This window comes from Malus sylvestris, chromosome 11, assembly GCF_916048215.2.
Source record: "Malus sylvestris chromosome 11, drMalSylv7.2, whole genome shotgun sequence".
NCBI lineage: Eukaryota > Viridiplantae > Streptophyta > Magnoliopsida > Rosales > Rosaceae > Malus > Malus sylvestris.
The window spans coordinates 32971384-33024154 of NC_062270.1; the positions used below are offsets into that span (position 1 = coordinate 32971384).

At 37.3% G+C, this 52771-nt stretch overlaps 3 protein-coding genes and 1 pseudogene across 4 annotated transcripts; 1 reads left to right on the forward strand and 3 right to left on the reverse strand.

The window, feature by feature from the left end:
• Positions 1-9631: 9631 nt before the first annotated feature.
• Positions 9632-10675, reverse strand: LOC126588391 (uncharacterized). The gene has a single exon (XM_050253476.1). It carries the CDS (start codon positions 10585-10587, stop codon positions 10381-10383), a length of 207 nt encoding a protein of 68 aa, XP_050109433.1. The 5' UTR covers positions 10588-10675; the 3' UTR covers positions 9632-10380.
• A 9841-nt stretch (positions 10676-20516) lies between these two features.
• LOC126591531 (uncharacterized) lies at positions 20517-22713 on the reverse strand. The gene is made up of 6 exons (XM_050257238.1): positions 22360-22713; positions 22216-22266; positions 21594-21645; positions 21461-21519; positions 21289-21334; positions 20517-20836 (listed from the first exon to the last, which is right to left on the reverse strand). Exons 1-6 carry the CDS (start codon positions 22483-22485, stop codon positions 20694-20696), a joined length of 477 nt encoding a protein of 158 aa, XP_050113195.1. The 5' UTR covers positions 22486-22713; the 3' UTR covers positions 20517-20693.
• A 1525-nt stretch (positions 22714-24238) lies between these two features.
• LOC126591547 (PAP-specific phosphatase HAL2-like) lies at positions 24239-28500 on the forward strand. 2 transcript variants are annotated; one of them, XR_007612412.1, is made up of 4 exons: positions 24239-24741; positions 25921-26608; positions 27331-27693; positions 28300-28500. XR_007612412.1 is itself a non-coding variant. In XM_050257264.1 (3 exons), exons 1-3 carry the CDS (start codon positions 24588-24590, stop codon positions 27632-27634), a joined length of 1146 nt encoding a protein of 381 aa, XP_050113221.1. In that variant the 5' UTR covers positions 24239-24587; the 3' UTR covers positions 27635-28003. The 2 variants fall into 2 exon arrangements, 1 of the variants encoding a protein (XP_050113221.1); XM_050257264.1 differs by lacking the exon at positions 28300-28500 and having other exon boundaries at positions 27331-28003.
• A 24017-nt stretch (positions 28501-52517) lies between these two features.
• LOC126590922 (uncharacterized) overlaps positions 52518-52771 on the reverse strand; it is a 1442-nt pseudogene continuing 1188 nt past the window's right edge.

The following is a 52771-nucleotide window of genomic DNA, read 5'->3' on the forward strand; positions in this document are numbered from 1 at the left end:
CCGTGTCTACCAGGATTCGCCGTACTTCAAAGTTGGCTATATGAGATTCCACGATCAGTGGGTCGTTGTGAGGGTAGATGATACCTCTTTCTTCCTCAGGGTAGAAACATATTGGATCCCAGTTAGGCTTTTGATACTTACCTCCCCTGATGTTTTCCACATGAAACACTTGGTGGCCAGACCTTAAAGATCGTTCACTATTTTTCATGGCCCTGTTGGAAGATTTAGATATGGGTGTGCCACCACTTATGGAATATATCACATTTACCTGGTGTTGATTACGGTTACCCCTTGGAGGGTGAAGGAGGAATTGATCAATTTTTCCTTCACGTGCCAAAGCTTCAATATGATCACGAAGGGTGATACACTTCTCGCCGTCATGGCCGTTATGCTCGTGGTAGCAGCAAAACGTGCCCGTGTTCTTCGTGGGCTTGTAATCCGGGTGCCTCGGCTTTGGCTTCGGTATCAAGTGTGCTATGCTGGGGTAAATGGCCACGCATGTGGCGTTCAAAGGTGTGTATGCCTCATACCTCAGGGTAGGGGCTGTCCTGACATGTGCTTGACCCACTGTGTTGCGCTATGATTGGCTTCTGATGTCGACACGTGTCGCGCTGTGATTGGCCTCCTGGTTTGAGGGAAACTCTTCTGGGTCCTAGACGGTATAACGTTGACCGGTGCTCAATAGTTTCGGGATTGGTCAAGTATGGTACAAACAGATGTAAATCTCAGATTCAAAATATCTAATATATGAATACGATTAAGATTTAAAGGAAGGAAATGAAAGGAAAGGAAACAAGGGCAGTTTTGGATCCATTTTTTAAAGGGAATTTTAACGAAAAGCTCCCGATACTATTCATTTTAACGAAAAATCACATTTTTTCACTAAAAAGCCAATCCTAGTACTATTCACTTTACCCTTTATTTTGTCTTTATCGTTAAAACTCAAAGTTTTCAAATTTTTTTTATTAGTTTTTTATATTTTTTAAATATTGTGGACGACATCGTCTAAGTGTTATGTCTGTGATAAATGACACCTGCAGTAAGTAGTGTAGATAGTGCAGAATTTAGACATGATGTTAACAGAGGAGGATTCTCTTCCATCCTAATCTCTCTCTCCTTTCCTCCTTTCCTATTTGAACGGTTATGATTTAGCCACATCAACATCTTATATTGATTTTTTTTAAGAGACAATAAGGCAAAAAACAATATATGAAAGAAGGGGAGGGAAGTTGATGAAAATAGGAGGGGAGAGAATCTTACTCCGATGTTAACAAGGCGTCGATTTAGGGTTTTAAATTATAATCCGCCGCATTCAAGCACATGGCCATGATCAGTGGTGTCCCCATCTCTTTTATCTTTAATAGCAACTTTTTTTTAATGGACTTTTGACGTTCCCATTTTTTATCTGGTAATTGGTATATAGTTATTATTATTATTTAACTTCTTACTCTTAGGATAGATGAAGGGATTAGCAATATAGCACGTATTATCTGTTGGCCCTCACTCAAGAAAATAACATATAATCATGGCATAAACTTTTTAAATCTTTTCCTTACCTACGGAAAAAATTTAAAAAGGAAGAAAAAACTTTCTCAAATGTTTTATTAAGTACAAGTTTAAAAGTTCTAAGGATGAGAAATTTGTTATTGTGTTCAGAATATACTCGTATATCATATGTCATAATAAAAGTGGAAGGATATTAAAAAGTAAAGTATATTTTCTCTACACTTATATTATGATACCTAATATATGGACTTGTGTTATGAGAATATGAAAAAAATCTCTCCAATTAAACGACACCCCTCTAGTGAGTAGTGCAGTTTCATTGGACGTCATAGAGAAGACGGGACTACAATCTTACAATATGGGGTGGGTGCTGGGCCACACTGGAATGGATGGTACAAAGTCGTAAAGCCTCCAGCTTTTCATACTTTCAAGGAAATCGTGAAGTAAATGAAGAAAAGGTAGGCAACTCCTACTAAGAATCTAACAGAACAAGCAATGCCCATGCTTTTTCTTGGTTGGACCAGCCTAACTGGCAACTTCTGTCTTTCTGAATGGAAGAGCAAGAACAAGTCTCTCTTTTCTTTTTCTTTTTACTTATTACAGGTGACCTGTTTTCTCTTTTTACTTTTTTTTAGTAGGTTTTTACCTTTTATAGGAACTTTTAAAATTCTTCCTACTGAATGAGAGCTACTAGATTTTTACTTGAATCTCCCTTACCAAGACCCCAAATGTGCTAAAATACCACGATGCTCAGTAGTCACTTGTTGAGCACGATTCCACCTTCTAGTCGTTTATGCAGCTAGAATTCTTTATATCCACCCAAGAAATGATGATTTCTCTATTCAAAACCATTTTCTTCAGGTGGGAGGACCCCCTTTTGTTTATTGCAGCGAAGGATCTAGAATTGCTACTTTGTGTAGCTCTTGAGAGTGTGAAGTTCGACCAAAAAGTGCTTTACGAGATTTTTGAAAGCCTTTGTAAGGACCAACACGAAACGTCTTCCTACTCCAGCATCATGGAATCAAAAGGCAATGCTTTTTCTCAGTTATTGGAACAACAACGAAACGACCAGTTGGCTAAGTGTTGGTGTAAGGAGCATGTTGAGGTCCATCGATTACAAGAGCAGATTTATGAACTTCAAAAAGGCTAGTCTCTTTTGTGACAAATCGAGCAATATTACCCTAAAGATTTAAAAAAAAATTGTTATTGTATTTATTTAACATCAAAATGACAGCATTGTTATTTCATACCCTCTAGTAATTAAAAAGGATAAGCTTGGCTACCAAATATATTGACTTTGAAATGTGGTTTAATCCAAAGATGTCAAGTGCGTATTTTCTGTTTTAAAAGTTTGAAAAAATTAAAGAATATCCCTATTATTCTTTTGAACAATAAAACATGTGATAAATATCATCAGACCAATTCACAATGCCAGTATACTAGGTACTGACCCAATTATTATCTAATTAAAAAAATGAGGATCTCTTAATAGATTGTAGAAGATAATAACCATTTCATCAAGAGAAGAGTTTGAACTCAGAGCACAATGAATTGAAAAAGATCATAATCACCTACAATCCACCACTTAACATATATACTTAACTTTAAAACACCACATATAGCACCATTGACCACGACCCACGTCTTTTTAGGGTTGCAATTTTCTTTTTCTTGTCTTTTAAATTTATGGTTTAGGGCTTAGGATGATAAAACTCCAATTATTAATGTAAATCCAGGGAAAGCTCGATCGTACAAATATTTTCATATTATATTGATATAAAGTGTTTGACCAATCAATGATGAACAGAATTAGTGTTTGTGATCACTATGCTCAATCACAAAAGTAGTTTGAAGTGTAATTTTCGTGAATCTGGTGGGAAGGAGCTTAAGACGACTTAATGATTAATAAACAGTAGGTAGTCTTAAACGTGTTTTCAATTGAAAAGACACTTAGACACCGGCAGTCACGTTAGAAGCAATGAAGAAAATATCGGTAATATCGGAAATATCGGTAGTCCGAAAACACGGAAATATCGATGGAAATATCGGGATAATATCGATATCGATAAAAATTACATGGAAACCACGGAAATTGTAAGAAAAACTTGGAAATTTTTATTGAAACTTTGCAGGATGTTTATTTAGTCAATTATCTATTAGTTTATCACAAAAAATTGGAAGGAAATGCATTGCATGATGGATTTAACATTATCAAGTTGATTATATAGCAAGCTGACAAACATTGTGAGTGTAGAAAATATGTAGAGATTAATGAAAGAAGTCTAAACACACCATAATCATTTATATATAATGAATTAGTACAATATTTTACACTTTATACATTGCATGGTAAGATACATGAGTGACTTAGTACCACATAGAGTTCCTATGAGGTTCAAAATTTTCACTATCTTCATCATCTCTATGTGTAGAGTGAGTGTATTTTGAAGAGTAGTTAGCAACCATGGCAATGGTTTTCAAGAACCAAAACCCAAAAGTCAATAAGAAACCGAATACTTCGGTATTTTTCGGGATTACCAAACAAATGGGATTTGGAAACCAATCCCATATCGAAAATTTTGGTATTTTTCGGGATGGGATTCTCGAACTTCAGGATGGTTTTGGTTTGGGATTTTTCGGTTTGGGTTTGGGACTTTTTCGGTTTGGTTTGGGATTTTTCGGAATTTTTTCCAGCCCTACCATGTAAGTGACCAAATAAAAAATAGAAAAATTAAAAACCACATGCCATTGACTAAGTAATTAATTGACACAATTTAAAATATAATACCACAAAAAATTTGGAAAATGTGCAAATTTGTTTCTTGTAAAAAGAATTCAAAACAAAAGCATATATATAAATATTGTAGCATATTATCACAACAACATAAGTGGTATGGTGGTTAAGGCGCTAAGGAGTTAACGTGGGAGGGGTTCGAACCCCTCTGAGTTCAAAACTGTGACTTTTCAAAATTTTCAGGAATTTTTGAACAAAATATCGCGATATTATGCGATATTATGCGATATTATAGTTAATATCGCGATATTTTGACGAAAACTCATTGGATACTCATTAAAATATCGTTAACCAAAAAAAACGAAAATATCGGCGATATTTTCTTCCATGGTTAGAAGGGGGGGGGGGGGCATTAATCAAGTATTAAACAAACGAACGACACTCTGCCTTCTGAATTTGTCAATGTCAAGCCAATAACGTGGGCCACGTTTAATGGTTAAGTATGTGTAGCATTGGACGCATCAACCCTAATGTAATTTATTCAATCCTACCTCCTAAATCCTAATGCAATTCCCAATGCGGGGGCATTGACATTCCTTGATTCCAATAAGTTTGTACATATTGAAAAAAATTTGACCCCTATACCAACAACAGCAGACGAAATAAATAAAAATCTTTAATTAATATGTATACATTTTAACTGGCACAAGACTAAAAAGAAAAAACTGAACACGCTAACTTTTCTTTGTCATACACGCACACGCACAAGGTCTTCTAGTTCTCCTCTGCGAGTCCCCAGGCACCATATAAAAAGGTCATACCCAGTGCACAAGGCTCCCGCTTTACGCAGGGTCTGGGAGAGGTGAATGTCGGCTAGCCTTACCCCCATTTATGGAGAGGCTGCTCCCAAGTCTCGAACCCGAGACCTACCGCTCATGGGCGAAGGCACGTCCACCTCAATCAAAATTCTATGCTTTTGTGTTGTTCAAGATCAATCGGGCACCTCCACCGCAATTGGTTTTGCTATCTGGGAATCCCAAATTTATTGTAGTTCTTAGGTTCTCACTCAATTCTAGTTTTGAATGGAGGAAAATAAGAGATCAGATGAGGAAACAAAACTTAGAAATAATAGAAGGTCTGAGCATCGTCTTCATTTTATATTATTGGGCATGAAAAAATTTCTTGAGTGTAGTATAGTTTAGTCAAACTTAGGTATTTTGGTGCATATGGTTACTTCATGATATTGATAATCCTGATAATCCTAATATCTTTGTAGCTCATGGAAGATCACGACATAGACGTTAAAAAATTGACAAACTTTCATTACTACCGTGTTGATCTCTTTTTTGATGTTATTGATAAGCAACTTAAGAATTATATTTCTGACATGCATTTGCATAATGATTTTCTGTGTTCAAAGGAATTAGTGGTTAATGATTTTCTGTATTAAAAGGAATTAGTGATCATGCACAAAAGTTGGTGGAGACAAAGAGGGAATAGTACCTCTTGGTGTACTTGCTAGTGAAATTAACATTGATTTTACCACTTGCGACTGCTTCTGTTAAAAGAGATTTTTCGGTGATGAATATTGTGAAGAATCCACATCATAATATGATGGGAGATCAATGGTTGAATGATAGTTTGATTGTGTGATTGAGAAAGATGTATTTGATTATGTTGATAATAATGTTGTAATACGACGTTTCCAAACAATGAAAATACTTCGTGGACAATTATAAATGAAAGTATGTTCGACATTTGAAAGTTATTTTTTGACCCATTGTTATAAATTCCACGCCACTGATTTCAGTCATCAAACATGGTCCTAGATTTAGTGGATATATGTACGGGAATGACTCGCGCGTCAGACCCTTGCGTTTTGGCAAATTCTTGCCCCTTAACTCTTTAACGATTTTCTTGTCGAAAATTTTGTTGGAGGGTGCATCATGCACGCAGATGCAGCAGAGAAACAAAACGACGAAAGGTGTGTGGGTTGCATGAATCTCTTCTCCAATCTCCAGTCTCCACTGTCATGCAAAACCACGTGGTTGACGTCACCTTTCACCTTTCTCTTCCACATCTCTGAGAGACTTTTGGTACATGTCCAAATTCCCAATTAGGGTTTCTGTTCTGTGGGCTCCTACCGAACAACGCTGCCAGTTGGCAAGTGGGCTGATTTATAAGCTTTTTTTCCCTCTTCAAGTTGGGTTTAGGGTTTCCTCTCGCCAAGCCCACCTTTGGAAAATCGATCTTATTGTATATGTTGACACATCAACGAGTTTTAGTTTGTGCTTTGTTTGTTCTTTTAAAATTAGAAATGGTCACTCAACACCCTTCAAGCCGTGCTTGAGCTCCTCTCGAGCGATTACAATATATACAAGGTGTCGCTAGTAGTTAATTTGTAAATAGTATTAATCAGTTTTAATTAGTAGTTGTGCATTTGGAAAGGAAGCCATGCTATTAGCCTATTATAGCTGTTTTGGTTCGACCACTTTAACCACAATTCAGTAGGCTCATTTCTTTTTCTTTTTTCTTTATCAACGAGTGGGGAGATTCGAGGTTAAAACCTATTCAACTTTGAAAGAAAATGTACTATTAACCCTTGGACAATGGTAACAATCCAACGGTAAATGTAAAAATGTGACAACGGTCACCAATCTCATGATTTATTTTCTTTCTTCTGAAAAAAAAAAAAAGAAGAAAAAAAGTCTCCTTATTTGTGTAGGCAAACATTGTGCAAGCGGTATAAATGATGAATAAACAGTGCTCAAACAATTGATCATAAGAGAACTACAAATACAACATGAAAAAGCATGCAATACTTGGTCCCAATTGCAAGTGTTTAATAGCAAAATTTGTGGTACATTTCCAAAATAAGTGAAAATGGGTTACTTTTTTATTTATGCTACTATACTGTGTTGTTAAAGCAACATTTATCATTTGCACATCACATTACCGAACACGCTTTCTGAAAACTTTAGTTCTCGATCTAAAACTGTTTTTAAACTAATAAGCTACCATACACAGTCTCAAACGTTAGAAATACAAATTTGTTTTCTCTTTATTTTGCCAAAACATTTGACAGAAATGTCTTTAGAAAATGTTCCCATACGGACCCTAACCTTTTTGTGAACATATTAAAGACTTTTAGCCTTTTGTTTCAAGATTTAAATATATTCATTCGAGACTTTCTCTTTCTCAAGGAACCATCTAACCCCTCTCGAGTGATGCTCGAAAAGTAGTAGAGCCAGACTTTTATCGCATTGAGAACCTACGAAAGAAGCTCCCAAATGTTGTTGGTTCAGCATTTCCAACAATAATTAGAAGTTTGTCTTTACCGGTCTCAGTTGCTCCACCTCCCCTTATTTTGGGGTAATTTAATACAATTTTTTCTTGGATGGTGCTAACTGCACATCTTTTTTTATCTTCCACACACCTCTCTCAATTGTCGGCCGTTAAAACGAATAAATTGAAGAATATCAAGTAGCAAAAATTAATAAGAAATGTGTGAAAAATGAGTGTGTAAATAGCATCATTTTTTTTAACCGAAACAGTAGCAATTTCAATAAAATATATTATGCATGGTTTAGAAAAGGGAACAAAAAAAATTGGGAACTCAGATTTAAGCATGGTTTAGAAAAGGACTAAGTCACCACACCAGAGATTATTATTCACCACAATAGACTGGAAAAAGCATAAAAAGGAAGTGAAGGGGGAGGAGGAAAGAGCAAATGTCTCTCCTTTCTCCTCCCTTTAGATGATTTTTGCCCCTAGTTCTCTCTGGAGGCTAAGATTTTAAAATAATAGAAAACGTCCTTCAGATTTTAAGTTTTATTATACATGTTTAATTACCAGCAAAAGAACAAAAATCTGACTAATAAAAAACCAACCAATACACTTGGGTTTATTCTAAGTAGTGAGAGAGAGTAGAGGACTATTGATTTAGGTTTATAACAAGTTCTAGTTCCTTTTCCTAATATAAGAAAGAAAAAAAAAATACAGCAACCCATCACCAGAAAGAATTAAACAAGTATTGGTTTTATAGAAAGAGAAATACTAAGGTGACTCTCAAAAATGAGATTCTCCATACACTCTTTGCGACTTCTTGTTTTTGGCATAATGTTTTATAATATTGGTACGAGAATAAATGTAAAACTATAAAGTGGCAAATAGTATAGATCTTCATAATTATTGGGCAGAATATCATATTCCCTTGGAGACTTTTGGTGAACCTTAATAGTTGTTTTGTCAAGACAGTACGAGGCGTTTGCAATGTTTGTGTGGCCGACAATAATGCATTCGCGCTCCTGATTTCCTAAAAATAGATTGCTAACCACTGCCATCTACATTTAACCACCAACGCCCATCTAAATTCCATGGAAAAATGCTACCGATGTGGATAGAATGATGGCATAAACTGGTGTAAGAGTTTATCAATCAATGCAGGATGGGCAGGATAATATAGATGACTATAGCTCCTTGTTGAATTCCTTGGCCGGAATTATTAGGTAACGTTAGCTTGACCATCTACAGGCGGAGTCACAGTTTCATTTGGAGGGTCTTTAGGAAAGAAAATAAAATCCTAGCAAACTCAAGGACCGGCCAACTCAGAGACAAAAGAAAGATATCCAAAATAATAGCTCATTTAATAACCATTTTATTTTTAGTTTTCAGTTTTGACTCTATGTGATTGAGATAGGAGGATTATATGAGGGAAATGATGGTGAAAAAATGAGGTTAAAAAGAGAGGAAGAAACAAAGAATAATGAACGAAAATAATATCTATAAAGTAAAAACCATTCAAAATAGTTTTTGCTTTCTATTTTTAGCTTCATATTTGTACCATTCTTATTCATTCCTCCTAGATCTCTAACTATTATTCCACCTACTCTTTTAAATAAAAACGAATTGGTTATCAAACAAGTCTTCTTAAATATATAATAAGGACGTATATTTAGAAATACTAAAAGGACCTATGTATTTGAGAGTTGTTATGTAGGTAGAGCTCATAAAACGATTTTGCTAAGAGTGTTTTGTCAGAAGTACGTCGAAATCTTCTTTAAAAGCTCAAATCATTCATTGCTAATTAAGATTTAAGTGTTTTGTTATACAACTCTAAGGTCTTAGGTCTAATATTCTAACTTCTTAAATTGTGTTCCATCTTCGTAATATATAAGTTAATTAAGCTAACAAAATTCTGTGTAGATCAATATACTGAATGAAAAGAGACCCGATTGGCAATTTTTTTAATCTGTTTTCTTTGCTTTTCTTTGTAATTATAGAACAGGAGAACTGGGGAAGGAGGGTAAGTGTTAAAGTAGAGTCCTAACCAATCTTACCTTCCTTTGTTATGCGATAAACTCCAAGTATTACTGCTGCTGTATTATCAGGTTGTATTGGGAGAAATATAATCCCGTTAGGACTCTTGTATAGCTGAATCATTTGTGTGTATTTATACAACAACTCAAACAACTAATGAATATAACTTTCACAAATATTCTAGACTTTTGTTATTGGTTTTATTCTTTACCGTGCCTCTGCAGCTGTGTTTCTACATGGTATCATCCCTCCTTCTGGCTTAACAACCTTCGATCCTGCTTCCTGCCTCGCTATGTCTTCCTCCTCTTCACTTCCCTGACCTAATGTGGCGCAGTTCCTGAAACTAACCGACTCCAACTACCTTACGTGGCTTCGTCAAATCAAGCCATTCCTAATTGGCCATGATTTCTGGAAATTTGTTGACGGCTCACATCCCCCACCGGCGGCCACCCTCACTGTTACTGCCACTCCTATCCCCGTCTCCTCCGACTATTAAATTAACAGTTGTTAAATTACAAACTAAAACTTTTAACAAGCAGTTTTTAGTAATCGGAGTTAATTAAAACTAATTATCCACTTCTTCATAATACTCCTCAACAGAGAAAATTTTCCTTCATAACTGTATACTCCAGCATTAGCAAACATCAAGCAGCTTATATATACAGCTCTACACACTTTTCCTCACACCAAAAAATATTATACAAAATACTTAAAAGTATAAATGAAAATTAAAAAAAAAAAAAACAGTCGAGAGCTCAACCTAATATACGGAAAGGTCAGAGAAATAAAGATAAAAAAGCAAGAACCAGTCTGCAGAATTTTTATCTGTAAGATTTGAGAATGGATCCACAAAAAGTGCACATGATGGCCTTCCAAGATTTCCAGTAAAACGGAATATAGCAAAACCTAGTCGAAGTCTTTATGTCAGCCACGCTTGCTCCGCTCCCACATCTTGAACATGTTCCAGCCACCGGCTTGGTCCGCCACACCTTCCTCCTCTGGTCTACTAGAAAACAAAAGCAAACCATTTCAGAGGCTTAAGACTTTGCTTTCTGAATATTTAATCCTATGTTGTATATGTTGTACCAATAAATAAGAGACAATATCATGGTATTTATATGAATGAAAATTAGGTGAAAAACCAAGGGGTCGAGAAGTGTGATGAGCTGTATATATGTACACACTAGTATTGGTTTTGAAAATCAACGATGGAGATTTGTTTGATAAGTTTTTTTTTAAATGATAAATTTTGCTAGATTAGATGTGTACCTACCGACGAGATTTGAACTCACACTGTTATATAAGGACTCAACACATTTTCACTACTGTAGTAAAAGACCACTTGCAAGTGATGTTATTATTTCATTTGGTATAATATGCATGGATAGATACTATTTTTGATATCTTCATAATTTATAATATAGTATTAATCGATTAATACACATATGTTAACGTAGTTTAAGTGATAAATGTTGAAATATTCCCTCATCGATCATATCTTTGAGAACAAAAGAGTTTAAATATCTCTACCTCACTCCAACTAGTATCTAGGTTTTTTGTGCTAAAATCTCACACCTTTCGAACTATGCAAGTTGTAATTAACAAATTGATGGTAATAACGGTATTATTGAAAGTGAATCTTTAGCCCGTCTCTTTGATAATTTGACAATTGAAAACTTGCCTTGTAGCTAAGAAATCATGTAATAATCGTGTGGATGACCGATGGCTGCCGTGGTGAGGGGCGGTTCGGGTGTGTACGTAAGTGTGATAGTCACCGTTCCTAGATGGTGGTGTAAAAATTTCTACTGTAAAATTGTACCTTGCATTTGTCCGTCCAACTGCATACTTAATGGTCATGTCTACTGATGATGATGTCTATTTTATTTTCTTTTCATTTTAATGATAGACTGGGGCGCCCGCTTTGATTTGATAGCTTTTATTAGCAAAGGGAAATTTTCTTTGAACTTTTTCTCAGAAACTTATCATCCCATAAATATGGTTGTCCAATTTAGGGCTAGGCATTTAATCGGTCAAACTAGGGCTGCCACTTTATTTCGTGAATTTCATAGGTTTGGTCACCGACTTTTAAGAGAGATTTTTTAATATACGTGAAATATGATTTGATACACGAATTGTAATAATACAATCGGTTAAAATTTTAAAAAATTATTATAACCAATTATATATATTATAAAATTTAATTTACCGAGCTATGTTCCCGACATATTTAACATTTTCTAGACTACATCCAAATCATCTTTGTAATAAAGGTGAGATTTACTTAAATTGTGGATTCAAATTCTGCTAAAGAGATGATTTAGACGTGAACTATAAAATGTGGTCTTCAGGTTGAAAATTTCAGAAAAAAAAAATCATCAAATTAAAACAAAATGGTTTAGTATTGATATGCACCAGGAATTTTGACGTTCTTCGACTACCAACCAAAAAAATCAAAATTTACCGAATTACATTCTTACTAAAAATGTGTGTACTTGATCAGACTAAATAACGATTATATTGTTATGTCCTCTGTAGACGCCTATATTATGATTTATGAATGATGATAATTGTCACAAGATAGACGTCCATAGAGGACATGGAATCCTCTTTAGTGGTTGCATGGTGGAAATAGAGTTTTGTCACCAAAGTCAGTGTCTTCTTTATCGACACACCTATCGGAAGGGTATTCTGTAGCTAGAAGTGTTGTGGTGTTATTAGAAGAAAATATAAAACCTACATATAACGTTATGGTGTTACTATGTTTAATACAAGGCTTCCATATTTTTTTAGTATATTTTAGTACACTAAATATGCACTCAAATAACGAAGAATGAAATTATATTTATGATGGTATTATTTTTGCAACCTTAAAATACTAATTCGGATAGTATATATAACAAAATGAAAAATTATTCAATAATACGTATTATTAAATGATACGAAAAATGAACGGTTAAGGGTGGAGAGAGAAGATTTAATTATTGTGAAACTCAAATCTAACAACTAAAACACTCATAACATTCATATGCTATGTAGAATTGAATTCAGACCCCTACAAAATATATTGTACTTTTTTTTTTGTAACAAACGATAGGATAATTTATATTAAATGATGGGGAGTGAGATTTGAGCAAACTCGAGTGCAAAGACGAATGCTTTTAAATGTGTTTTTAAGTTTCTAAAATGGAATCCAACAAAAAAATATATATTCATCAAATTTTATATAAAGCGGAACTAAAAATATAACCAAATGTACGTTGGTCGAAAATAATCCATCATCAATCATGTCATTTAGTTTACAAAATTTTGTTTACAAATTTATTCTTCCTAGTATTACGCAAATCGATTCTTTTCCTCTAGTTTTTTCTTCTATTTTATAAAAACTTGATATAACTCCAATTTTTTAAGCCAATAGTAGGAATGGTCCAATTTATTAAAATAAGTCCAATTCTTTAAATTTAATTATTTTATTATCAATAATTATCTCTTAAAAGAAAAAACTTATTGTAAAAATCAATTTCTTCCTAATTATCTCTTTGATTATTTCTTTTTATATATATTTTTTGTTATTTCTTATTCTTCCTCCTGCTTTAACCCATTTATAGATTTTTTTTTTTTAATTTTTATAATCAACCTATATCACAGGTTAATTGTATTTATCTACCTATATGACAGATTCTTTTTCATAGTCAACCCTGTCACAGATTAATGTGTCTTGCTTGTAGGTATATTATGTTTTTTTTCTACCTTTTAGTTAGATTTCATATCTCACTTATAGGTATAATATACATTCATATATTTGCTACTTGAGTTAGGGCAGAATGTTTTGCAGATGGATTTATGTTAGTATATTATTTTATTTTATTTTGTTTATAAGATATTAATTAGATATTTTGGAGTTGAAAAATGCATAATATTAAAAGATTTTAATTGTTTTTTAATATTTTTAGAAAATATAAAAGGAGTATAAAAGAATTAAAAACATATAATTAGATAACTAGAGTCACTCCTAAAAACACTCTATGTTTTTAAACCTGCATCTAAAAGCCCCTATTGTGGGATAAAAGAAAGAAGTATTTTATGGACTATATTGTAAGAAAATATCATTTAAGTTTCTTCGGTTATTTTATGGACTATATTATATTCTAATGGAGTAGTGGTTTTCTAGGGAATTATATGAATGAGTGACATATTTTTAGGTGTATGAGATCGAAATGAGATCATCTCTATGTTTAGGGTTGAGATTGTAGGGTTTATATATTATGACGTCATTTGAAAGTAGAAGAGAATGATTTTATATTTTGAGGAATTAGAATAGGATTAGACACGAAAGAATCCTTTTTCCACTAAGCCTATTATATATGTAGAAGAAGATTGAAGTGCATAAGTTTTAGGGAACTGCTATGAGCACTCCAAAAATCTCATTCTACACTCCTCATAAGTGTATTTTTCTTTTTAATTATAGAAAGTTTTGAGTGTAAAATAAGATTTTTGGAGTGCCAATAACAATTCTCAAGTTTTATTCTCGATTAATTTAGCTATCTCTTACTTTCTAATTAATCATAATTACTTCATTTATTTCTTAACGTACTTAAAAAATTTGTCTTATTCATTCAAATTCAATCTTTTTATATCAAACAAGCTTACAGGAGATTAAATACACTAGATCTGCAAATGGCATGATTTTGTTATTGTAAATACAAGTTTCTTTTTTTGGAAACAAAATATTGTAAATATAATCGTGTTACACAAAATTAGGTATAACCATAATATCCGAAGTATTGTTCGTTATGCCTCCATTTTTGTCGAGCTGATGGTATTCATAAGTATGTGAGTAAAGAGCATTTTTAGTAGAGTTACTAAATAGAGTCTTTATTATGTTTTTAAATTTAGAGACTTTGTGACTTCCATTTGGGTGGAGCTCCAGTCCCTAAAGTACAGGGACTGGCAGGAGTGCTCAAAGTTTTCCTCACATTTGAGGATTATATAGAGACAACCTTGAATGAGAAATGGGCCCCACCTATGTGAAAGGAAGAAGATGATAAGGAGACGGACCTGGTTCTAGAGAAGAGTGGCTCCGGCTCCCGCTCGGAGTCTTTGGAGTGGGACAGCCATGAGGTCAGGATCAGTGCCGAGGAGCTTCTTTCTCAAAAGCATGTTTATGGCTTTAACCAAATAGGAGTTGAAAAAGGTGTCACACACACACACACACACACACACACACACATATATATATATATCGCCAAATCACCGATTCAAGAGGTACCCACTAGGTTTTTTCCGAAAATTTGTTCGAAATTGGTCTGAAAGATTTCTTATTTGTCTGATTTGGGATTTGGGTTTTTCTATTTTTTTGTAGGCGCCAAAGAGTTTGCTGGGTGTGATGAACACTTACAATGCCGGAAGAAGTCCCGCAGTCTCTGCAACTCCGGTTGTGGCTCCGCAGTCATTCAATCTTTTGGTTTCGTTCCGTCAAACGCTTACCAAACGCGGTATATATATATATATATATATCGCCAAATCACCGATTCAAGAGGTACCCACTGGGTTTTTTTCCGAAAATTTGTTCGAAATTGGTTTGAAAGATTTCTTATTTGTCTGATTTGGGATTTGGGTTTTTCTATTTTTTGTAGGCGCCAAAGAGTTTGCTGGGTGTGATGAACACTTACAATGCCGGAAGAAGTCCCGCAGTCTCTGCAACTCCAGTTGTGGCTCCGCAGTCATTCAATCTTTTGGTTTCGTTCCGTCCAACGCTTACCAAACGCGGAACGGAACAACCGTCCTATTCCGTCCTGCGCTTACCAAACATACGTAGAACCTCTGTCCTGTCTGCGTACCAAACGGTACCTTTAAGTCCCTAAACAAGTTCTCAAAAGTGATGGTAGGAGTCCCTATAAATAGGGACTCCCTTTGGAGATGCTCTAAGACCCACACATATGCATGCACGCCATCAACAATTGACTTCTAACCACTACTGTATGGACAGATTTTTCAGCGTATCAGGTATTAGGACACTTGCTGTATTGGGTCATGTTGCCATTGAAAAATTTCTGCTACTATCTAATATAGAGATGATGAAAAAATGACTTATATAACACTCGTACATCGCTATAGTAGGATTGTGTGCCAATTATATAAAAATATGTGTTAATTTTCTTAACGTATCTTTGTATTGTTGACATGGACGCCACTATAATTTTGTATTCGTGTCATTCCAATTCCTCTCAACAAGGCTGTCAACGTATGTAAAGGCAAATTTAATTTAAAGTGGTCGACGATATATGTTCACAAGTTCTACTTGAACACTCTTCCTCGAATGGAAATTAAGTAGACGGCAGTTCCTGAGTACATCTCTTTCTCATTTTGCTTCTTTGCTGAAGCTTTTTTCTCTTTCTTTTGTTACCATACATGTCAAACTTTGATCTGAATAGACCTGTTGTTATTATACACGTCAAATTTTAACCTAAATATAACTGAACTAGAAAAAATTAAATCAGATACAAGATTGATAATAAGAATATATAGTCAATATTAACGAATCCATCAGCAGTCGTACTTGCTTCTCGAAATAGTTGGTAATAGTATTTCAAGCTTCGATCTTAAGTGTATGAAACATTTTCTAACTGTTACAAATCCGTATGAACCGTATGAGTTGATAATTCTTTCAACAACTTGAACTACAGACCTTCAATTCAGTTTTTGCTACAATATCTTAGCTGCTTGATATTGCTTTGTCCTAATATATAAATCATCTAGACACAAGATTTTCCAAAAAAAATAAATTACATTTAGATATACAAATTAAGAAAGAAAACTAGACTGATCGATGTCTGATAGGAGACCAAAAGAACTTTCAAAGTGTCTGGATGTAAATAGAATATATGGTGACTGCGAGTCGATTTAGAATATTAGGTGGCAGCACAAACACGTGCACATGCAGAAGGATTACATTTGTTTCCAGGTGAAATAAATTGGGCAATGAGTATATATTGTCTTTTTGCCAATTGCCATAAAAGTTGTCGGTCTTGGTTGTTTGTTTCATGTTTTGTAAGTTGGAAGTTATTGTCAATCAATCTACCCTCTCCAAAAGTTTAAACCCTATGTGGTGATGTTGTTGGGAGTATTAGTTACGCACATCAATAAGGTCTCTGAAGAGGGACAACTTGTAAGTTGCAACAACAGATGAAATATAGAAGAGAAAAAAAGGCATGGGATATCATATATGTAAAACACGTAAGCATGCAATCTTTTTTTTTCTTTTTTTATTTATTTATGGTACATAAATCGATACCGTTCCTAACTTGGTAATTACTACCTGCACAATTCGTCAAGTGTAGGTTTTATTACAAAACGCCTCGTATTAATTGAAGTGGAGTTATGATATTTAAACTATTATTTCTCTTTTTCTTTAGCCGATGTGGGAATCAACATGCCTCTTCATGTGGAACCCAATTAGTGGGTCACACAAGGAAGTTCCACACATCGACAATCACGTGGAGCCAATGGAACTCACCCTTGCATGCGGTGCCAAGGGACCCACCATCATCCTGGCCAAGGGGACCCACCATCATCCCAGCCAAGGGGACCCACCTATCACGTGGTAGTACGATACGGGGCCATTCCCTAACTCTAATATCATGTAGAATTATCAGAGAGACAGGCCAATGGTCCACTTCCAACAACACTGATAACGTCCTAAACTTGATAAATACCACCTGCATAATTCGTCAAGTGTGAGTTTTATCACAAAATGCCTCAGTATTAGTTGAATTGGGTTTAGGATATTTAAAATTTTCTTTTCTTAGAGATACGGTCGATTTGGGACATTTCAACACGCCCCCTCACGTGGGACCCAATTAGTGGGTCACACATAGGAGTACCACACATCGACAATCATGTGGAGCCAAGAGAACTCACCCCATACGCGGGGTCAAGGGACCCACCATCATCGATCAGGGCCCAGGGGACCCACCCATCATGTAGCAATTCCCCCCATCACGTAGCAGTACGGTACGGGTTCACTCCCTAGCTCTGATACCATGTAGAATTATCAGAGAGACGGGCCAAATGCTCACTTCCAAGAACAACGATAATGTCCCCAATTTGGTAATTACAATCTGCACAATTCGTTAGGTGTGAGATTTTATCACAAAATGCCTCGATATTAATTGAAGTGGGATAAGATATTTAAACTATTATTTCTCTTTTTCTATTGCCAATGTAGGATTCAACACGTGCCACTGAGTGATCCAAACAAATCAACTATTAGATCTTGTATTGGAATCTAGTAAATTTTTGCAACGGTTAGATCTTGCATAAAATATGTGTCACTGAGAGTGCTTTACAATCCAGACGAATAATCATGACCTCTAATTTACATAAGTTACAGGTAACAGGTGAGATATATTTAAAACATGGAAGCTTAAGATGGAAAAAAAAAAAGTAAAAGAAGAATAAGAAGAAAAACATGAGACGTATTTAAAACATGGAAGCATGACCTATAAATGCAATTGGTTTTTAATTGGCATCATGGTAAATGTTGATAGAGATAGATTTGATATATAGAGGGGAAATGGTAGTATTCGAAGGGTATAATATTTCACTGGTAAATTAGTACATGTTATGCACTAGGATGCAGTTATTGTTGGACAAGAGAGGAAAATGTAGTGAGAGAAAACACTGGTAAACGATAGTGGTACAAAGATCCGAACCGAGGTTCTAGGCACCATCCCGTCCACAAGCAAAAATTTTCTTATGAAAAATTGGCTTTTCAGATGGGGACGGGTTCATGGACTAGATCTGGTCTCCAACATGAAGAAGAGGATATAGGTGAGGGCCTGATGTGTTGTAACAGAGGATGTGGGAAAGATGATATGTGGAGGACGAGAAGAGAAGATGGAGGGTAAGAAAAAAGGGCCTTTTGGAATCACACACTGAAAGAAAAAGGAAAAACGGAGGCATAAAATCAAATCGAGACATAGCTCAGAACAAAAATCACCCAAAAGGGGGGTTTAGGAAACATCCCGAAGAAAGAAGTGGGAGGAGAGGAAGGGTTGCCACCGACCCTAGGCCACAGCTAGGCCGATGGCTAGGGTTGGGATTCTGGGCGGCTAGGGTTGGAATTTTTGTTTTGTCTTGAGAGAAACTAGGAAGGGAAAACGCGTAAGAGCAACTCCAGCGGATGCTGGTTGCTCGGGCGACAGGGGAGGAGAAAGGGCCTGAGGGCCGGTGGGAGCAGCTCCAGCGGGGAAGGGCCCGAGTGAGGGTGGGAGCCCGAGCGAAGGGGGGGTGGGGAGTCGACGGGCCTGTGGCCCGAGGGCTTTGCAATTTTTTATTTTTTTTGTGTCAGAGAGAGACACAGAGAGAGAGAGAGAGAGAGAGAGGGAGGGGGTTTTTTATTATTTAAACAAACAAAAAAAACTATTATTTTAATTGCTTATTGCCAGGGGGAAGGGTTCCAAAGGTGGAGATGTAAATGGCAATTACTGTTCATTAATGGTAGTTACTATTCATTTAAGGCAGTTACTGTTTAATAGGGTGGATTGAATAGTGGATTGCCAGGGGGAAGGGCTCTATGGGTGGAATTGCTCTAAGGGAGATTGTTTATCCCATACCCAATCTTCCACATTCTCATTACTTCTAATCCCCATCCATTTTGCCCCTTAAAATCCTTCTTTTGGATAGAAGTTTTAAAGGCGTTAGCAAAAAAGGATCATTGCTCCACATTATAACAGGTTTAGTGATCAATACTCACAGATTTTTAGTTTATAAACCAACGCTTCAATTGGAACAAAGTTCAAGGACTATTGCTCAAATTTTCTCTATATAAACTAAACAAAGGACTTATAGCCCAATTAAGGGTATTCACTTTTGCACTTTTTTTTAGTACATTTATATTTTTATACTAAGGGGAGGGGGAGTTCGGCTGAGCTGCACTATTGACAGCCTAATTTGATATCGAATTCGTCATCCACGAGATTCGAACCTAAGACCTCTCACTTCTAAGCGAAGAGAAATACTATCAGACTGTAGTACTGAGTGACATTCACTTTTGCACTTAGAAGTATCAAATTTGATTTCATTGTTCCCATCGTTGGTATAAAAAATAATAATAATAACAAGCTATGCAATTCGGTTTGATGGAAAAATAGGTAAATTGCAAAATTATTAGAGAAATGCTAAGGAAACTATCAAAGGTGGGAATCTCTATCGTCTCATGCTTTTAACACAATATTTTATAATGTTGCATAAAAATTAATGTTAAACTATAATGTAACGTAAAGTTCACGGAGAATCTCCTTTGCATTTCTCAAATTATGAATTCACCTTTAATAGGCATAATGGTGACTTTAGCCTTTTTTTATCGACAAAGAGGATTTTTTTTAAATGTTTTTTTAATTTTTTTATAAAACATCGATCTATTCAATTAATTAAAAGAGAGGTAACAAGGTAGTCGGTAACAAGGACTCCTCCAAAATCATATTTGAGATGAGGTTATGGGGTTCCTCAAACCAGTTACAATTAGATCTCACAAAATAAGAGCAAAACGTGCTAGACGATGAGCCACACTATTAGCTCGACGATTGACCATCAACATTTGACATGGACAGATGCAGGACCATTAGACCCCGCAGGCAATAAAGTCACTCGATTGAACTCCCGCTGCCACCAAGAAATGCAGCGGGAATAGATAATGTCAGGAGGTTCATTCGAGTCATTCCAAAGGCGATTGTGTCTTGCCCCTCAAATGGCCCATAAGATCTTCAAACAAATAGAAAAGTTTGGGGTCCCCATGCAGCGACAAGAGGATTTTGTTAATAAGAGTTGCATCTTTTCAACTTCGCATTCTTGAGGTCCCCATTGTACAAGTAGAGCGGCAAAAACCTCCAGGTTTTAACTCTACTGGCCTTACGTTTGTGACGATGCTTACTGCTCAAACCAACTACTTCGACGGTGGTTAGCATAACCCTTCATATGAGATTATGTGATATGATCATAAAAAAAATTACCAAAACTGTGGTCAATGATGTGAAACATCTTAACCATATACAAGTTCACGCATCTACAAAGCACACGTATATAACATCAATTACAAAATTGTATCAGATTATTCGATATGTACACCTGCAAGAAATCATCTGACCCTTTCTTTCCGAGAGCGGGAAGCGTGAGCCTCTTCGATATATCGTGTGAGAAGTGAAATCCCATAATGTGAGGCACTTGAGGTAGCATAATAGGATGTCACGGTGAGTTGAGCAAACTTTGGAAGTGCATAACCTGCAAAATCCAATATTAACAGAGAATTGGAAAACATGTATCCAAAACTTTAAGGAAAAGCTTAATTGCAAAATCCCTTTTTCCGCATTCTTAACTACCCTCAAATTACACATGCATCGTGGTCTACGTAGAAAATGTCACATACTGATTTTTACAATATCCTAAGAACACCAAATGCGACTGAAACTAAGAACATCGGGTAAAAACTTCAGCTGAGTCTCAGATATTGAGGGAACATGGCTTAGTCTACTCTACATACACTTGCTAGAACCAAACAAATTGAGAATCACATCTATTTTTAAAATAAATTAGTCATTCCATGGCTGCTAAACAAGTGATCCGTTTAATCAAAATAAAAACGGAAGAGCAACAACAAACAGAAATGCAAAAGCATTTATCATGTTCCAAAAATAGACTTCTTTTAACCCAGTGGAGAAAGGCCGGATTTTTACCTCCAAATGCAGCACTGGCACCCGAAAACAGTAGCAGTGGAGGAAGCTATGATTTAGAAGAAAATAACAAATGTGAGCTTAATTGTTGAACATAAAAATATAAATCTCTAATGATAAATGCCAATAAGTGCATTGCAGGATAAAAGGTGAATAACAAGAAGAAGAGATGTACCCCAACTAAGAAAGGAAGCCACTTTGGTCCCTTCAAGCGACTCTGAAGGTACGGGATCCCTGCAATCAAGTAACACTAAGAAATCTGCATATGAAAGCATATACTTTGTAAAGACAAAGGGAAACGTACATACCTGTATTAAAGCTATGGATTGCACTAAGCATTCCTCCAATACCTGAGCCAGCCTATTCATACACACAATAATGGAGAGGTTTAATCACTCGTATATCAAGCTACGTCCAAATCACTATCATAAACATACACTCAAACATGATCTTTGTACATGCAGCTCCACCCTAACAACGCAACTGATATTGGGTTATATAATCTATCATATGAATCAACAATTAACAGGAGATTTATACCCAATCTTCAAGTTTGACAGCATTTTGTGATGCAGATTATATGATACAAATTCGGAACTAACAACAACCAATTACATAATAACTAACAAAGAATCATTGTTAAGATCAAACAGTTCAATACCTAAATGATGTAAACATACACGCAAACATGATCCTCATACATACACCTAGACCAATAACGCTAACAACGCAACTGAAGTTGGGTTCTACTCCTACCAGATGAACCAACTATAAGCAAGTGGATTCATGCCCAATTCTTCAAGAATTTTGGCCCCTCACAGAGAGATAAAGTCGATATCAACAATATTTAAAATTCACAACAAAACCCAATTGCTACACAAAGAAATAAACTTGAGCTCAAATGGGTAGCTGAAAAAGAGAGAAACTTACAACAGCAGTGGCATCGTGAAGAACAGGGGTGATGGTCCATTCTCCTTTTTCCTGAACAGCAAACAAAATAGATTCAAATCAATTTCCAACTGTAAAATCCATTAAATCAAATCACCAAAAGAGTTAGGTTATGGGGGTTTGTACGGAATCGCGGTCGAGGAGAGAGAGGCAACGAGGGCAGCGAGGGGTGCCGAGGCCCGGATTCATGGTGGGATCGTGGTGCAGGTTCCCGCTCCTCAGCTTCTGTTCGTATACCTCTCGAGTCCCCATCGTCGGATTCTGACAAAAATGCTAACAATTTCAGAGAAATCGGCTGACGGAGGCGATGGTAACTCACTTGGCGGAAACGACGGCAGCCATGGAGGAGATGAATCACCGGAGAGGGGGGATGTGAAAAGATCGGGTGGGAGCGATGGAGGAGAAGACGATGATGATGCGTGTGCCCTAGCCTTGCTTTTGAAATTTTAGGTGCGACGGCAGCGTTTTAGTCGATGGGCTACGGTTGTCATCGTTGAGTAGGCAAAATATCACACGGGTTGGGCTCGGTTATAATTTTAGGCCACGCAAAAACCCTCATCACCTACCGTCCAAAAAAATTAAGAAAAATTAATGAAAGTTAAAAAAAAAAAAATTAATTTTAATAAAAAATAATAAATAAATATGTAGTGAATAATATCAGAGAAAGATAAAAATATGGTTTTTCGTTAAAAATGAACAGTACCATAAATGTTTCGTTAAAACTCTGAAAAATAATGATCATTTATCATTAGGTTTAATATTAAAAGTTGGATCCTTGGAGCAATTTTTTTGGGACCCTCTAGACCAAACAATTTTAAACCGTTCACCCATGCTGTCTCCCATGACGCGTTTGGCTCGCTCACCCTTCTGCTCTCACCCTTCTTAAAAAGCCTCAATGAAATCTTTCATGTTTTCTTTGCTTTCCCAATACATGGAGAATTGGATTTTGCTTAGAAGAAAAAAAAAAGAGATGAGTAGAGGCCTAAAGCTTCATACCAATCCATGGTCGTGTTCACCATAGAGATGCAGATCTGATCAAGGTGGTGAGAGGAGAAGGAGATCGGGACAAAGGGAGAGAATAGCTGTTGGGAAATTTTGACGTGTTTCTTTTGCTCCAGAGAGAGGATATGCGTCCTTCAAAGTTTATATTAGATGAATGTGTTTTTATATTTTCATATTAATCTTTGATATTAAATGTATATATAGATGACTGCATCATTGGTTATTAAGTGACAAGAAAACATGACTTATGCATAAAATACATGCTCATAATGCAAGCCCCTTCAACTTTTAATACTATTTCATAACTGAAGAAAGTTGAAGTTCCACCATAAAACTAATTGACAATATGGACAGTAACTTAATTACTTATTTATAAACACATGCAAGATCCTTTCTTTTTTCGATGTCAGATTAACTCTCAACACGACCCTCATGTGTGGCAAACCTTAAAGCCTAGGACATGGTCAATCCAGTGACGTGGACCATATGAAACAACCTGCTCCAATACCATGGAGAAAGTTGAGGTTTTCCCATAAAATTAATTGACAATATAGGAAGTAGCTCAACTTATAAATACATGCAAGATCCCTTATTTCTCCAATGTGGGATTAACTCTCAATAATAACTTATAATTATAATAAAAAGGCTCAAAAGACTTAACCAACTAACTTAGCTCACATCAATTTTAATTATATTTTGTTAGGATAGATCAAACTATTCCTTAAAACTTGATGGGCTTACTCTAAATTATTACAGCCCACCACCTTATGTTTTTATTGTCTTTAAGGCCAGAAGCCCAACACCTCATCTTAAGGAAACAACTCAGATTTCTTACAGTAGCTTTGAGATATAGGTGAACTCGTTTCATACAAGTTTCCGCATCGCCCCACACACAGTTCGCCACATACACACAAAAGTAAGAAAGAAAAAAGAAGCAAAGCTTGTGAAAGAAAGAAACAGGTGTGGTCATATTAAAAGCCTCCAGAATGGACCCTAACAATAAAAACGGAACCTTTTGCGACACTATCATTCTCCATGCGCTTTTTTACTACTATCCTTCCACCCAAACACACAAATCCCACAAAACACAAATGCCACCAGCGAAAATTCCACAACACAAACAAAAGAACCCCAATTTTTTGACTTACGAAAAGGTACTGCATCTCTGAATGCCATTGCCATTGCCATTGCCATTGCAGAGCACACAAAAAAACCTCAAAAATTACCAACCCAAGAACATAGGAACCGTAATTTGCACGAGTCCCCAGGTTGTTACCTCAAAGATTGATACTTTCTCCTCGTTTTTGAATTATCTCCATCTGGGTGTTGTCGGAAGTTGTTGGAATTGAGGAATGGAGGGCGAGAAATACGGTGAGGAGCTGGATGTGGCGGTGAGAGTGGTTCACATGGCGTGCGCTCTGTGTCAGAGGCTGCAGGAGGGTTTGGTGTCAGGTGGCAGTGGCCTCGTTAAGTCCAAGGACGATGATTCTCCTGTGACTGTCGCAGGTACTATGAATTGAAAGTTCGTTATCTGGTTATCTTTCCTTTGATTTCGGAGGTTTTTGGTGGTGGGATTGTTAAAGTTTTTGGCGTCGAGAGAAATGGATTTGAGAAATGTTCTGCTGTTTATCTGTTTGTGTGTTCCTTAATTTTGGCAAACTAGTGCAATGTAGTACCTTTGCTAGATAGTGTTAAGGTTGAATCAATCGCTGCGGGTTCCGCGATACGGGGTCATGTATTTAGTAGCTCTTGAATTGGTTTGCCTTCTAGTTAAGTTGATAATGATACTCTATCTATGTTTACAAGTTACGATGAACGAATTTTCGAAATATCAGGACAACGCAAGTTTTATTTTTAAGGACTATATATATAGGTCCTTGATGTATTTAGGTACTTGATATTAGGTGCATTGTCTTAGAGGTTTTTTTGCATCGTTATGGAGTAGGTTTTTCGCTTAGTGTGGGACGGACCAGAATCTTCTTATTCAAGCCCTATTTAAGTAAGAGGGATTGACCAGTAGATGAACTTTGCTGGGGAAGAGTCTGATGGTATGTTCTTGAAATGCAAAAGATAGTTATGAGAGCATTTAGTACATGGAGCATGATTTCTGTCGGCTAATTAGTACACATTTGTCTTTTAAAGTTAATACGGGGATGGGGGTGGAGTATTTTTCAAGTACAACTTATAGATTGTGTAAGAGCATTATGTGAAAACACAATTATCATCTTTTATAGAAATGCAGGGGAACACCTGTTTAGTTTCTTTTGTGTCTTGCATAAAATTTGAAATATCTCGTTTCATTGTCCGAAGAATGGTTACTTTCTTCTAGTAGATGATAGTACCAATTTGAGGCTAAGATAACCTTTTAGCTGCTACCACACTATCAAGAAAATTAAGGCCTACAACATAGTTTGTTGGTAGGCGATATGTTGCTTATCGTTGTTAAGCTTAATAAAACACGTATGAGCCACAAAAGTTTACGTCCTTCATTATATGATCATAGTTGGAGAATGTATAAGCTTCAGATAAGAAGGGATTTTGTTTTATCTTTACCCTTTATTATGATGATTTCCTTTATTTACTGTAAGTTGGTTTAATATCCTTACAAGAACTTTTACGCTCCGGAAACAGGTTGGTGCTCTTCTATGAAGTTGTGCTAATTCGATTGACATTGTGCATGAACAGATTGGAGTGTGCAAGCAACTGTTAGCTGGATACTGTCTGAATTCTTTGGAAGTCAGAATGTATCCATTATTGCTGAAGAAGATGTACAAACTCTCTCTCAGGCTGACTCAGCAGGTTTGCTGGAAGCTGTTGTGAACACTGTTAATGAATGCTTAGCTGGAGCCCCCAAATATGGTCTTAAAAGTCCACCAAAATCCCTCAACACCTCTCAAGTTCTTGAGGCTATCAGCCGATGCAACTCAGTGGGAGGCCCCAAAGGAAAACATTGGGTACTTGATCCTGTTGACGGAACACTAGGGTTTGTGCGTGGTGATCAATACGCTGTAGCTTTAGCATTGATTGAGGATGGAAAAGTTGTTATTGGAGTACTTGGGTGCCCTAATTACCCAATGAATAAAGAATTGCTCAGTTATCATTATCAGTACCATGAAGCCATGTCAAAGTTGTCTCCCCCTTCTGAGGATACGTGGGAAAGAGGTTGTGTGATGTATGCGAGGAGAGGCAGTGGTAAAGCATGGATGCAGCCACCAATCCGTGGGGATAAGAAGTTTGTGTGGCCAAATTCTGCAAGACTTATTCAGGTTTCTTCCATCGATGACCCCGCGCTGGCTACTTGTTGTGAACCTGTCGAGAGAGCAAATTCAGACCACTCCTTCACAGCAGGACTTGCTCACAGCGTAGGGCTTAGGTACATTTATTTACTTATGTATTTCTATGCACCCACTTGGATGGTCGTTGTTCTAACAAATGAAACCAGGACTTAATGAAAAAGGTGGAAGAGTAATGGGAGGAGAAAACTGCAAACAGAAGAGTGAAATGAGTTATCAAGTATAGGAGCACTTCCCTTTTCTAGTTTCTTTTTAATTACATATAAGAGGTATAATAAAGAGATATTTCCAGGTTGACGACATTTCATTATAAAAACCTAGCATACTGTTTTAATGATATGGGTGATTTTTTATCACAAGTATTGCCTAGGTTGTTGTCCTGCTGTTGCTTGTTTCTTCTGTTTCATGGTCCTATTTTCAAGTTCTGAGAAATTAGATAGGGAGTAAGAGATTATAAGAACAAGTATATGTATTGCCTGTTATTTGGAATTTTTTAATAGTTACCTTGCTTTTCTTTGAGGCAATTGCTTAATGATATGTTTTTTTAAGTACAAGGCATTGTGATTGATGGTCAATTAAGATTAAAAATGAGTTACTGGAAATCCTAATTTTAATTCCTTTTCGTTGTTATCAATGGTACCTTCTCCGTTGAGTTTCTTATCTTTCTCTGGTTGGTAAATGATGTGAATCTCAAAGCCACCTTGCCACCTTGCACGTCTTTTTTACTGGGGTAGGAAGATACTGGCAACTATAGTTTTACTTGTGCTCTAATTTGATATTTTCCTTTCATATCATAAGGTAGAAATCAGCCCCTGCGTGTCTATAGCATGGTGAAATATGCAGCCATAGCTCGAGGAGATGCTGAGCTATTCATGAAGTTTGCAAGGACTGGATACAAGGAGAAGATATGGGATCATGCTGCTGGTCTTGTCATTGTAGAAGAGGCCGGAGGTGTGGTAACTGATGCTGGAGGGCGTCCCCTGGACTTCTCAAAGGGACCGTACTTAGAGGAACTTGACAGGGGCATAGTTGTTTGTTCTGGGGCCACACTACATGAGAAAATCATTGATGCCGTGTATGCCAGCTGGGACTCTTCTAATTTATGAGGCTTTTCTGTTCCATGCGAATGGACCACAGTGGCAGTAAATTTTGCAATTTTGTTGAGGTAAGGTCATCTAGTAGTATTTTTTTTTACATTGCAAAAGAACTTCATCACAGCTTTATCCACCTTCCAATATAACTTACTGAGTCGTCGGATGAAGTATTTCTACCCTGTTTGCTTGATGGATGGAAACAGAAGGAAGTGAATAATTCCAGACCTCTTTTAACAAATGTAGTGGGAGTCTTAGAAAACTTATGAATGCGAGAACTCCGTTTTGTTTCTACTTATCCATCACATGAGAGAATCTTGCCAAATTAGGTTCATTCATCTCATTTCCATCTCTCACGTATTTTAACACCCTCGAATTTTCCAATATTTCTCTATTCTTAATAAACTTGAGACTCAAATCTTCTGCTTCAGATGTCATGTACCTTCTCTCCCCAGGTGGACAGTTATTTGACCGGGCTAACTTAATAAATAGTTGTTTGCAATTGCTGGAACTCAAACGTCCCAACAGTTTGGATATCAAAGAGGAAGCCTTGTAATTTGAAAACGGTTCAGTATGGTAAACTTGGCTGCACTGCACACACTCACTAACCTGGTTTCTCGTTTGTATCCTTTACTGAGCTTTGTGCAAAGAAATATTTACGCATCTTTGAACTATTTCAGGGCAAGCGATTTGCAGAGAAGGATTTGTGATAACATTCATATGCTATCGCCAAGGTTAAGTTTATAGAAGGTAGTATTTCGTCTGGTGACATGTTCAACTGAGTTCAAAATGGCACTGTTATACTGCTCTACTCAATAGTGAAATATTTATCAGTAAGATCTTCAAAGTAAATATTATGCAATTGCAGTTGCGTTTCAAGATTTCTCCGGTGTTTATGGATCACTATTCAAAAATCAGGTGATGACCATTTTCTTATGGCATTACCTTCTACCGATGTTTAAGCAACAATTTTGCTTATCCGATGAACCCGAGAGGTCTTTGTTCATATTTAGTCAACGTAGTTGTTCGGATCACCTAAACTATGACATCTCCGAGTCGGATTTTCTTAAACTAGTAATATAAGTTGAATATCAGTTAGCTAGCCTCTTCTGTTTATCCTTGGTGGAACAAGAATTAGAAGACAGGCACCCTCCAGAATTCATTGAATGCTGTAACTGGATGCTCATGCTTGCTAATGGGTCCTCTGGGGGGGGGGTTCCTTGTTTTATTTGTTGGGCCGTTGCCAAAGAAACAAGTCTTTTTCCGCTACTCAGCATGGAACTTATATGTGTTTTTTTTTTTTGAACAAACGGTATTATCTACATTAAGGGAAAAGGAGTGAGTTAAGTCTCACAATAGGCTTGCAATACTGTGGTTCAAATTTGTTTTTGGCGAGAAACCTCTCACTTACAAATGAAGAGAAATATCATTGGATCGTAGTAGTGGCAGCATGAAACTAATATGTTAGTCCAAAACATAATCATGGAACTATTTTCCTTTACTTCCTTTGCAATTTATTTGTCACCCTTATCACAATACTAATGGAAAATTGGGAAAGGTATACTATAAATTAATTGGAAGGGGTTTTTTTTTTTCCTTTCCATACAAGCATATGTTACTTTCAACTAATTTAAATTATGGAGAGCAAAGCTATAAACTAGGTGCATAGCGGGAGCATGTCCGCTCTAGCCAATGTGATGGAATCGAATAATTGACCATTAGTACATCGTTAGTCATTCTTAAGCACTTGAGTTAAAATTCACTTACCCATTAACTTAAGTTTTGGTGCAATGCTATTTTATACTAAGGGGTAATGGATTTGAGCTAACATGCGACGCAACAAAGTCCGTCACATTGTTTGCCGATCTTAACCAATTAACTTACCCATTAACTTAACCAATTCGCACATCTCCGCGCCAACATGCGACACAACAAAGTCTATCACATTGTTTGCCGATCTTGGGATCCAAGACCAAACACATGCGTGGAAGGCACCCTCCAGCTGTCGTATCTTGCACACCGTTGGGAACACATCCCAGCTACATTTCTCAAAACATCCATTCACCCATGAAATTACTTATTTGGAATCCGATTCCACAATTACATTTGAAATCCCCGAAGTTGAGCAAGCAAACACCCTTCCAAAATACCAAGAGCTTCGACCGCTCCAATGCTCGGGGCTTTAATTGCTCTTCTTCGAACAACCAGGCAACAAGAATCAGAGTCCTACACTACTAGCCCAACATGACCTTGATTACTGGACGTTCGCCAGCTTGCATCCACGTTGATCTTAATAGAGTCTTACGGAAGAGGATACCAAAAAACATTAGGAGAAAAGCCAACCTGCCCCCAGGCAATTCCCCCTGATCTCACAACACGAGCATTGAAGAGCGACGTGGTAGTAGCAGAAATTGTGAGCAAAGTTTGGTGGAGAGATGGCAATTTGTGGTTTAAAATAGTGTTGCACCGTTCCAGAAAGTGAATGCAATCAAAGCCATGGAGTGCATCCGGTCCTCCCTACTCCCAGAGACCCATTCGTACATGTGCAGCAGCCAAACATGGAATGGGGTTACAGAATCTCGAGTGACACGATAACCTAAAGGACCCCTAAAACCAGACATGTTCAAACCACGACATATTAATAAGGCACGTTCAATCGATTCCTCATGGAGATAACAAAAAAGGCAGAGATAAGATGAACCACATTATCTGTGAAAGAGCTCAAGCTTTGTGGCAGTTGCTCAATTCAGAACCTGTAAGAGAAAATGTTTTATCTTTGGGGGGACATCAACATACCAAATAGCTTTCCACACCAAGGGATTGATAAGCATAGATGATGACGGTCGTTGTTACCGGGTCTGGCATGTCTGACTATGAATCCAATGGTATTCGGATTCAACCGTATCCTGCCCTCGCTGATCCGCCGGCCAGATAAGCCCATCCCTCCTAGCACCATCCCTGATAGGAGTATCACTGATTAATCACCCTCTGACATAGCACCATTAATGGAGTTGATCTACCAACAACGAGAGTTCAGACAAATGATGGAAGAGACAGTTGTTTACGGTCATTATTTGCGCCCAATCGGGGGGTTGGGTGGCCTAGGGTAAATGAAAGGATCCATCGATCCACCCACGACATCGTTTGGTCCCCCACTCATAATCTGCCAATGAGATCCTGCGTCAATAACCTCTCTTCTTGCCAAGAGACTAGCCCAAGCCTAAGATGCCCGACTTCCACGCTTTGCCTCCAAGAATGAGCAATTAGGAAATGAGCACTTGAGCCCAATGCGAGTTGGGCTCATTGATAAGTCTCCAACACTGCTTACCCAGAGTAGTCAAATTAAATTCACCAAGGTTCCTAAAACCCATGCCACTATCCCGTTTACCCATTCCTAAATTCTCCTAGTTCACCCAATGGATCTTCCGCTCCTCTTCTTTTTGGCCCAACCAGAACTGTGCCACAGCAAAGTCAATCTCCCGACAAAGAGTATCTGGAAATCTGAAAATGTTCGTAAGGTATGCCGGGATGGCTTGTACAATTGCTTTGATAAGAACTTCACGCCCTGCTATGTGAGAAAAATGTTTGCTTCCAACCCTGGATCTTTGCCAATACACGTTCCTTAATGAAGGCAAGCACTGCTAGTTTGGAGTGTGTTTGGGTTAATATTTGAACTTTGGGCTGAAGGAAGAGAAGCCTAAAAAATGATCCCAGAAGGCATGGTTCTGCCCGAAGACCCATCATCAAACCCATTCGCTTAGCCCAAGGCAAAATGATGATTCCACATTAAATGCAAAGGCTAGTAGCTTGAAAGAAGTGACACTTGATGGAAATTAGCCTACTCTCAGCCCAAAAGCATTTTCTGGATGGCAGAGTACGTAAATTGCTGATGAGTCACTACCCTCCAATTGTTTTCGAGCAAGAACCAAGCTGCAAGCAGTTAAGCTAACTCGACTATAAAAAGAGGAAGAGGACCTAGAGACATAGACACACAACCAATTAAACAAACAAATACACAAACTCTGCTCAAGCCAGATTTGCATACGGAGTTGTAGTCAGCCTCCAACCTCAATCATTTTCAGGATCAACCCTCACAAAAGTCATCTTTTGTCTAGTTTAATAGCTCTGCTGCTCACCAGTAGTGTCAATTCTCTTGTGTAACTTTATTTGTCATCCATTCTCCCTTGAAACCCTCAGATCACTGTAGTGGCAAAGAAAAGAAATGGCGAAAGGTCCAACCTTGCCCGACAAGGTTCAATCTTGCCTGATTCCCTTTGTTTTGTCTTTTAGTTAATAGATCTAGTGTTGTAATGAATTCCCTAGTATGTATTCAAATCATTTTAGGTCTTTCAATCATTCAAAGTTCAGCTTACTTTCAAATCTGGTTTTAATTAAATGGTTTTACTATCTTAAGAGTGAATCCACTTAATGCTTTGATTAGATTTTGACCTCTGCCCTTTTATCATACAAGATACATAAAAGTCATTGATCTCAAGGCATAGAAAAAAGTCTAATGTGGACTTAACCCATCCACGACAATCCTTTGATAATGAGAAGTTAGAGTAACTTGGGGTGCAAGTAATCGGCTTAAATCTACTTATTTTACATCTGCCATACTGAGATGGCAGTGGCACGCCTCAACACTTAAGTTAGTTTTGACTGCGAGCCTCACAACCTATACTTAAGGCCCGACAAAGACACTTTTCAGAATTAACTCTATCATTTTCTTGCAGCTCGACGAACAAAGCGAGAACCCGACAGTCAACTAAAGTGTCAACTCCGCGAGGAGCTGTGTGCTCGAGCCAGGAACGGCCACATGCGACATTCTTGCCTGAACATAGTTTTGGCACGCCTGGTGGGATCAAATCTTGTATGCCAAGAAGGCGAAGGAAGGAACAAACCTTCAGGTAAGGAGCAAAACATAAATCATCCCATTACACACCAAGATCCCGTATGATAAATCTCCCCGAAGACTTGCAAGGACATGTCTTAACGGAAAGCCCGACTTCTTCTGAGAAGTCAAAAGGAAAAGTTACAAAAGAACATCTACAGACTACCCTGATGGCTACCTTGAAAAGCCTGGAGAAGAGTTATCTAAATATGGAGAGAAACTTTGGGGGAGCTAAAGAAGAAATGGACAAAGGATGTTCCATGAATCCGCAAAGAAGGTCAGATCTGGAGCACTCTACTCCAGAAGATGATAATGTTGGAAGGGTAGCAAACCAGTTTAGCCCTATGAATGAACCAGCTGTTTCCTTATTCCCTTTACTAAAAGAAAAAGGGGATAAGGAAAAGAATGAGGAAGAAACCGGAGCCAGCCAGTTACCTTTGAATAAGATCAAGAAGCCCAAGTTGTGTGACCCCTTGTCGTTCTCATTGAATAACATAGGGCAATACGAGCTAGAAATAATGCAAACATTGGGAGAATCTCAAACTAATGCAGTAATAGGTGTTGATCCTTTTCCACAAGCCCACTTAAACATGATCAATTTAACGTGGGCAGAGAAAGGGAAAGAAAAAGCTACCGAGGAAGTAAGAAGATAACAAATTGATAGGCCGACAGAAGAAGCTATCAAGTTGCTTGAAAAGCCTAAGGCAGCAATAATCAAAGGGGTGGTTTTGTGCAATAAATGTCAATGTGAGTGCGAGCCTGAAGTACCAGCTGCAGGAGCCATCATCGATCAGGAATTGATCAAGAGGAGAGGAAAAAAAGAGCAGGAATCCCACAGAGATATCACGCGGGCAGTAAAAAAGGAAACCTCTCGGAGCGTCTTCCAGAGGTTAGGAGGAGACTCTCAACCAAAGAACTTGTTAGAAGTATTCAGAAACTATGAAGCTTCAAAAGAAGTAGAGGACAAGAAGGTCGAAACACCAAGGTAGGTAGACGTAAGGCCACCTCAACCAAGTTATGCCAGTGATGTTAGAATAAAAGAAAAGACAGTGAACCCAATCACAAAAAAGAATGTTGCCCAACTAAGGTGGAGATGGTATATAGTGGGAAATGATGGAAAACCCGTTAAAGAGATGGAAACTTCCATGATCAGGAGAGTCCAAAGGCAACATAAAGCCCACAAGAACTTATTCAAGGTCCCTACCACCTCAGAGACCTTTAAAAATGGGGAGGTAAACAAGGTACCCATTGAAAGAAAGAATCAATCCACTGAAGAACCAAGAAGGAGGTAGAGAAAGCCAGTAGCAAGACTGAAGATGAATGAGACCATGCACCATCGAGCCTTCACCCGAGAAAATATAGGATCCTAAGAAGAGCTCAGGAAGATATGATAATGATACCAACATCCATAACCAAGCTATTTCGGAATAATCTCGCCTGAGAGAGGGATACCCTCACCATTGTTGGTTGATACACTCTGTGAGAGCCTAGTGCAGGTGCAGAACTTCAGCATAACTCGAGAGGAGGCGGTCCCTGAATTAATATTGCCAGAAGAAGCACAAGCCTGGTTAGATGGGTTTATAAATCACATAAGGGGCTAGGAAAGAGATGTACCTGGACCCAGTGACTTCCATGTAAACATGACATATGTTTTATCAGCCATGTTTCGCGCCGCGCATGATTAACCTCCCATCATGGAAGATGATTACCTGGTGACAGAACCATGATGTCGCATGTTAGTGTTGAGGATACGGGACAAGGAGAACCTAACCAAACTGGATTACCTGAACCATCAATAAGAAAGCCTGAAAGGATATACTGGGACAAAATGGTTTTTGTCCGCCTGAGTTCAAGCTTGGCCAACCATCTCAAGCCCATATATGTACATGCACACCTGGATGAAGTACCTTTCAAGAGGGTCTTGATCAACGGTAGGGCCGCAATTAATGTGCTGTTATACAAGCAGATGAAGAAGATGTGTAGGAATGAAAAGGATCTTATTCCCACCGATCTTACAGTTTCTAGTTTCTCCGAAGCTATCACCAAGATGCATAGGATACGGCCGTTAGAGGTGGATTTATGATCAAAACAAATTATGTTGGCCTTTTTTGTTATGGACAGCACTTCCACTTATGAAGCTTTACTAGGCAGAGATTGGATTCATTAGAGTCTCTGTGCCATTTACCTTACACCAACAAGTGGCCATCTACCATGAGGAAAGAGAAGCAGGACTTGGATTCTAGAAGATGGTAGAGGCCGAATCACGGCCATTTCTCCTTACAACCAACGTTGAAGAAGCCAACTTCTATAATCCCAGTATTGGGATTCTTCAATGTTCAGGAACTGATAAGAACGGCTGCCCAACCAAGGTGACGGCCCAAAAGCTTTTGGAACAAGGGCTAGTTCTTACATGGGAAGAATAGGATCGGCCTTATATTATCCAAACTCCCCAACACCTTAAATGTCAGAGCAGAAAAGGAAGGACCAAGTGATCGCAGTCAGGTCCTTGATAAAAAGACTATTGGTATATGGGATAGTGAAAAAACAGGAAAGGGAAAGCTTAGCCAAAGAAGAAAATGACTAGAGCAGAGAAACCTTAAGTAGCCAGATGACTAAAGAGGATTATTTTGGGAAAGAGTTGGAAGCAACCATCCAAATGGCTGAGTGTATATATGACTTGGACGGGCCATAAGATTTACCCGAAAGTCTAGAGTTGGTTGAGTTTTTTTGTGTAGAGCCTGATAAACCAGCCCCAAAGGTACAAGATCCTTTGGAAACCATTGATCTAGGGACGGAGGAAGATCCAAGACCTATACGGATCAGTGGTTTGTTAAAAACTAAAGATCAGACATGGATTGTCAACCTTTTGCATGAATTCAAAGATTGTTTTGCTTGGTATTACACTGATATGCCAGGTTTAGACCCAACCTTAGTAGAACACAGAATACCTATTAAGGAGGGGTTTAAACTTGTCAAGCAAGCACCACGACGAATTTCAAAAGAGATCAGAGAAGGTTAAAGAAGAGATCGAAAGACTGGTAAAGGTCGGATTTATTAGGCCTGTCAAATTTGTTGAGTGGTTGGCCAACATTGTTCATGTATTCAAAGCCATAACTAAAGCAGTTAGGTGTTGTGTTGACTATAGAAACATTAATGGAGCCACGCCTAAAGATGAATATCCCATGCCAATGGCCGACTTATCTATAGATGCAATAGCCAAACACAAAGTTCTGTCCTTCATGGACGGAAATGCAAGATACAATCAGATAAAAATGGCTAAAGAAGATATACATAAAATAACTTTTAGATGTTCGGGTCATGTTAGAGCATATGAATATGTGGTGATGCCATTTTTCACGACCTAATCAGCCATAACATGAAAGTATATATTGACGATATTGTGGTAAAATCCAATACTGATGAACAACATTTGGTATATCTTAAACAAGCTTTAACAAGAATGAGGATCCACATGTTAAAGATGAATCCAAAGAAGTGTGCTTTTGAAGTAAGGTCGGGCAACTTTTTGGGATTTCCCTTTCATCAGAGAGGAGTGGAGATTGATAAAAACAAAGCTCAGGCAATAGTGGAATCATTTTCACCCACCAATAAGGTATAATTGCTAAGGCTGCTAGGAAAAGTCAACTTCCTAAGGAGATTTATTGCTAATTTAATGGGCAAGATTCAGCCACTAGTGTTCAACAACATAAAAGCTTACTTAGCCTCTCCGCCAGTGTTCATGCCACCTCAAAGGGGAAAGCCATTAAAACTTTACATCTCTGCCTCGGAGAAATCAATTGGAAGCTTGCTGGCCCAAAACAACGAAGGCGGAAAGGAACAAGTCGTATACTACCTCAATAGAATCCTTACTGAGGTGGAGACAAGATATACCTCAGTGGAGAAACTATGTTTGGCTTTGTACTTTACTGCATGCAAGTTAAGGCATTACATGTTACCTTGCCACATCCACATCATCGCCAAGACCGATGTGATCAAATACATGCTTGCGAAACCTATGTTAACAGGAAGAGTTGGGAAGTGGATTTTAGCATTGTCCGAATTCAGTTTCCAGTATGTACCTCAGAGGGCAGTCAAAAGGCAGGCAATTGCAGACTTTTTAGCAGAGTATCAAAAGTCCCAAGAAGAAATAATCAACATCTTAGGAACCTTAAAAGTGGCTAACATCTTAATCCTACCAAGCAAAGCCATATCGGGCAGAGATGAATGGATTCAGCAGGAGCTAGAAATGATATCTAGCCTTTGGGTTATCCTCTGGAAGTTGTATTTTGATGGATCTTGTACCCAAAATGCTGCTGGAGCTGGGATCGTTATTATTTATCCTAGAAGTACTCACCATGGTTATTCATTATTCCTGGATTATTAAGAAACTACCAACAATTGGGCAGAGTATGAAAACTTGATATTGGCCTAGAAATTTTGATAAAATTGGGGGCAACTGAAGTTGAAGTGTTTGGTGACTCATAATTGGTAATCAATCAATTAAATGGGGAGTATAAATGCAGGCACATCACCATGGCCAGTTATTACTTGGTAGCCACCCAATTATTGAGCTATTGGGGCACAGAAATATCAGCTAGCCATATACCTAGAGAAGCAAATACGATTGCCGATGAGATGGCACAATTGACCTCAGGAGCACCGATCCAAGAAAGGAAGTTTGAAAGAGACATAGAAGTCCAAAGAAATCTCCCTTCCATCTTGGATAGGGGATTTAGCCTAAATGTAATGATTAAAGAAATGGAAGCCAAATACTGGAGGACACATGTCCTTCGGTATTTAAAAGATCCTTCATTCCCCATAAGTAAGAAGGATAGACAACAAGCAACTAAGTACGTTTGTGGGAAGAAAATCTACTAAGGATGACTTCAGACGGGTTGATGTTAAAATGCCTAGGCCAGGAAAAGTCTATGAGAGTCATGGCCGAGGTGTATGAGGGAATCTGTGGAGGTCATTAAGTTGGAACCAAAATGAGGTGGTTGCTTGGGAGATATGGTTATTTTTTGCCCAAGATGGAGAAAGATTGCAAAGATTATGCCCGAGGATGTGAAGAATGCCAAAGACATGGGCCATTCCAACATGTGCCTTCGATGCCTTTGAACCCTGTGGTCAAACCTTGGCCCTTTAGAGGATGGGCAATGGACTTCATTGGGCAGATTCATTCAGCTTCTAGTAAATGACACACATTCATAATTGTGGCCACAGATTACTTCACCAAATGGGTGGAGGCTTCAGTTGTCAAGAATATTACTTCGACCATGGTTAAGAAGTTTATTGAAACCAAAATTTTGCACAGATATGGGGTGCCCGAGGTAATTGTCACAGATCGTGGACCATCTTTTATTTCAAAAGAAGTAGAAGGGTTTCCCGACAAGTTTAGAATAAAGATGATTCAATCTAGTCCTTATTACCCTCAGTCAAACGGGCAAGCGAAGACCAGTAACAAGATTCTAGTGAGTATCATCAAAAGAACGGTAGCCGAGAACCCAGAAAAATGGCATGAGAGGTTGGGGGAAACTTTATGGGCATATAGGATGTCCAAAAGGATGGCAACTGGAACAACCCCTTACGCTTTGACCTTCGGGCAAGATGTTGTGATTCCCATGGAGATTAATGTGAGTTCGGTCAGAATTCAGAATTAGTTCGGGCTACACAGTGAAGAGTATGTACAAGCTATGTGTCAAAAGATTAAGGATCTTGATGTAGCCAGAATTGAAGCTTTAAACAAGATTCGAGAAGGAAAAGAAGCTGTTGCCTGAGCATACAATAAAAGGGTAAAATTGAAGAATTTCAAAGAATGAGAGATAGTTTGGAAAACAATCCTCCCTTTAGGAACACAAATTAAGGGCTTCGGGAAGTGGAGCCTGACTTGGGAAGCCCTTTTTATTGTTAATCAGGTATTAGGCAATGGCAGATATTACTTGGCGGATGTGGATAGAGTATTACAAAAGCATCCAATCAATGTTAAGTTCTTAAAAAGATATCACCCAACCTTATGGGATGTTAGAGGCTGCTACATAGAAGAAGAATAAGCAAAGCCTGAGGTGTAAAAGACATTCATCATACGTAAACCACAAGAAAAATACAAGATAAAGCAATCTGAGAAAATCTTATTCATTTGAGTGAAAAATAAAGGTTACATCTTCAATGGCTTCATACTAGTACAGATCCTAGAATAGGGGTTGTACATTTTTGCTCAACCATTTCCAAATAATGTTCCAACTTTTGTGATTTTCCTGCATCTTCATCCATAAAACCCGATCGAATTGTGCGGCCAATAAAAGCTTGATGACTGGCCCCGGAACATACCCTTATGGAGGTCATGGTGAAGTCTGACTTATAGGGGCAGCAGGTAAAGTGGTGATTACTCGATTAGCCTGTAAGGTTTCAACAGGCTTAAAGTGAGCAAAGTACCTGACGGAAGTTGTTAATCTCAGTGATTGTTCCTTAGGCACATTGTTTCCTATAAAAAAAAAGGTTAGAGAATACCATGCCGATCTTAAGGGATTCAATCCTTCGTCTCTAGAAAAAAATCTAGAAAAAAAAGTTACTCGAGAACGATGAAGACCATCAAGAGGGAAGAACTTAATAGTGATCCCTTCAATAAACATGGAAGAATAAGTTAGGCTCATAGAGCTTCAGATATCATGGTGAAAAATTAAAGGAAGAAAGGATCAAGGGAAATTGAGAGTGATCGCATAACAAGTTGGGAAATATTCGAAGGCTTTGAAAGGGTTTTTCTCGAGGAAATTTTGGGAATATGAAGAATCAATCAGTTTTAAAAACCCAGAAGCTGAAATTGAGTCGGATTTTATAAAGGGGACCAGGTGACAATTGGAATTTGCGGGGAGAGGAAGGGACCCAAGTGTGCATTCACTACGTCAGAAAATGCGAGTTCCGAGTGAAATGTGCCAGGGTTTGACGCATGTTCAAATCATTATTGGCACTTGAAGCTTGAAGGCTGAACAACGATTGAAGGGGGCACTATTTGGGTTAATATTTGAATTTTGGGCTGAAGGAAGAAAAACCCAAAAAATGAGCCCAGAAGGCATAGTTCTGCCCGAATACCTATCATCAAACCTATTCACCTAGCCTAAGGCAAAATGATGATTCCACATTAAATGCAAAGGCTAGTAGCTTGAAAGAAGTAGACACTTGATGGAAATCAGCCTACTCTCAGCCCAAAAGCACTTTCTGGATGGCAAAGTATGTAAATTGTTGATGAGTCACTACCCCTCAGTTGTTTTCGGGCAGGAACCAAGCTGTAAGCAGTTAGACTAACTTGCCTATAAAAGGAGGAAGAGGGCCAAGAGACATAGACACTCAACCAATCAAACAAATAAATACACAAACTCTGCTCAAGCTAGATTTGCATACGAAGATGTAGTCAGCCCTCAACCTCAATCATTTTCAAGATCAACCCTCACAAAAGTCATCTTTTGTCTAGTTTAATAGCTCTGCTACTCACCAGTAGTATCGATTCTCTTGTGTAACTTTATTTGTCATCCATTCTCCCTTGAAACCCTCAAATCCCTGTAGTGGCAAAGAAAAGAAATAGCGAAAGGTCCAGCCTTGCCCGACAAGGTTTAATCTTGCCCGATTCCCTTTGTTTTGTCTTTTAGTTAATAGATCTGGTGTTGTAATGAATTCCCTAGTATGTATTCAAGTCATTTTAGGTCTTTCAATGATCCAAAGTTCAGCTTACTTTCATATCTGGTTTTAATTAAATGGTTTTACTATCTTGAAAGTGAATCCACTTAATGCCTTGATTAGATCTGGACCTCTGCCCTTTTACCATACAAGACACAAAAGTCCTTGATCTCAAGGCATAGAAAAAAGTCTAATGTAGACTTAACCCATCCATGACAATCCTTTGATAATGAGAAGTTAGAGTAACTTGGGGTGCAAGTAATCCGCTTAAATCTACTTTTTTACATTTGCCATACTGAGATGGTAGTGGCACGCCTCAGCACTTAAGTTAGTTTTGACTACGAGCCTCACGACCTATATTTAAGGCCCGACAAAGGCACATTTCAAAATTAACTCTGTCATCTTTTTGCAGCTCGATGAACAAAGCGAAAACCTGACAGTTAACCAAAGTGACCACTCCGCGGGGAGCTGTGTGCTCGAGCTAAGAACGCCCGCATGCGACATTCTTACCCGAACAGAGTGACCCCACATTGTTGGGATCCTAATGTGTTGACCAGGATCTGTGACCTATGTCATACCCAGAATTGTGCATATCTCTCTCTAGACATACTCCAGCGTATTAGCTTTGAAAACAATCGATGACTTTTGTGCACTAACCTTCTGACCCGACGCCCTACAGTAGACCTTGAGTATCAAATTAATATTGTGGCAGTTTTGTGGTGTGGCTTTTAGAAAAATTAACATGTCATCGGCAAAAGGTGATGAGTGAGAGGATACTCGATATCATTGAGCTTAATGGAATATAAGAAGCCACGGTCAGAAGCCCATTTTAAGGGCATGTCAAGCACTTCACTAAAAAAAAAGGAATAAGTATGGCAGTAACGGGTTTCCTTGCCGCAGCCCCCGAGACGGTTTAAATTTCTTTCCCGATTAACCATTAACAAGCACAGAGAAATTCAACATTGTAACCCACCCCATCACCATATCAATCCATCATGGATTAAATCTCATTCGGACATATCAATCTTCATGTGCAAGAATCCCTCTATATACGATCATATTGGCACTCCAAAAATCTCATTCTACACTCCTCACAAGTGTATTTTTCTTTCCTAATATAGAAAGTTTGGAGTGTAGAATGAGATTTTTGGAGTGCAAATAACAATTCTCATTCAAAACTCTTTTTCACCTTCCTGAGTTGCAAGAAGTGGAAGATCTCGTGAGCAATGATTATGTTGTCTTGTATTTGCCTACCCTCAACGAAGGCATTCTTAGTCGGAGAGATAATATTTCGCAGCCATGGTTTCAAGCGATTTGCAAGGATCTTAGAGAAAAGTTTATATGAGTAGTTACATAGCCTTATAGGGTGAAATTGCCTTACAGATTCTGGGCTTTGAGTATTTGGAAGCCTTATAGGGTGAAATTGCCCTACAGATTATGGGCTTTGAGTATTTGGAATTAAAACAATATGGGTGGCGTTCAGATTTCTAGGACTTATCATCCTACTCGCAAACTTAAGAACAAAGCCTCGAATATCCTCAGCAATGGTTTCCCAGAATGAATGAAAGAATAGTCCATGGAAACAATTAGGCCTAAAGGCCTATGATTCTTCCATTTGAAAGACAACTTTGCAAATCTCCTCCACCTTAATGGGCCTTTCTACATGAGAATTCATCTCCACTGAAATCATTGGTTCGAGGTAGTCAAGAACTAACCCCCAATCTCGATCCCCGCTTGAAGTGAAAAGCTTGGATAAGTGGTCATAAACAATATCCCCGATACATTCGGGCTCTCCTGTTGATATTTAGACAATCTATCATCTCAATAAACTATACACACGGATGAGACTAGAAAGATGAAGCAATATTTGACAAATATGAGTAGTAGCTTGCTGCAAGAAATAGAGGCAGAGAACAGATGGGAAACAGAGGGCAGAGAGCTCATTCTCACAAAGATATTTTCTGATATTGATTTTTAGGAAATGGGATAGCTAAAAAGGCAATTAGTCAGCCATTTTACAAAAGATCTTAGCCATGCATGTGGCAAAAGATTAGTGACCCAAAACATTTCATATTACATAAAAGGATTAACTTTAAAGCAAAGGATTAACTTTAACACTCCCTCTTAATGCTTCGCTGCTTCACTCCCAAAAGTTTTATTAGGTATATGAATATGTCCTTTGGTAATGCCTTGGTGAAGATATCAGCAACTTGATCTTCTGTCTTGTAGTAAACCACATCCACTTCATTGTCTTCCACAACACCTCTGATGTAGTGATGCTTCAGAGCAATATGTTTTGATTTTCCATGACAGACAGGATTCTTGATCATGGCAATAGCTGACTTGTTGTCACAAAAGATAAGAGTTGCTGATTCTTGTTTCTCAACAAAGTCTTGCATAATTATTCTTAGCCACACTCCTTGAGAAGTTGCAATTGAAGCTGACACATACTCAGCCTCTGCTGTTGATAGTGCAACTGATTTCTGCTTTTTAGACACCCAAGAGAATACACCAGTCCCTAGTGTAAAAGTATAGCTAGATGTGCTCTTCAAGTCATCCACACTACCTCCCTAATCATTATCACAGAACCCATACAATTTTGGCTCCACATTCCTTTCATACATAATATCAAAGTCAAGTGTACTTTGTATGTATCTTAGGATCTTCTTTGCAGCTCCATAGTGAATGCAAGTAGGCTTGTGCATAAATCTGGAAAACAAGCTTGCAGCATACATAATATCGTGTCTAGTCGCTGTCAAATACAACAAGCTCCCAACTAGGCTTCTATACACAGATTCATCAGCATCACCACTACCATTTTCTCTTTGAAACTTTCATTCACAACTAGAGGTGTTGCAACAGGCTTGCAATCAACCATTTTGAAATTTTCTAAAAGTGTTTTTGCATATTTCTTTTGAGTAATAAAGATACCATCATTTGATTGAATGATACTAATTCCTAAAAAACAATGTAACAAGCCTAGATCACTCATCTCATATTTCCTCATCATGTAATTCTTGAAATTTAAGATCATTTTATCACTACTTCCAGTATAAACCAAATTATCAACATATAAGGAAACGATAAGGATATGTGAAATACCTTCGGTTTTGACATAAAGGGCAGGTTCATTCTCACTTATTTGAAATCCCCTTTCATTGAAATATGAGTCGATCTCTCTATACCATGATCTCGGAGCTTGTTTTAGGCCATAAAGTGCCTTTTTAAGCTTGTACACCTTATGCTCTTGTCCTCTAAGAACAAATCCTTAAGGTTGATCAACGAACACCTCTTCTTTTAAGACTCCATTTAGGAAAACGGACTTGACATCAAGTTGGTGTAGAAACCACCTCTTCTGAGTAGCTACAGAAATAAGGCCTCTGATTGTTTCATGCCTAGCTACTGGTGCAAAGGTTTCTTGGAAGTCAATCCTGGGTTTCTGAAAATAACCCTTTGCTACCAATCTAGTTTTGTTCCTTTGAATGGAACCATCTTGATTTAGCTTAGTCTTATAAATCCATTTCACTCCAATGACAGAGTTGTCATAAAGTCTGTCCACTAGTTCATATGTCTTGTTTTTCACATTGACATTGATCTCCTCTTGCATTGCAGCCTTCCATGTATCTTCTTTCACTACATCAAAGTTTTCCGGTTCTTCAACACATAAATTGCAGCTTTCATAGACTTCATTTAAGCTTCTTAACCGAACTGGCGTTGAACTTGGACTCGAAGGTGTGGGAGAGTGAACTTGAGGAATGTTTTCAGGTGACAATTGTGGAATTTCCGGCTTAATTTCCTCTTCATTTAGCTGATTTTCTTCTTCAATTATGATTAGTGCAAATTCCTCTCGGATGGTTGCTTGATTCCAATCCCACGAAGATTTCTCACTAAATAGAACATCTCTACAAACCATAACTTTCTTCTTTTTTAAATTGTAGAGTTTGTACCCTTTTGTGTATAAAGCATAGCCTACGAAAATGCATATTTCACTTGACTCATCAAGTTTGTCTTAGTTCTTTCAGAACATAAGCAAAGCAGATTGACCCAATCATTCTCAAGTGATTCACAGAAGGCTTTCTTCCACTCCATGCCTCAAATGGTGTCTTGCCTTCAACCGCCACTGTCGAATGCCTATTCATCAAGTATACTGCTGTATTAACTGTCTCACCCCACAAATATTGAGGCATTCTCTTGTCATGCAACATTGCTTTAGCCATTTCAACTATGGTTCTGTTTTTTTCTCTCAGCTACTCCATTTTGTTGTGGAGTGTAACTAACAATAAGCTGCCTTTCCAAGCCAATATCTTGACAAAACTTATCAAATTATGTGGATGTGTACTCTCATCCCCTGTCACTTCTAAGAACTTTGATTAGATAACCAGATTGTCACTTAACCATAGCTTGAAACTTCTTGAAGGTTAAGAACACTTCTGATTTCTATCTTAGAAAGTATACCCAAGTCATTCTGGAATAATCATCCACGAAGATTAGGAAATACTTATTTCCCACTTGAATAGAGGTCTTCATGGGTCCACAAACATCTTTATGAATCAATTCCAAATGAGCTTTTGCTTTCCAAGCTTTACCATGTGGAAATGAATCTATATGATGCTTCCCAAGTGCACATCCTTCACAGATTTCTTCATTTTCTTGGATACTCGGCAACCCATGCACCATTTCTTTTTCTTGTAGCTTCTTAAGACTTTGAAAATTCAAGTGGCCAAGCCTTTTATGCCATAGCTTTGAATCTTCTTGCATTTCCATCTTGAGTGTAGATTGAGTTGCATACTCAATTGTGAGAGGAAAACTTCTACTTTTCCTCATCTCAATCATAGCCAAGAGTTGTTCATGATTCCTCCCATCATATATCTTGCAAGTATTGTCTCCAAAATACAATTAGTAGCCATGCTCAATGAGTTGTCCAAGACTTAGCAAATTTTGCTTCAAATAAGGAACTAACATGACATCCTTGATGAACATCTTTCCATTCTTCGTATGTACGGCAATAGTACCTCTTCCCAATGTATCGACTAGCTGCCCATTTCCCATCTTCACTCGGGTTGGGTTTGTAGTGTCAATATTATGGAGAATGTTCTTGTTCGCCGTCATATGATTGCTATAACCGTTGTCCACAAACCAAACTTTAGCTTCTTCTTGGACGATTGTATCATGACCAACATAAAACATATTGGTCTCTTCACCTTCTGCTTCGGAGTAGTGAGCTAGCTGATTATCTTTATAGGTACAATCCTTTTGCATATGCTCGAACCTGCTACACTTATGACATTTCACTTTTCCCTTGAACCAACATTCACCAGAATGAGCTTTGTCACAAATTTTGCACTTCAAAACATACAAACTCTTCTCAACCTTTTTCTTCTCTTCAAAATTACCCTTTCATTCCCACTTTTTGTTTTTACCTTTCCAATTCTTGTTGGACTTGGCTTTGCTTTGACTTGAACTAGCTTTAGTTTTTTTATTCACTGTAAGTGTTTGGAAAGCATTTCCTACATCATTGCTGTCATGCCTAGATAGTCTCTGAGCAAAACCTTTGAGTGAACCAATTAATTCTTCAACACTCAAAGTTGACAAATCCTTAGTCTCCTCTATGATTGAAACTATGTTGTCATACTTTCTTGGCAAGCTAATTAAATACTTCTAAACTATTCTCTCATCAGACAAGGTTCCACCATAACTTTTCATTTGATTAATAATCTCAGACAATATACTCAGGTAATCATCTAGCAATTTATCATCTTTCATTCTTATGTACTCAAAATCTCTTCTCAAAGATTGGAGTTTGACAGCCCTTACCTTAGTAGAGCCTCTGTAGACTTTCTCCAGCACATCCCAAGCTGATTTGGCACTTGTCTCATTTGAGATTCTTGGAAAAATTTCATCTGAGATAGCATTTTAGATGACCCCAAGAGCTTTTGCATCTCTCTTGATGTTTTCCTTCATCTCATTTGTCTGAGCCTCTGTCAAAGCCACAGTACTTAAAGGTACCACATAGCCATCTTCAATCAAATTCCACACTTCATGGGATACAAAAATTGTTCTCAACTTTGTCCTCCAAAAGTCATAATTCACTCAACTGAAGATAGGAGTTCGAATTTCTCCACTACTACTTGAACCAGCCATGAATTTGAAAATTTTGATTTTAGGGTTTCACTTAGAATTTTCTTCCTTTTGAGAATAAAAAAACGCCCTACTCTTTGATAAGATTAGCTCTGATACCATGTTGATATTCAGACAATCTATCATCTCAATAAACTAAACACACAGATTATACTAGAAAGATGAAGCAATATTTGACAAATATGAGCAGCAGCTTGCTGCAGGCAACAGAGGCAGAGAACAAACGGGAAACAAAGGGCAAATAGCTCATTCTCACAAAGATATTTTCTAATATTGATTTTCAGGAAATGGGATAGCTAAGAAGGCAATTAGTCAACCCTTTTACAAAAGATCTCAGCCATACATGTGGCAAAAGATTAGAGACCAAAAACATTTCATATTACATAGAAGGATTAACTTTAAAGCAAATGATTAACTTTAACATTTTCGTCCACTCCCCCTGGCCATCAATCAACTTAGCAATTTTATTGAATCTTCGTCATTGAACGACAGTCTGATGGAAGAACTTCATGTTTAAATCGCCGCCCGCAACCACTTAACCCGAGCTGTGTGCTACCAAAATTTCTCATCCCTCACCTCTATTCTGGCGATCAGCCCCGAGAGTTCAATAATTTGATTACTATTTTCCTTGTTGGATAGTGGCCAAAATTAGTGGCCAACTTGCAAATACCTTTTGATTAAATAAAAGAAAAGAAAAGGTAGACAACATCATTGTGTCCCTTCCTTGTTTTGAGGAAAAGAAAAAGGCACCTTGTCTAAAGTTAGTTGTTTTGGCCATCAACACCTGTGGGTGTTGGTTCTTAACATAGAGTTGTTGCCTTTTGAGCAATTTGAGAGAGCAAACACCTGTGGGTTTTGGTTCTTAACATAGAGTTGTTGCCTTTGGAGCAATTTGAGAGAGCAGAGAGGTGTGCACCAGAAAAACAGAGATGAAGAAATAGGGGTGTTGAAGCCCCTCTTTGAAGAGAAGAAGAAAGTGCTCCTCTTTGGTTAGTAATCAGACACCAAGGTAGTTGTTGTTGTAATAGCTTTGAGCTTTGTATAGAGAAGAAATTAATCACTATATTTCTTTTTCTATTTATTTCTTTGGTGTGTGAGAGCTATTGGTTGTATTGAGGTTTTTTGGGCTGTGAGCTTGCCAACACTTTGTAAACTTTCATTTGGTTGATATTGGATTATTGGGTGAACTCCTACTGCTTCGAGGACGTACTCCAGTTACACTGACTGTTGAGGAACCTTGTTAAAATCTTGGTGTCCTTTATATTTTGTTCTTGCATTCAATTTAATATATTTCCTGTGAGTTAGCTTGAGTTGGTTCCAACGGATTTGGTGCTTTCCTAGCACAACATTCCTCCCAATCCACCTGTAAGTAGCCCAGTTTTGTAATAAGCTCATCAATCTCCAACCTGCCATCTTTAAATTTCCTTCAACTCCAGTTCAACACCTCATCTGCCAATTCGGCACGCCGGGTACGCTAGCGGTCTTCAATAGTATCATGGCATCCCTCATCCTCCAGCCCAAATGATTCAAAACAAAATAACTTCTTCCACGTGGAGGGGCTGGATCAAAGTTGACAATCACCGGGCAATAATCAGATGCCCGAACACTTCCATGGATCACAGTGGTGTTAGGCCATTTCACTTTGCCAGCTCCCATTCACCCTTATCACTTGTCACAGTAATTAGATATCAATATAAAACCCTTTATATTACCAATGGGCTGAATGTTCCGTGCATATGTTTTTGGGAGTTTTAATGAAAAGGGCTTGGGGCAACTTTTTCTTAATAAAAAACCATTAACAACTTTTATTTAATGAAAAAGGCTTGACATTTAATGAAAATGACACAAGTAACATACAACAGGCCAAAAAAAAACAAAAGTCCCACGGGCTGAAGCAAAGCCCAGCATGCAACATCAAAATTTTCTTCCAGCTTTGTCCCTGACAGATGTTAACCAAAATTTGTTAATATAACTTCATATTATTTACGAAATTGCCATCGAGCCCAAAAGTCAAATAAAACAAAAACTAATTCATTTTCAACTTCTTTTTTTTTTCCTGAAACGGTTGCAATCATTCCACCAATTGAAAACCCATATCATGACAATTTTTATTCCCAATTTGATAATTTATTTTAGGGTAAAAGACTGTTTACTACCCTAATGTTTCGTGGTTTTCAACATTTAGTACATCAAGTTTTTTTCGTCTCAGAGTCATACCTAAAGTGTAAATTTTGGGACAGTCTCGTACATCCGTTAGTCAAACTGTTAAGTTTTTCGTTAACTGTGACGTGGCGCACTGACTGGGCGCCACGTGTCATCCATGTTTTTTTTTTTTTTCTTTTTTCTTTCTTTTCTTTTTTTTTCTTCTTCCTTCTCCTTCTTCCTTCCTTCCTCCTTCTTTTCCCTTTCTTCCCCTTCTTCCTTCCCCTTCTTCCTTCTTCTTCCTTCTCCTTCTTCTTCTTCTTCTTCTTCTTCCTCCGAAATCTGGGGAAGTTTGGTTTTTTTTTTTTCTTTCTTTCTTCTTCTTCCTCCTTCTTCCTTCTTCTTCTTCTTCTTCCTCCGACTGCAATTTTTTTTTCCTCCTTCTCCTTCTTCCTTCCCCTTCTTCCTCCTTCTTCTTCTTCTTCTTCCTCAAAAAAAAAAAAAAAAACTGAATCTGGGCAGATTCGGAGGAAGAAGAAGAAGAAGAAGGAAGGAGGAAAGAGAAAGAAGAAGAAGAAGAAGAGAAAAAAAAAAAAAAAGCTTCCCCAAATTCGGGAAGAAGAAGAAAGAAGGAAGAAGGGGAAGAAAGGGAAGGAAGTAGGAAGGAAGGAAGAAGGAGAAGGAAGAAGAAAAAAAAAAAAAAAAAGAAGAAAGTTACAGTCGGAGGAAGAAGAAGAAGAAGAAGAAGAAGAAGGAAGAAGAAAAGAAAAAAAAAGAAAAAAAAAGAAATTTACAGTCAGAGGAAGAAGAAGAAGAAGAAGAAGAAGAAGAAGAAGAAGGAAGAAGAAAAGAAAAGAAAAGAAAAAAAAAAAAAGTGGATGACACGTCACAATTAACGAAAAACTTAACAGTTTGACTAACGGATGTATGAGACTGTCCCAAAATTTACACTTTAGGTATGACTCTGAGACGAAAAAAACATGATATACTAAATGTTGAAAACCACGAAACATGAGGGTAGTAAACAGTCTTTTACCCTTTATTTTAACATTTGCTCCAAAGCTGGCAACCCACTTTTGTTACTCGAGAATAGCTAGAACAAAATAACCATTCACTTGACCATAACTGCCATAGATCTGCAATTAACTTTTTTTATTTACAGGTCGTGTTTAACATTCTTTAGGAATAAAAATTGCCATGTTGTTTATTCCAAATATTTATTCACCTTTGACCCGAGCTTTAATGAAAAAGGTTTTTTCAAACTTTTTATTAACCAAAAATCATTTACTAACTTTATTTAATAAAAAGGACTTAAACTTTAATGAAAAATGACAAAAACTAGAAAGAACAACCAAAACAAGGAAGCCTCATGTGCAAAATAAGAAATTCATTTTGCATCCATGCCCCTGCCTTCCGTCAGCCCACTTTTGTTAGAATTAAACTTTCATTTATTTACAAATATGTCATTGCCTCATTTATTTACAAATATGCAATTTTCTAGAGGATTCGTCAAAAATGAAAAAATAAAAAAAACTTTTGCCAGTCGATACCAATTAACCCCCAACATAATTAAGTATCTTCAATTTCTCGCCTCGCCTCTCATCAAATAAATTAAAAAAAAAATTAAATTCCACAAATCACTACACAATAATGAACTTTAGATTGGAAAATGACATAATTTCACCGAGTGTATCACATTGCACATTCACTTGTATAATCCAAACTTCTACACAAATCACTACAAAATAATGAAGGTTAAGGGAGGATTTCTTGGATTAGTGAAACTTAAAGTGCGAGACTCACATCAACGTTTATGATTATGTTTTTTTTTTTTTTTATTATGTTTGGTCTGAATTATGTTTGGAAACTAGTTTATGATTATGTTTGGTCTGAATTATGTTTGGAAGTCTCATGCAATTGCCTTGGATCTATCTCATTATAAAATTGAACTCATGTGTGTGTGTGTGTATAGTGTTCCGTTTGAGAAATAATCAGTGTTTAGTTTTACGAAACAGTGATAGTACTAGTGTTCTGTTTAATAAATAGTCAATGTTAGAGTGATAGTACTAGTGTTCCGTTTAATAAATAGTCAATGTTTAGTTTACGAAACAGTGATAGTACTAGTGTTCCGTTTGATAAATAGTTAGTGTTTAGTTTACAAAACAGTGATAGTACTAGTGTTCATTTGATAAATAATCAATGTTTAGTTTACGAAACAGTGATAGTACTAGTGTTCCGTTTAAGAAATAGTCAGTGTTTAGTTTACGAAACAGTGATAGTACTAATGTTCGGTTTTAGAAATAGTCAGTGTTTAGTTTATTAGTGTTCGGGTTTTAGAAATAGTCAGTGTTTAGTTTACGAAACAGTGATAGTACTATTGTTCGTTTGATAAATAGTCAGTGTTTAGTTTACGAAATAGTGATAGTACTATTGTTCCGTTTAAGAAATAGTCAGTTTTTAGTTTACGAAACAGTGATAGTACTATTGTTCGTTTGATTAATAGTCAATGTTTAGTTTAAGAAACAGTGATAGTACTAGTGTTCCGTTTAAGAAATAGTCAGTGTTTAGTTTACGAAACAGTGATAGTACTAGTGTTCCGTTTGAGAAATAATAAGTGTTTTGTTTACGAAACAGTGATAGTACTAGTGTTCCGTTTAATAAATAGTCAGTGTTTAATTTACGAAAAAGTGATAGTACTAGTGTTCGTTTGATAAATAGTCAATGTTTAGTTTACGAAACAGTGATAGTACTGGTGTTCTGTTTAAGAATTAGTCGATGTTTAGTTTACGAAACAGTGATAGTACTATTGTTCGTTTGATAAATAGTTAGTGTTTAGTTTACGAAACAATGATAGTACTAGTGTTCCGTTTAAAAAATAGTCAGTGTTTAGTTTACGAAACAGTGATAGTACTAGTGTTCGGTTTTAGAAATAGTCAGTGTTTAGTTTACGAAATAGTGATAGTACTATTGTTCGTTTGATAAATAGTCAGTGTTTAGTTTACGAAATAGTGATAGTACTATTGTTCCGTTTAAGAAATAGTCAGTTTTTAGTTTACGAAACAGATAGTACTATTGTTCGTTTGATTAATAGTCAATGTTTAGTTTACGAAATAATGATAGTACTAGTGTTCCGTTTAAGAAATAGTCAATGTTTAGTTTACGAAACAGTGATAGTACTAGTGTTCCGTTTGAGAAATAATCAGTGTTTTGTTTACGAAACAGTGATAGTACTAGTGTTCCGTTTAATAAATAGTCAGTGTTTAATTTACGAAACAGTGATAGTACTAGTGTTCGTTTGATAAATAGTCAATGTTTAGTTTATAAAACAGTGATAGTACTAGTGTTCTGTTTAAGAATTAGTCAATGTTTAGTTTACGAAACAGTGATAGTACTATTGTTCGTTTGATAAATAGTGTTCGTTTGATAAATAGTCAGTGTTTAGTTTACGAAACAATGATAGTACTAGTGTTCCGTTTAATAAATAGTCAGTGTTTAGTTTACGAAACAGTGATAATACTAGTGTTCCGTTTAATAAATAGTCAATGTTTAGTTTACGAAACAGTGATAATACTAGTGAATCAAAGACTCTTAATATGGTGATTCGAAAAAATGGTGAATTCGAATGGAATTGAAAATGAAAACAGAGATTAGGAAGCAACGAACAATTCAACTTGTGATACGGAAGCACTCCATACTCAAGCTGTAAAGGGCTGCAAAGAAGAGACCACCGAAACAGTGGCAATATGAAAAGAAAATTTACAAAACGAAAACATAATACTAAGAATAATTGACAAGGAACAAAAACCAAAGTTGAGATGAATTGAGCTACAAGGAAAGCACTTCACCCTTGCAATTTTCCAAGATAGTTAAAAGATAAAATGTGCGCATGCATCATTGAGAGGGTTCTCGGATATACTATTCTTAAACTGAACATTATATTATTACTATTTCTTAAACTGAACCTAGAACTGAGCACGAGTACTATCACTATTTCTTAAACTAAACATTCATGAAACAAAAACACAATTACAGGGCACCTACAGATACGACAATAACACCACATAAATTTTCATGCACAAATCCATGATTTTCATTCACAAAAAGATGTCAAACCTTCCAAAAACACATGTGTGCTCAGATTATAGTCAGTGCAGTCAAATGTAATTTCGCAAACCAGACCAGACATTGAATCTACATCATTGATATAGTCGCCTAAAACCACTGCCCTACCGGAAATACCAAAAAACCTGTTAGGTTTAGATACACAATGCCACTTTTTCTCATGCACATGATAGGCAAATAATCTGTTGCTA

Coding starts and splice junctions, on each gene's coding strand:
- LOC126588391 (XM_050253476.1), bottom strand. CDS start 10,587: ATGGTTTGCTTTTGTTTTCTAGTAGACCAGAGGAGGAAGGTGTGGCGG.
- LOC126591547 (XM_050257264.1), top strand. CDS start 24,588: ATGGAGGGCGAGAAATACGGTGAGGAGCTGGATGTGGCGGTGAGAGTG. Junction 24,742..25,920: donor TTCTCCTGTGACTGTCGCAG/GTACTATGAATT, acceptor GTGCATGAACAG/ATTGGAGTGTGCAAGCAACT. Junction 26,609..27,330: donor GCTCACAGCGTAGGGCTTAG/GTACATTTATTT, acceptor ATCATAAGGTAG/AAATCAGCCCCTGCGTGTCT.
- LOC126591531 (XM_050257238.1), bottom strand. CDS start 22,485: ATGGGGACTCGAGAGGTATACGAACAGAAGCTGAGGAGCGGGAACCTG. Junction 21,646..22,215: donor TTCACGATGCCACTGCTGTT/GTAAGTTTCTCT, acceptor GTGTATGAATAG/GCTGGCTCAGGTATTGGAGG. Junction 21,520..21,593: donor AATCCATAGCTTTAATACAG/GTATGTACGTTT, acceptor ACTTGATTGCAG/GGATCCCGTACCTTCAGAGT.